Below are 61000 nucleotides of genomic sequence, written 5' to 3'. Positions count from 1 at the left end.
TTGCGTATCAGTTGGGCTTATTTAAACCTATTATCTTTGGCATTTTGATTTTTCCCTCAAACACGAATACGACGAAATACAACCTGCGCTACAAATGTTTCTGTGGCAAGGCGCATGTAATTAGGCAAATCCTGTTCAGTTTAGGATTGATCAACCAGCATTTTTTGTATTGATTGTTGATTGTTTTTTCTTTCTTTCTTTTGTTGTGTGTGTGTGTGTTTGTATACAGTGTGTATATATATATATATATATATATATATATATATAATGTGTGTGTGTGTGTGTGTAGTATATATAGGGGAGAATGGGGTAAGTTGATACACTTTTATTGTCATGTGACCATATTTTTGCCAGGAAAAGGAGAAGCACATGGGAGGAGTGGAAGGCACCCATTTACTTTAAAAACTGTTTTTGGCTTGTCAAAGTAAAATTTTTGTATAACAGATGTTACATCAAAGCAAATTTGTCCAGGTCTAAAAATATTTATGATCCGTATTGGTAATTTAGCAATATATAAAACCACGCAAATCATTTAGCTAAATATTAGCCTGAATTGGTAAGCTAGCTAATTTTGTCCAAAATGGTAGCTATGGGGCAAAATGAGCCAAATGCTGTGGGGTAAACTGAGCCAGTGTTTTAACTTACCCCACCATAAGGCACTGTAGTTAGGTTAAATCTCTGAAGTATAAACTGGTATAATCTCAGTGTAATATTACGCAACTGGTTTAGTTTATCTTTTTTTTTTTTTCGTTTGAGTTTATGTGAGAGGAACATGTACAAGTACACCAAATCATTCTCTGATAAGAACCAAAATATGCTTAATCATATCTTTCAACCTGTAGTTCTAGCCTAACATTGTCGACACTGCAGAAAAACTACCTTGCCAAGAACCTTTTGACTAAAATGTTTATTAGTTTTAGTGACGTTTATTCATTCATTCTAATTCATTCAGTTTTTATTTAATTTTACTCAAACTCTGTTTAGTCTGTTTTTGGGAAGGTTACAACTTTGGTGTTCAACATATTGTTTCAGAATTGATATTGAAATTTCAACTTCATTTGGTGGTTTTATGTTAAAGCTGCAGTCCGTAACTTTTTTTGGTTAAAAATTATCCAAAAATCAATTTTTCAGCAAGTATATAACCAGCCGATGTTCAAAACTATCTCCTTACCTTAGCCCAATTCACAATGGTAAGTTTGTAATTCGGGTGGTACTGGTGGGTTTCCGCGGGAAATTCGAGCATGTCACCGTTTGTCTCTGCGTCATTGCGTTACGTCTGTTTACATAAAGAACAAGTCCCAGCTAGGAGGCTATATCGCATGTGAGGCAGATCATTTATCGCCTTTTCTCACAGCAGCTGCAATAACTAAACTTATCATTTTGATGGCGGATTGTATGGTGTGACAAATTAATGTTAGAGATTAGACCTATAGGTAACGCTAATACACACTAAATAGCCTACACATAGTCACACAATGCTGATGTTAACATTAACAATTTGAGAAAGTATAACAATAATTTGCACGGTTTGACATGATACAAGCTAAGCGATCGTTAGATTTAATCACCATTGGTAGCACGATTTACTGTAATGGGGTTTTTTTTCCCTCAGTTGGTCAGAACAAGTGGCAGACATGTTACTTACTTGTTCAGATGACATTTTCCATTGAAAATTCTTATGTTGGTCATACTTCAAGACTGCAATTTGTGATTCCAAAGTACAGTTTCCACACCAATGCAGTGACTGACAGCCAACATTAGATTCATCTGCGCTGAGGAGCCGTGCCGAAGCACAATGCATGTACAGATAATAATTCCGCAAACAACTGCAATTGCAGGTTTCAAACAGAGATGGCGACAAAGAGGCAAACCTACGGACTGCAGCTTTAAGTTAGTTTAAGAAAATAAATATGACTATTTATAAAATGAAATTTGATTAGTTAATTAGTTTTTAAAAGAGGTAAATTATCTTTAAAATTTCACATGGTTTTGATTCAGGTTCAGTTAGATGGTCAGTTTACAGATGGTGCAACTTACCCCTAACCTGGGGTAAATTGAGCCACAGGAACACTTTTTTTATATGAAGCCATATTTTTAGAACCCTTTGTCATAGATGTATTCTGATCATTTTAAATGATAGGAAATCCTGAAATTAGATACTTTCATTGTACTTCTGCCTAATTTTCTCTCATCTTGAGGACCACATGAGTAAAAAATGGCTCATCTTACCCCACTCTCCCCTAAACTCCCTCTTTCCTAAACCAAGACAGACTGGGACAGCAAAAGTAAACCTTATTTCTGCCAGATCTGCACTAACAAAATGAAGGCCATCTGTTATAGTGTATTACAAGTAATATGAGTTATGTAATCAGATTACTTTTTCAAGTAATTAAGTAATGCGTTACTTTTAAATTTACAACAAAATATCTTTGTTTTCCCATTTATTGACTGACACGTCTCCTGTCCCCATGCTGAGAGAAATCGCGAGTAAGTGTAGAGGCGTGTAGAGGTGAACATGATGGTTATTGTAGTTAAATCATGCATTTACATCTCACTTGCTCAAAAACAGATTCAGTATTCCAGTATTTCAGTGAATAAAAACAGTGAGATGCAAACTCAGAATATTATGCAAACCTGCAATAATAAAATGTTAAATAACACACTTTATGTATTTATCTCACTTTTAGTCAACTCTGATAACAGATTACTCTAAATTGTAATGTTGACATGCACTCCCTGTAAAGCTGCTTTGAAACGATATGTATTGTGAAAAGCGCTATACAAATAAATGTGAATTGAACTTTATTTACCAATGTCTTTGCTGCTGACCTTTGATGATCTAATCATACTAATAAGCAAAAATTACTTTAGCTAAACATCACATTTGTGTTTCATATTTCATATATATATGTAACGTGCAAGTAATGTACTGTAACACATTACTTTCCATAAAAAGTAACATAATTAGTTACTTTTTTAGTGAGAAACGCAATATTATTAGGCATTACTTTTAAAAGTAACCTTTCCCAACACTGTATATAGGCCTATGTCATATTTATTGTTAATTATGTCACGTTATTTCTATTTTATGTAATAATTATTAATAATTATGGTCTTTCTAAAAACTAACTTCTTTTATTTTCCAGCTGGTTTCACTTCATTGATAAATAACTGCATACCTTAACCAATGGACATGAGACAAAACTTGAATCTTACCTAATATCTAAAATGGATAAACTCATATATTGGGAAATGTAATTTGAGTTTTAACAATTTTCAAATCCACTGAGAATGAAGGTTGATATGAGAAAATGATCATTTCAGGTTGCATTGAATTCCTCATTGTGAATTTTCCAAGTGGTGAATGGAGTCAGATTCTCCTGGTTTAGGATGGCGAGCTGAATTATTTAGCTCTGAATGGTTCTCCAGTGTCCATTTCAGTCTTTTGTGACAGAATTTGATTATGGTAGGTTTTTACTGCCAAGAACTATCAAGGGCAGGCATTGTATAAATCAGAATTTATTTGAAGATTTCAAAAGTAATCCGCTCTCTTTTATTTTGTAAGCATGTGTATAACCCGTGACACAGTCTATTCCTTTGTATGTCACACCCAGAGAACCATTCAAATGTGTTTTTATTGTCTGTGGTGTTTGTTATCAGTGAAGCCCTATACACCCTTGGTACCAGCTTTGTATATTTGTGCTTTTCTTGTATTTGTGGTGGGAATTATGACGTTGGTGTTCTCCTCGCTGCTGTGTAACCCCTGTGGGCTTTAGGCCAGGCGACTCATGGCCTTTTTTTACTAATTCACGTTCACGCACACAAGCATGCAGTGTTTCCCACGTTAGCCATCTGCATTCCAGCCATGTTGCTCTTACACTGCCTAGCACTGGCATGACATTCTGTGTGTCCGTGTGTGTGGATGTAGACAATGAGCTGAGTGTTTAAGACCAGTCAAAAGGAGATGAACAGAATATCTTGTGCTAAACAGTAAGAGTCATTGAGAAGTGAGCAAACTAAAGAGAATGGATTGAGTGATGTCACTCAAGAGAATTGTAAAGTAATGTTTCAAGAGAGGAGAGAGAAATGTATTTTAAGTCTTTTCTTCTATATTGTGATGTATATCAGACTGCTTCTCGAACAAGAAAAAATGTAGGGCGGGACTTGATTTTGTCCATCATGAATTGATTGGATGGCTGTGGTTTGCTATTGGTGGATCTCATGTGAGTGACAGGTTGTCCCGCTCCTCGCGCCAGTAAACACTTCATCAGAGAAGAGATGTCACTGCAAGAGGGAGGGGAAGATCATATTTATCATAAAAAAACAAGAGTTGTCAATTTTGATTTCATGGTGACAATAGGGGTTATTTGGAAGGGGGGGTCATTAATTATTACTTGATTTCAAGCAACATTTTATGAAAATATGTACACTCCTGTTCAAAAGTTTGGGGTCAGGAAGGCTTTTTTATTATGTTTATTTTCAGTAAAGATACATTAAGTTGACCTAAAGTGACAGTAAATACATTTATAATGTAACAAAAGATTTCTATTTTAAATAAATGCTGTTCTTCTGTCTCTCTAAAATCTTCATTTGATAATCAATGCATTTCAAAAACCCACACCTCAAGTCATTCAACCCTGTGGCTAACTAAATGTACTCTAGGGTCTATACAGGGTCACTCTTTTTCCACGTGAAATTGCAACTCCAGTGAATGTGAACAGGAGTTGGATCTCGTTTCATTTCACTACCTCTTACATTAAACTGTCTTTTCTCAGCTTCACTTGAACCATGTCAAACAGTACGGTTAACATTACAAATAATTGTTATGAACACAACTGAGCAGCACCTGTGTTGTTATTGTTACCTAAATCTGAAAAAAAAAATCGTTAATTGAAATAAATCTAAAACAAAGTACAAATATTAAAAAGAAAAACTTTAAAAATGGGCAACTAACTGAAATAAAATAAGTTTAAGTTCAAGTATTAGAATTACTAAAAACAAATGCTAAATAATATGATATATAATATGAAATAAATGACTAATTTGAAATTACAAAAGAAATTACTAATAAAAATGACAAAAGCACATAAAATTGCTAAAAATGACAATTGAAAATATAAAAATTAAAATGAATTCAAATATTCATAATTACTATAATAGTACATAAAACTAAAATAACATTTTTCAGCACAAAGGTCAACATAAAGTGTATACACATTCATAAATTAATTTTTTGTAAAAATACCAAGCGAGTGTCTCAGAGCCAGCAAAAGCTATGAAAAGAGTGACTGTTTATCTCACAGAGTAAGATGCGGCCTGCAGAATTGACATGCATGGTTGTTGTTCTCACTGGAACTACCTACTGTAGCCAAAGCACAATAAAGTCAGCCATTTCCAAAGCCCATAGATTCTGGAAATCAATACTCTGGTCTCATGAGACCAAATCAATCATTTTGGATCTAACAGCATCCAAAATGTTATGGTGTTGCTAGAGGAGGAGTACAATGAGAAGTGCCTGGTTCCCACAGTAAAGTTCAGTGGTAGTAAAGCTCTTATATAGGGATGTATGAGTGCTGAAGGTGTGAGGGAGTTGTGCTTTATCAGTGCTGTCATGAATTCCCACACCACTGTGTAATTTAATACACAAACTTGAAACAGAAGATGTTACCCTTTCCTCATTCCCTGCATTGTTAGGCATTTTTTTCAACATGACAATGGGGATATGCATTCTCCAAAGGTGAAAAACCTTCTGTGGACATGTATTGCACTCAATCTTAACACTCTTGAGCGCCTGTGGGGGATTCTGTAGAGACGAGTTGAGCAACACACCCCATTAAAGATCAGGGCACTTAAGGAGCTCATCATCCAGGAGTTAAACAGAACAGATGTGACAATTTGTCATGAACTTGTACACTTCGTGCCAAGAAGGGTCAGAGCAGTATATTCAAAATTATGGAGGGCATACTATGTGCTAGAATATTATAGATTTGTTGAATTAAATCTAGGGTGTACTCATTTCTGCAATCCTTAATTTAAACAAAATTGTTTTTATACAGTTTTTATTATGTACATGTTTAATACATTTTAGTTTTGCCATCTTTCCATGAATTGTATTAGTGATCATAAAGAAAATACATCTTTTGTATTTGTTCAGAGGGGGTGTACTCATTTATGCTGTACACTGTATATTACATCTTGTAAAAGGGGCATTATAGGTCCCCTTTAAAAACTGTACATATATCGTCTGTGGAAGTATCAGGACCAAAAAATGTTCGTCCAATCAATGTTAAAAATGGACATGCCAAGTAAACACCCTTAGGAAGAGCTTTTGAACTTGCTGGATAATGTATCAAGTGCTTGTGTTTAACTGAAGTTGCCATTCTGAGTGTTTACCCATAAATCCACCTGGAGCAAATCTTTGTATGGAAACTCATAGCAAGCAAACATTGAGATAAGAAGGGATTCTTCCCCATCGGTCTCTAATGTAAACACCCAGCAATGGCAGTGTGAATGAAACACCAACAGTTGTCAAAAGTTCTTCCTGAGCTCATCTACTAGTTCCTAGAGAGTTTCTATATAGAGATATGTGCACAGGTCACTAGAGTTCACATGAAACTAATCATGCAAAAAATACACTTAACTGTAAAATATATTCAAATACAAACAATACTAAGATGTCTTTATCATCTGGGCATTAATGAGTTTAACGTGTTTCTCTCAATTTTAAAACCATTTCCGTGTCACTGATATTTGTGCAGACTCACCTGATCCATGCTAAGAATGTGTTTTTGTTACTTAGACATGGAAAGCTAAACAAACTGGTTCAGTTTGGAGCTTTGTGTACTGCCGTACCTGGAATTTAGTATTGGCCCCTCTCATGCATTTAACTACCCTTTCTAGCAACTTTTTTACTTCAAACCAGCAATCTGTTCTCAATAGCTCTCTATTTTCACCTTGAATAGATCCCTCCTCCGTTCTTTTGTTCCTTTTCCTTCCTCTTACCTATTTTCTCTCGCTAACCCTGTTTCAATCTCTTCCTCTCGTCTCCTGTCTCTTTATGTCTTTCTCTTCCTCACTTCTTCATCCACTCTACTCTGCTGTACCTTCATTCATATATGCAAACAGACACACAGAGTGACAACTGAAGGTCCCCAGACACTAGTCTTGCATGCGTCACAGGAGCACAAGCCGAGCCTCTTTTGTATGCAGTTTAGCCAGCTCAGCTGTACAGCCTGCAGACGGTGGAGGATGAGAGGAGAGGCGGGGGCTTCAAAATCATCAGGTGCGCAGTGTGTGTGTGTGTGTGTGTGTGTGTGTGTGTGTGTGTGTGTGTGTGTGTGTGTGTGTGTGCAGGGTGAATGATCACCTGGATATTTCACAGAAGAGGGATACTGATCTGCTAACCTTGGATAGCACGTCTGGACAATTAACTGCGAAGGAATCAATGTTTTTCCAGTCTTGACAATGCATCTTTGTTAATAAAATCTCTTCAGAGTCATTGCTTTTTTCTACCAATAAAGCTGTGAGAGGGATATCTACATGTTTTGGTAAGATACCAATGCTTTTAATCCTTAATATAAGTTATATTGGGAGAATATATAATATCATTGTCTGTTAACTCGCTGCAAAAATCAGTATTAATATTTTTTGATTTAGTTTTTTTAGTCTAAACATCCTCATAACTAAAAATGTAATTATTAAATTAAGTTCCAAATCATGTTTTTGTGATTTGGTCATAAACCTCACTAAATTCTATTATATTTATTGAAACATAAATGTAAAAACTGACCATTCTGGTAAGAAAAAAATCATTTAAATCCAGATATTTTCTATGAAAGTCTTAATAGCTAATGCAGTTTTGATTCTCAAGTTTTTTGCTCGTTTATGGATGCTAAGATATTTTTACTGGAAAAATTATTTTTATTTTTTATATATTTTATTTTATTTTGTTTTATGTTTTGTTTTATTTTATTATGAAGATAAACTAATTTGTTCTGTCACTATGAACCCTCACAATGCTTAATCTATAAAGAAAAACTATCCCTTTCATTCCTAAATGTTCCACTCTAATCAGACTGCTTAATCTGACTGCTTTCTTGTGGCTAAGTAAAAGAAACCTTTATTCTGTTTGTATCCCATCATTAAACTTCATTACAGTGACTTCTTGTCTATTATGAAGTTGCCAGCAGCACTTTTCTTTGTTAAAACAGAGATTAAACAGATTTTATGCAGAAATTCCCAGTTTTCAGGTCCAATTTTCTAAAAACCCATGAGTAAATACAACTTTCAACATCTCCAAAGACTTTTATACACTGTACTGATAGCTCACAAATACAAAAAACCCACAAAAACAAAACTGGTGTGTGATGGATGCATTTATGCGTTTTATCCTAAATTAGGAGATGCAGCTGCTGTAGCAGTTCTTCGTGATTCTGTAAAATCCTTATTATTATTCGTGACCATCAGCATAACAATGATGATGTTGTTAGTGTTTTTGCTATCAACAAAGGATGACTTTGAAAAATGCAGGGCTAGAGACTGCTGCAAATAAGAACAATGGGTTCCTTCAGACTTCTTCTGTCCTTTCTAGATTTCCAGTCACTGCTGGTGCTTTGTTCCATTGGTCTCTCCATCTATCTTTCGGTGACTGCTCAGCAGCATAAGGCTGTCGCAGTCAGTGCTTCTAACATGCTGTCTTGGTAGTATTAAGTTTTCCACCTGTGGCCCTGCACCGCAGATATCTGATACTGGTCTATGGGGCATGAAGAGATGTGGACAGTGTCACTTTTCTTCTGAATGCATAATTCATTCGCTGGACATCTGGCCCTCATAATGAACCCCGCGGTAGCACAGTCTGAATATCAAATATATTTTTAGTTGGAAAATGCTTTTTAATATTCATTCACCTTTTGAGGTTCTGTGTTTTGTGGGTAGTGACATGTCAAGCAGCACTATACTATGCCTAGGCTATATATATATATATATTATATACTATATATAAATTATATATATTTTTTCCCTTAAATACATAGATATAAGTGATTATTGAACTGCTTTCCGGAATAATATACATTTCATATATTTCATGGTGATTATTTTGATTGGTCAATCACGTCATCCAGAGCTTAGATATTTCCTAATATTCGCTGTCGTCCATGGAAACGCTCTGAACGCTGTACATCGCCTAATTTGAGTAACTTCAACCGGCATATCATAAGTATAATTACTAATACTTTTTTAATAGCTTATTATGCCCTTCATATCACATATCACATATCGCGCTCTCGTTTTGAAACCAAGGCAACTCGCGCCACCTATCGTCTCAGTTATCGATTGTAGTGAAACTTTAAAGCGCTGGTGTTGATGGGCTAATTGTTTTTTTACATTGTATTAACTGTTTTTCTTCGCGTGTACTTCAAGATAATATACAGTTAAAATTATAATTTAATTTAAATTAACTTAAAAAAATTCATGAGCATGTATTTATTTACCTAAGGTGAGTAGCCTAGCCCTAGTTGTGTAGTCAGCAAGATAATGAAGGCCTAGGTAAAACGGTCATTGTTCGCGAATTATACTTATTATATTTATTGTGTTATACTTGCAGCTATATGACCTCAGATGAACAGAGAGATTAGGTTAAATATTTTTATATTTATAAAAAAATAGTTTTACTGGTAACCCATTTCTGTTTTTTCTTCTATTTTCTTCTTTTAAGGCCATTTTAACACAAAGACGGAGAAATGTTATATTGTTTTGTCATAAAAATATGTAATAGAAACAATTTTCGATAATCTTTACAATACATAAGCATTTTGTATTATTGTAATTAATTCTGACTTGATGACAACAAACTGCAAAGTGTCTTCTTTCAAGCAAGACCACAACTAACTAGCCCGAAGGCTTCATGAACTGTCTATTTTAATTTGTTTATGCCATTTCTTGGCTTTGGGTTAAAAATGGGGACGTTAACCTGTTAAATACGTATATATTAGATATTTAATATCTTAAAAACAAACAGTGACCTGTCTCACATCACCTAAAAAGAAAAGATTTTAATCCCACAGCTGAATTAGCTGCAATGCTACTGCAAATCCCCTCATAAGCACATGTTGAGCAGATGTAGATCAAATGGCTCATGGGAGAAAGGCAATTGAGTGAGCAGCAGTGTACCTAAATAATTGGGCACTTGAGATGGTGACGAATGTCTCTTAACACACTAGAAATGCTTCATGCAGCACTAGAGGACTCTGCATACGTAAGCAAAGTACATACCACAGCACATTTAAACTATATTTACGTAAAAGGGCCTTTAATGATACGAGATGAACAACAAATCCATTAGAGTTGCACTCAATAGCACCATATCATTACTGAAGATTCTTTCTCTTTGTTTCATGGTTTTCTTCCAAGGTCCAACCAGGCAGCTATGATGGTTGGAAAGCCAGTCAGGCAGTGGAGGTCCATCTGTAAGGGACTGATCCTGGGTGCGCTGCTGACCACCTGCATGATTCTTTTGTACTGCCTGTCGGCCCCAGAGGTCCAATATGGCCTGCAAGAGTGAGTCCCTTCATGTATTTCGAACAAGAACCAGTCAAAGTTTCATTGGATTATAGTATTTTGCAATGAACCTCATTAAGAAAACGAAGCCTGTTCTGCATTTTGATGTTATTTTCAAGATAATTTATCCCTAAATTCTTGTTCTATTCTATCCTGACAGGAAACAATTTTTAATTATTATTTTATTATTTTTTATTTATTTTTTAAAAAATTCTACTTTACATACTTACATTTTTACATTATATAATTTGCAAAGCTTATATATATGCATGATCTAACATAAAAGTTTGAAACTATATGTTTTTTGGTGTGAAAATATTTTTTTTGTGTATATATATATATATATATATATATATATATACACACACACACACACACACACATATACATTATGTACAGTGCCACTTGAAAGTTTGTGAACCCCTTTCAGAATCTGTGAAAATGTGAAAAATTTTAACAAAATAAAAGAAATAATACAAAATGCATGTTATTTTTTATTTAGTACTGTCCTGATTAAGATATTTTACATAAAAGATGTTTACATATAATTCACAAGACAAAAAAATAGCTGAATTTATTAAAATGACTCCATTCAAAAGTTTGTGAACCACTGATTCTTAATACTGTGTGTGGTTACCTGAATAGTCCACGACTGTTTTTTTTTGTTTTGTGATGGTTGTTCATGAGTCCCTTGTTTGTTCTGAGCAGTTAAACTGAGCTCTGTTCTTCAGAAAAAATCTCCAGGTCCTGCAGATTCTTCAGATTTCCAGCATCTTTTGCATATTTGAACCCTTTACAGCAGTGACTGAATGATTTTGAGATTCATCTTTTCACACTGAGGACAATTGAGGGACTCAAACACAACTATTAAAAAAGGTTCAAACATTCACTGATGCTCCAGAAGGAAACACAATGCATTAAGAGTCAGGGGTGAATCAATGGTTCACAAACTTTTGAATGGGGTCATTTTAATAAATTCAGCTATTTTTTTGTCTTGTGAATTATATATAAACATCTTTCATGTAAAATATCTTACTCAGGACAGTACTAAATAAAAAAAATAACATGCATTTTGTATTATCTCTTTTATTTTGTTAAAATTTTTCACATTTTCACAGATTCTGCAAGGGGTTCACAAACTTTCAAGTGGCACTGTATGTATATATATATATATATATATATATATATATATATATATATACACACACACACACACACATATATATATTTTCAAACTAGCACTTATCTAACAAAGTTAAAATCAATTTGACAGCACTAGTTTTAACAACTCGTTCTAAAGATGATAAAAATATATCTAAAAATAAATTCAAATGACAGTATTTTTGTCCATTTTTGTTTACAGGGTCCCAGTGCCTTACTCATGTGCTCATCGCCCTTCTGCCGCCCACTCCTCAACAATCTCAAACGACTCCCATCATGCCTCTGGGCAGGGAATCTGCACTCCAAAAGTGGACATCATGTTCATGAAAACCCATAAAACAGCTAGTAGCACTTTACTCAACATTCTCTTTCGCTTTGGCGAAAAACACCACCTTAAATTTGCCTTCCCCAACAGCCGCAATGACTTCTTTTACCCCTCCTCTTTCCATCGCTCACAAGTGAAGGACTACAGGCCTGGAATGTGTTTTAACATCATCTGTAATCACATGCGTTTCAACGCTGCTGAGGTGGCCAAAGTGCTTCCAGCCGACACCTCGTACATCACAATCCTCCGGGACCCGGCTGATCTCGCTGAGTCCTCGTTCCACTATTTTGGGCGTGTTGTACCTCTCACATGGAAGCTTTCTGGGGACGATAAGCTGAGAGAATTCCTGACAGATCCAAAGCTTTACTATGACCCAGAAGGATTCAATTCATTCTATCTCAAAAACTTGCTTTTCTTTGACTTTGGACAGGATAATAACTTACATCCAGACGACCCAAAGGTGGATGAGGCCATTCGCGCAATCGCCAAGCGCTTCCAGTTGGTAATGCTTGTGGAGTATTTTGAAGAGTCGCTCATCCTGCTCAAGGACAGCCTCTGCTGGGACATGGAGGACTTGCTTTTCTTCAAACTCAATGCCCGGAAAGGTTCAACCATTTCAAAACTGACTCCAGAGCTCAGGGCCAAGGCGCTGGACTGGAACGCCATCGATTGGAAGCTTTACCAGTATTTCAACGCCACCTTCTGGCGTAAAGTGGACGCTTACGGCCGTGAGCGCATGGCGAGTGATGTCACAGAGCTGCAGCGCAGAAATGCAGAAATGGCTTCCATTTGCATTGAAGGAGGCCACGCCGTTGATGCAGGAAGCATCATGGAGACTTCCATGCAGCCGTGGCAACCCTTCGGTGAGAAGTCGATTATGGGATACAATCTGAAAAAGAATGTCGACAAAGCACACCGAAAGCTTTGCAGGAAGATGCTCACACCAGAGCTGCAGTATCTCACCGAGATGGGCGTCAACCTGTGGATAACGAGACTGTGGGGTCACATAAGACAGATCCTACACTGGTAGCTCAGAGGAAATGTTTTGCTTGGGTGAAAGGTCAGCACTGACTTGTATGCAAAAGACCTAAAACCTGTTTTTCTGTGTCAGAAAGAAATAAAAACATTAAAAGGCATGACTGAATAAAACATTTTCATATTTATATGAATCTTACCCAAATAAGTGGTGACAGTCACATATTTAACATGTTAGTTTTGTGTTCATAAATGTACTGTAAAGGCCCGTTGATGGCAAGAATGATAACTATAAAGATAACTATAATGATATCTATATTAGCATCCACACCAATGCACAATTACGCTGTTTATTATAGGCACGTCTTGCAGTTATGTCGTCTGCTGCTTTAAAGGGTTAGTTCAGCCAAAAATGAAAATTCTGTTATTAATTACTCAACCTCATGTCTTTCCAAACCCGTAAGACTTTCGTTCATCTTCGGAACACAAATGAAGATCTTTTCAATGAAATCTGAGAGCTTTCTGTCCCTCCATTGACAGCCGACGCAACTACCACTTTTAAGCCCCAGAAAGGTAGTAAAGACATCATAAAAGTACTCCATGTGACTCCAGTGGTTCAACCTTAATTTTATGAAGTGTCGAGAGTGCTTTGTTTGAGCAAATAAACATAATTCAACATTTTATTTACAAAATATTAATATCCATTGAGCGTTCACAGGACCACGATGCATGCGTGGTGTTGACGTTGTGTGAATGCGTGTTGGAGATTAATAATTTATTATGTCTTTACTACCTTTCTGGGGCTTGAAAGTGGCTGACAATGGTGGGACAAAGCTCTCAGATTTCATTAAAAAGATCTTAATTTTTGTTCCGAAGAACAAATGTCTTACGGGTTTGGAGTGACATGGAGTGTAATTAACAAAATTTTCATTTTAGGGTGAACTATCCCTTTAAAATTTGCATGAAACTGAATTTTTCTTCCCTATTGTGAATTATATCCAAGTGAAACGGCTTCTTGAGCAAGAAAAAATGTTGGGCAGAGCTTGATTTTGTCCATTGGGAATTGATTGGATCTTTGGATCGCTGTTGTTTACTATTGCTGCGATGTCATGTGAGTGACAGGTTGTCCTGCCTTCGGCCTGAAAAATACATCGTCAGAGAAGAGATGAAATGTTGCTGCAAGAGGGAGGGGAAGTTATTTTCATTAGTTTACGAGAATTTTAAAATAAATAATGGTGTGCCTGGATAAATCATTTATAATAAATGTGGCAATATTCCATAAAAATCAATAAACGTCCATTTTGGTTTTATGGTGATTTAAAATGCTTGAGCTCTTTAAAGCAGAATGGATTCTGATTGGAAGTGATTCCAATGAAATCGTTACTCTGTGCCGCTATCTACATATGTGGTGTGGACACTGCTATTCTTTTAAATTTAGAATGACTTTTAAAACTATATCTTTATAGTTATTGTCCTTGGTTTGAATGGGCCTGAAGTCACCACTATGTATGACAGGAGTGTCCAATCCTGCTCCTGGAGGGTCACTGGCCTGCAAAGTTCAGCTCCAACCCCAATTAAACACCTGAACCAGCTAATCAAGGTCTCACTAGGCATACTAGAAACTTCCAGACAGGTGTGTTGTGGCAAGTTGGAGCTAAACTCTGCAGGACAGTGGCCAGGACCGTGTTTGGACACCCCTGATGCATTACAATACGTAGTGTGTGGGTGCTTGAGTCAATCATAAAAGTGAATCAACTACGCTTGTTAAATGACCTCATTCTTTGAAGCTCTTATTGTTGGTGCCAATGGCCATAGCAATAATTTTCTTATTTCTTAAACTTGTTTAGACTCATTCAGAGCTTTATCACTTGAATGATGAGTAACTCTGGCTAGAATGTTGAGTGGAAAGGTGATTTTAAGCTGAAATGTGATGACCTATTGGGCTTCCTGTGGAAGAGGCCTCTGCAGCCCAAAAAGTGACAAAATAAAAACTTTATGTAACATACATGTGTCTCGTTCATGTTTCATCATCGCATACTTACACAAATCCAGTCTTTCAGAGTTCAGAATGGATAAATGAATAGACACATTTCTTTTGTTTACATTGCATTTGAACGTATTTGTGCAATTCATGCTAATTTCCTGACCAATGATTTCTGATTAAAATGGTTAAGACCATTAAAAGACCACTAAATATTTTCCCATTTTTGGCTTGGCCCATTTTTTTATTTTTTTTCACCCAGGAGTGTATATCATGCGCATCTTGCCCGTAAGCCTATAAGAAGGACCATTTTGGCGTTTCAAGGGTAAGGAATTAGTAATTAGCTTTAGTTAACAATAACAACCATGGCTAATCCTCAAAAGGAATGTAATATAGGCAAAAGCAAAGATAACCGGCACAATAATCTTTCACATGCTTGACCAACACATTTGAACTCATCAGGACACAGGCCTGTAAATGAATACACCTTTGAAAGCAATGTTATTTTCCGGTCAACAAACACACAATAATTATAGTAATAGTTAACCAGAAAAACAAGCAAATAAATAATTAAATAGATAAATATGTACGCATACTTTATATATTAGGCTATATATTAGCTTTAATGCAGACCCAGGGCTTTCTTCAGATTCACTTTAGGTTCATTACATTTTTTTCATCTAAATTAAATATCATTATTGATCATATCCATCACAAACAGGCTGCTGTTGATACAGATATAATATTGTCTCAATCTGTATTGAAATCACTACTACAGAATTCCGCCCCCTGGTGGACTGCAGCGAGGAGCTACTGGGATTCCGTACCGAGGAAGCAAAATAAAAACGTTCTGTCGTTTCACATCGGACACATTTTACTGTTGCGCTGAACGCTAACCGGAAGTGTGTGTTTTAAGCACTCGGAGGTTTTGTGTTGGTTGTTTATGCGTTTATAAACTTTTATTCTTTTATTTATCTCTACCTCTTCGTCCGCAAAAATGGGGAAACGACAGCATCAAAAAGATAAGATGTAAGTTGAAATGAAATATAACGCGAGTAAAATATGACACGTTTGAACTCAACACTAACTATCGAGCATTTATTATATGGTCTTGTCTGATTATTTCATTGAAGCAACGCAAAATAAAAATATTATTTATTGCAATGACATCGTGTTATTTGTTATCTAAGGTTTATAATGTATTTGTCTTAAAACTGTTTACAAGCCCAGCTGTCATTCTTGCGTCTAATTTCAACTGCTGTATTTTATTTTGTACGTTAGTTATTTATGTTTTAGCGTTGTAATAAAATAGTATTACATTATATAGATTCTTCAATAAGTGTAATAATAGTATTCTTTATCTGTCTGTTTCAGGTACATCACATGTGCAGAATACACACAGTTTTATGGAGGGAAGAAATCAGGTACTTGCACTATTAAGAAAGCATCTGTGTGTAAATGGGGTAACCAAATAGTATTCTACTTATAAGTACATGAAACTAAAATTACATTGTGGTTAGTATGATATTAACACAATATGTACACAGTACAGTACTTGACAGTAAACACAAAGCATTGTTGGATACATATTACAATATGAGTAAATCAAATGATACCTTTAGTTTACCTTGGTTTAGAAGTGAGGAAACATTTTATTACATATTTATTACAGCACATTACAGATTGTTAGATTTGAAATTTCAGGGTTTTCACAGTCTTGGAAAATATTTCCAGGCCTTAATGAATAAACAAATCAGGCTCTCGGACTCTGTACACTACTGTTCATAAGTTTGGGTTCAGTAAGAGTTTCTTTTTTGAAAGAATTTTATACTTTTTATTCAGTAAAGATGCATTAAATTGATCAAAAGTAACAGTAAGTAGATATATAATGTTACAAAATATTTCTATTTTAAATAAATGCTGTTCTTTTGAACCTTTTGTTTGTCACAGAATCTTGAAAATGTATCATGGTTTCTACAAAAATATATATTTTATATAAAATAAAATAGCGTATGTAATGCTGTTAGTTTTCTTGTCTCTCACTGTGTTGTTTGATTGATTGCATCACATATAGACTTATTTGTGCACTTTGATTTTGATATTGCTGATGCTTTTCCCCCTTTGTTGTCTTGTTTATAGAAATCCCACGAGACAATTTCAGACGTCTGCCCTTTGATCATTGCAGGTGAGTTTAGAAATGCATAACGCTTCTTTCATGTTTGATAGAAAAGTCCTTTGTGTTTCTTCTTTTCCCTAATTTAGGTCTAGTACAATAGATCCTGCTTTCATAACTGCTGATCTGGGGTTTCATAATACTGTCATTGCTTTTATTTGAGGTAAAGCTGCTTTGTCATTTTTTCCCAAAAAATGTTAAAGTCTGCATGAAACAGAAGTTGAGATAGTCTTTTCTTCCTCATTGTGACATAAATTTAAGTAAAACATCTTCTTGAATAAGGAAAAATATAGAGCGGGACTTGATTTTGTCCATCAGGGGTTGGACGGTTGTGGTTTGCTATTGGTTGATCTCATGTGAGTGACAGGTTGTCCCACCCTCGCGCCAGTAAACATGTCATCAGAGAAGAGATGAGATGTTGCTCAAGAGGAAGTTATTTTGATTACGAGGGCACATGAATTAAAAAAAATAATAATGTGTGCACAGATAAATCATTTATAATAAATGCTGCAATATTCCATAAAAAATAAGAATTGTCAAGTTTGATTTCTTGGTGACTTTAAAATAATTTTCTCCTATTCCAATGTAATATGCAGCGACAACCATTAGTAAGTAGGTTGACTTTACTTAAATTGTGCTTTTAAAGCATTGCTCTGTTTGTTGGAACAACAACAAAAAACGTTAGTTAAAAAAAAAAAAAATACACATTTGAGTTTGGGACAGGGCTTTTCGTATTTTCAATTAAAGATGAGGAGTTCATAAAACTTTTTTTGGAAACCTTTTGGGGGCTCAAAAATGACACAGCAGCTTTAGTGTTATGCTTTTTATATATATATATATATATATGAGTTTATGAGTCTTAATGTTCATCTCTTATCCCTCACATAGTTTGTCTCTTCAGCCCTTTGAGTATCCCATGTGCACATTGGATGGGGTGGTTTTTGACCTAATGTGAGTATATCAAATTGAGTCATTTATGAATCATTCATGATTTTATAGTAGCTAACATCTATTAATAATATACTTATTTATAGTACCTTATATTTATTACTACATAGACTACTGTTCAAAAGTTTGAGGTGAGAAATTAATACTTTTATTTAGCAAGGATGCATTACATTAAACTGTTCAAAAGTGTCAGGAAAGACATTTACATGCTATAAAAAAAATTCTGATTCTATTTTAGAACTTTCTATTCAAAGAATCCTGAAAAAAGTATCCAATCAACCAAATCAGCATATTAGAATTATGTCTGAAGGATCAAGTGACACTGAAGACTGAAAATTCACAGGAATAAATTACTTTTTAAATATATAAAATAAAATATATTAAAATATAAGTGATTTAAAAAAAAAACAATTATAATATATCACAATATTACTGTTTTTATTGTAATTTTGATCAAATAAATGCAGCCTTGGTGAGCATAAGAGACTTCTTTCAAAAACATTTAAAAAATCTTACCAACTTCAAACTTTGGAACAGTATTGTACATATCTTAAAGGGTTAGTTCACCCAAAAATGAAAATAATGTCATTTATTACTCACCCTCATGGCGTTCCACACCCTGTAAGACCTTCGTTCATCTTCGGAACGCAAATTAAGATATTTTTGTTGAAATCCGATGGCTCAGTGAGGCCTGCATAGGCAGCAATGACATTTCCTCTCTCAAGATCCATTAATGTACTAAAAGCATATTTAAATCAGTTCATGTGAGTACAGTGGTTCAAAATTAATATTATAAAGCGACGAGAATATTTTTGGTGCGCCAAAAAAAACAAAATAACGACTTATATAGTGATGGCCGATTTTAAAACACTGCTTCAGGAAGCTTCGGAGCATTATGAATCAGCGTGTCGAATCAGCGATTCAGCGAATATGTTTTTAGTACATTAATGGATCTTGAGAGAGGAAATGTCATTGCTGGCTATGCAGGCATCACTGAGCCATCGGATTTCAACAAAAATATCTTAATTTGTGTTCCGAAGATGAACGAAGGTCTTACGGATGTGGAACGCCATGAGGGTGAGTAATAAATGACATTATTTTCATTTTTGGGTGAACTAACCCTTTAAGTGGCGTGATGATGCCAGAAAATGATTACCATTTGTTTTCTCTTTAGGAGCATAGTGCCTTGGATTAAGAAGTTTGGTACCAACCCCATAACTGGAGAGGTATTTCAGTTATTCCAACTTATTTATTATTTATTTGATGTTGACCAATAGACTTTTCAAAATCTTTGAAGGCAACAGCTCATTATCAAATATCCTGCATGGATTAAACCACTAGAGGGCGTCAGACTCCATTTAAGGAGAAGCCCAGCACTTCAGCAAAGGCAAAGACTAATGACAATAATTAAACTGCAACATCAACTCCAGATGATGCTATCAGTGCACTTGCACATTCATCCTAGAGAATACAAAGCTGCAAACCAGAATCTCTTGTTGTACACGTTATAAAGAGCACTGCGAGTGTATTTAGAAGAAGAAACATATTTGGTGGTGTTTTCTAAGGCAGTGGTTCCCAAACTTTTTAGAGCGGGAGCGGCGTACCCCCTGAGGCATTTAACATCCTTCTGCGTACCCCCTCTCTTCTACTTAGACTGCAGTCACACCTTTTCCATTGAGGGACAATATTTGCCCCCTAAAATTGATTTTCAGGTGCATTTCTTACCTTTTATAAATGCAAGGTTTTTCAAACCTTATTAAATATAGGTCTCATGTTTTATGTCAAATTCTTAAAATTCCATTAATTTAATTATTAATATAATAAATAAAGCAATAAATTAAACTAAATCAATCATTCCAATCAAATGAAATCAGTATCAACAAAAGCCATCTTTGCACTGAAACGGCACAAGCTGCATCTAGATGCATTTACACACTGTTTAATGCTGCTTAGAGGTGGCAAGAATGCAATTACAATGGCATAAATGTTATAATATGAGATAATGTTTTAAATAAAAATTGTTCAGCAGAGAAATATGAAATGATGGCAAAAAATTTAAATATCAAACTAAAACTGCCAGTAGGTGGTGGCAAGTCGCTGTCTTAAAAGGTTAGTTCACCCAAAAATGAAAATTCTGTCATTAATTACTCACCCTCATGTTGTTCTACACCCGTAAGACTTTTGTTCATCTTCAGAACACAAATTAAGATAATTTTGATGAAATCCGAGAGGTATATGACTCGTCCATAGACAGCAATATAAACACCACTTTCAAGGTCCAGAAAGGTACTAAAGACATCATTAAAACAGTCGACGTGACTGCAGTGGTTCAACCTTAATGTTATGGATGGACGAGAATACTTTTTGTGCGCAAAAACAAAATGAAAATAACGACTTTATTCAACTCTCTTCTCTTACCTATCATTATCCTTATGCAGGTGACGCAGTAAGCACAGTGAAAGCTTCCGTGTTTATGTCCAAATGCCGGCTCAGTATTGGCCAAAGCTGATCACGTGAGCAGCACGACACATGCGTGTGATGCTGACGCAGGAGCCAGCCAATAATTAGTCGCCGTTCTGACGTAAAATCTGGAAGTGCTGGACATAAACAACGTATGAGAATGACACAGAAGAGAAGATATTGTTGAATAAAGTCGTTATTTTTGTTTTGTTTTTTGCGCACAAAAAGTATTCTCGTCCATCCATAACATTAAGGTTGAACCACTGCAGTCACGTTGACCGTTTTAACAATGTCTTTAGTACCTTTCTGGGCCTTAAAAAGTGTTGATTATATTGCTGTCTATGGACAAGTCATATACCTCTCGGATTTCATCAAAAATATCTTAATTTGTGTTTTGAAGATGAATGAAGGTCTTACGGCTTTGGAACGACATGAGGGTGAGTAATTAATGACAGAAATTTTTGGGTGAACTAACCCTTAAATGAGTGAGTCATTCATTAATTCAGTAAATTAAAATAATATAAAAATAGAAGCTAATTCAAAATATTAATGAATACTATAATAGCATATAAATAATCCTAAAAAGAAACACTGCTCGTAACCAGCCACCTAGCAACAACCCAGAAGACCTTAGCAACCACATAGATAGGAATGCTCTAAAAACCATTCAAAACACAGTATACCTTAGGTACTTTTGTGCAACTTTGGTAAGATATTGCATATAAAATGTTGACATAACTAAAATTTTATTGCATATTTGCCAAACGGTAGGTATTTTTTGCTTTGAGTTTCATTTTATATTTTGGAGAATAGTCAAGCTTCAGAAATTCACTTATGTGTCGCTTAGAGGGAAAATACTCTATTACTGTACCCATCTGGATATCGTTATTAAGACTGTATGAAGATATTTCACAAGCCTGCTGATGGTGGCTAACAGCGTTCAGTGTGCCAGGAGTGGATGTGGGTGTAAATTGCTGTATAATCAGTTCACTGGACGCACGTCGCTGCACTCTTAATTTATGGAATAGGAGTTATAGGATCTCTGCGTGTGCATGCTGCATGCATAATCAGTTTTTAATCAGAAACAGAGAGTGTTTCTTGGGTGTGATTCAGGACGTCCTGTATTTACTTGCTTTCAAAGTTCATATTCAGTGTCCACTGAAGCACATGGCTGTCATCTGTAATTCAGCTTTACATCTTCACAGCTATGCATCTGAGTGAGTGAGCGCATGTCTGGACATGCCTCTGTGATTGTGTGTGTGTGTTTCTGTTCGTACACACAGTTTGACTGTGTTATCTGAAGTATTCATGATTGATTTGTCTCGCTAGATGGAGAGGAGGAGAGTAAGTGCTGGAGATGATGAGGGGTGACTGTGTGAAAACAGACTCTGTGTGTGTGTGTGTGTGTGTGTGTGTTAGTGACTTTTACAGAGATCTTCAGGACATGCCAGGACTTGTTCTGCAGTGCAAACATTATGTTCTTATATGTTCTGCTTTACAATTTTGTGTTTAAATGGGTAGTAAGGCATGTATTCAGATATGTGTTATGTTGTATCAGTCTTAATGTATATATTGCATTTTTGAATGCCATTGTGTGTTTGTTTGTTATATAGCACATTTCAGACACAATGGTTGTTCAAAGTGCTTTACATAAAATGGTTTTAAAAATAATCGTAAAATAATCACAACAGATGTTTAAGAAATAAAACGTACAATAAAAACTAAAATTATATTAAATGATAAAATATAAACATTGATTTACAATGTAATTTAAAAACAAATAAGAAAAGACAAGAATAAATAAGACAATTAAATGCAAAAAAGTAGGACGCAGAACAGTGAAATCACAATTGACCTCATTTATTTGTCTAATAATAAGACCTTTTACTGTGCAAAATCCATGAATGCACTTTATTCATAATCATTTATCAGAATATAATGCATTTCTCCAGCTGTTCTGCTGATTTAAGCAAGGCTGAAAAGTAATATTAGCCAATACTATCAAGCCAATGAGGATGCAGTTAAATCCTAATGGATAAAATGCATTCAGCCAAACTGATTGCAGCTGGTGATTTCAAGTAGTTCTTGCCATCTTTGTGTCCAGTATCCATTAGGTGGTCCGCAAACAGTCTGTAGTCTGAGGCGGAAACTAGTAGTCAGACGCCCAGTGTTTTCATCACACACCAGCTACTGGGTTAACCAGGGACGGAGGGACTTAAAGACAAATCCTGGGGGATGATGACCTGTCTCCAATACAGTCTGAATCAGTGTGTCACTGGATCACAGTGTGGTCAGTTTAAATGTATCCCGCAGGCAGAACAATCCTCAGTCACCAAGTTTAAACCCCTAGCAACACCAAATAGACTCAACCACAAATAGTTTACTTACGGTTTAACTGAATAATAAGCTATATTACCATTGAAAAATGACACTACTGTTCAAAAATTTGGGGTTGGTTAGATTTTTTTGAAATATTTTTTGAAGAGTCTTTCACCAAGGCTGCATTCATTTTATCAAACATGCAGTAAAAACAGTGAAATGTTATTAGAATTTAAAATAACTGTTTACTATTTTAATATCTTTTAAAATATATATTCCTGTAATGGCAAAGCTGAATTTTCAGAATCATTACTCAGGTCTTCTGTGTCACATGATACTTCAGAAATCATTCTAATAAGCTGATTTGGTGCTCAAGAAATATCTTCTTAATATTATCAATGTTGAAAAGAGTTGTGATGCTTATTTTTGTTGAAACTGATCAATTTTTTTGCAGGATTCTTTGACAACAGCAATTACAAAAGAAACTGAAATCTTTTTTACAACATATTAAATGTCTTTACTGTCAGTTTAAGCAATTTAATGCGTCTTTTCTGGATAAAAGCATTAATTTCTTTTAAAACTAAAAATCTTACTGACCGCAAACTTTTTAACGGTGTTACATCACCTTTAAATATCGTTTTGCAGTTTTACTTTATGCTAAAACAACAACAACAACAAAAACTGGCCACTGGCACTTTAGCCAATTAACTGAAGTCTTTCTTTGCTGTTATCTCATCTACATGTCATTAGACAGGAATTTACTTTTTTCATTTCTCTAAAACCATACTAGATCCACAGCATTGTGTGATGGTTTTTAAAATGAGTTGTATTCAGGTTGTTTTATTATCGCCCAAACATGTCCTATATGAATCCGCTAATTTGTGCTAAATAATTAAACACAATTAGACATTCACAGGGTGTGATTACATTATAATTGAAAAAATATAGGTGTGTCTGAGAGCCAAAGTCTGGCAGATATAGTCATAAACTCCCTAAATTTCTGTATTTCTCTCTCTCTCTTTCTGTCTTTAGAAGCTTGAGGCTAAATCTCTCATCAAGCTTAACTTCTGCAAAAACAATGAAGGTAAATATGTTTGTGCGTGTGTGTGTGCACGCGCTCTTGATCCTCTTACCTGTCCTGCGTCAACAACAATATGTGCTAATGACAAGAGATAATGAATTGAAGTCCTCTACAGTTGATATTCTGTCTTCCTCTCCTGTATTTTAGGGAAGTACCACTGTCCTGTACTCTACACAGTGTTCACAAACAACTCCCACATCGTTGCCAACAAAGTCACAGGGAATGTTTTCTCTTATGAGGTAAAACATACTAAATCCTGAATGTTTTTAAAGGTCTTTTCATATGCAACTTAAAGGACCATATGTACACGTCTGTAGTGTTTTATTTTTTCCCCCATGAGATCCACTTATAATGTTTTTCAAGTTTTTTTGGACCCAAAACAGTGATAATTTAGTTTACAGTCATAATACAGCCTTTTTCGCTACTAACAGTTTACCTAAATATACATTTATAAAATATTTCTACATGTATATTGTTTAATTATATAAATAAAAAAAATTTTATATTAAAATTAATTTAATTTGATGAAAATTATTTTATTTTATTCATCAGTGTAAAATAATTAATGTATTCACCCTCGTGTTGACTGTAGTCCATTTGACTCATGCACTATATTGCAAGTCTTTTGAATCTATATGATCAAATTTAAGTCATTAATGTGGTTGTGACATCATATCCATGATTTCTGAATTATCCATTTTTGCAGTTCAGTTTCCATGCATTGTGGAAAATGTAGGTCTACACTAAAGAGCAAGGAAAATCCGGTTGTTCATGCTCCCTTTTATATCATACTGACATTAATATGTTATAATCAATGCATTAACCTTCTTTAAGCTGTATAAATGTGTACATGAATAGTCAAAATCTTGTGGATGTGTTTTGTTTAGGCAGTAGAGCAGCTCAACATCAAGACAAAGAGTTATAAAGACCTGCTGACGGATGAACCATTCACCCGCCAGGATCTCATCACACTACAGGTGACGGAGACAAAGAGTGTGTGTTTGTGACTGTTAAGGAATAATTAGGCAGTGTCACATGAGTGCTGTGATTTAATACAGCTTTTCTATACACAAGTTAGTTTCAAGCAACTCCCATTTCAGACAGCAATTGCCCTGTTTGTTTGTAGTTTGTATGTGGCTGTGTGTCAAAAACCCTGTGCTTTCTGTGTGATTTCAGTGTTATGAAATGTCAGGTTGAAGCCAGTTCACATGCACTTCAGTGTTTAACAGCTGTCGAGAGAGAGAGAGAGAGACAGTCAGGCTGATCCTGATGACTGACAGACAGAAAGGAATAATTTGCATGCCACAATTATAAATATCTGCTCAGTTATTGTACTATTTATACTATTTATTCATATCCTGAATGGGCTTTTTTATCTAGGTAAAACACTGAAGCACATACAGAGGATGTTTTGGGGCAAATCATTGAATCGGGATAAATGTTAAAATGCCCACTGTTCAAAAATAGCCACATGTTAACATGAGGATTGTGTTTTTAAATGAATCTTTAAACTCCTGTCATGACTAATGAGCCCATAAAGCCTGTAAACCTGCTACCTTTTGCAAGGATTACAGAAACTGACAGAAACATTCACCCACAGGAATGACATCCGTAGCATCTCACCACTAAAGGATGTTTGGACAGCTTTAAAGCTGAAATAACACACATTATTGTAAGGATAAATTAATATAAACCCTTTAACAAAAATATGAGCTGCACATTTCTGCTTTGAAACCTTCTGGAATGTCTTTCCCCATTGACTTGCATTGTAAGTTCTTCAATTCAAACACGTCCCTCAGTTTGTGAAAATAAACAAAAATCAAGGTTAAGTTATTGTATGTAGTTTTGACAGTGTGCCATTGATAGAGCTAAACTCTACTCGACCCTAAATATACCTTTAAAACCTTCACAATGTGAGTTTGTGCTTTGTACTTTCTTAATGAAGAAGGTAATAAAGCAGTGATCGAGAAACTGCACAATTTATGAATCAAACACAGCCTGTTTCTGAATAGATGGGATTAAACATTACAGCAGCATGTGGCGACTGTCCAAAGTTGTGTTAAGCTTCGCTGTAAATCCATTTGAGTGTTAGAAAGAACTTATGTAACCACGATCAGATTTCTATCAACAAATCTATACATGGCATTAGCATGTTAGGATCTGTGTAGTAGGTCATGTACACTAACATTCAATAGTTTGGGGTCAGTAAGATTGTTTTTTTTCTTTTAAAAACAAAATGAATACTTTTATTGAGCAAAGATGCATTAAATTGATCAAAAGTGACAGTAAAAACATTTGTAAAGTTACAAAAGATTTCTATTTCAAATAAATGGTGTTCTTTTGAACTTTCTATTCACAGAAGAATCCAAAAAATGTTTCATAGCTTCCACAACAATATTAAGCAGCACAACTGTTTTCAACATTGATAATAAGAAATGTTTCTTGAGCAGCAAATCAGCATATTAGAATGATTTCTGAAGATCATGTGACACTGAAGACTGGAGTAAGGATGCTGAAAATTCAGCTTTGCATCACAGGAATAAATTACATTTAAAATATATCATATCAAATAAATATATGTAATAATATTTGACAAAATTACTGTTTTTATGTTGTTTTTGATCAAATATATGAAGCTTTGGTGAGCATAAAAGACAATTTTTTTTTACCGACCCTAAATCTTTGAACAGTGTTGTATGTTCAGACTCTATACAGATTTGCATTGAGTTTTATGTTTGCATTTCCTGTGCATTTTTATGCAGTGATATGGAAATAAAGAATCTGTTATTATGACTGATTGACAGCCCTAATATAATTATAGAAGTCTATGGTATGCCTTCCTTCAGCCAGGGAAACGTGGGTGTGTGTGAAAGAAACTGGAAGCTGAATCAGTGTTTTCTGTGTGTGTGCATGTGACCTACAGTGTCTAGTATTCATAGAAAGTCCTTGCATGGTTTATTTTGGGTCAGGGAGAGAGTTGATGGGTGTTATGGGGGTGTTCAGAGAAATAGAAAGGAACTTGGAGTTATTTTAGGGTGAGATAAGGCCATATAGCTCAGAGTGGGAGCTTTGGACGTGTCTATCCCTGGAGCTCGAGGAAGGACAGGTCAGGGAGGTGTCGGGCGGCGTGGTTTAAGGGTTAAAGAGTTTTTGAGACAGACGCAGAAGTTATTTTGGCTGCCATGTGAGAATGGAAAGCTGGGGGAGTTTTAAAAGAATGGGGGGGAAAGTATTTTAAAAAGAGAGAGATTGTTGGGAGTGGGAGTTTAGCTGAAATAGCAGGACTGAATTGGGCTGAGGTACAGTTTCACTGTCTGACCTATTTGGAACAGATACTACAGTGGTTCAAGCAAAGAGCCGAGGAGAGAGAGAGATGAGAAGGTCCTGAACTCTCTTTTGTTTGTGTGTGTGTGTTGCAGCGGACAAGCCCCCAAACTGTCTATTCAGCAACATTTACACTAAACTGATAAAACATTGCCAAAACAAATCCATTAAAGAGTGTTTACTTGTCATTCTATTTAGGGAAAAATATGATATGAGTTGTTTTATAACAATTGTCTGATCTGTGCATAGTTGAAGTTGTCATTTAACATCTCATTTTGTCACTTTATATCCCAGGATCCTACAAATCTGGATAAATTCAATGTCTCCAACTTCTTCCATGTGAAAAACAATATGAAAGTCCTCGACCCTGGTGAGTTCAGTGTTTTAAATGCAGTACCAAGATTTCAGTTCGTTTTAGCAAAGATTTGACTGTTTTGGGGATAGCATACTATTCTTACTCGTAATATGCTGTATATAGTATGTTTAGTGTGTAAATTCTGTGTTGCAGTGTTATAGTTACCCAACACTAAAACTATTAAATTATTTTCATTAATTGAAATAATAAAAATCTAATATATGTATACAAGTGGTAAAATTGAAGACTTGAGATGCAAAAGCCTCTAATTGCCATCTGAAATTTTCTTCTAAAATGATCATTTTTTTCAAGTTTGTATGTTTATGTTCAGTTATTTCACTTTAATGGCAATAAAAAGGACCTATTAATCGCCATTAAAGTGAAATTACTGAACCAAACATACAAGCTTGATAAAAATGCTCAGAAAATTTCAGATGGCACTTTGAGGCTTTTTGCATCTGAAGTCTTCAATTACTAAAACTAAAACTGAAAAAAATAAAATAAATAAATAAATGAAAGCTAAATAGAAATATGTTAAGAAAAAAAAAGCTAATTCAAAACATTAATAAATATGATAATAGTAAATCAATAATTCTAAAATTACACTGATGCGTAGTTTACAATAGAGCACACTTGCCCGGTACTGTATTCCACAATAAAACCGATTGCAAATGAATAATTGAGAAAAAAAAAAAGACTGTCAGTCAGTTAGACTTTACCTGTGAAAGTTGAATAATTTAGCTCCAGGCTCAGGTGTGCTATTTTCACATTACAGTCTCCATTCTGTACATTTCATTATGTAGCCCTATTACTTCTGAATTAACCCAGCTGTGATGATTTTAGTAAATTAATTGGTTAACGAGGTAGAACTTGGTGCAATTCGTAAGGGATTCACATTGCATAATGAATTAACTAAAGGAGTGTATAAATGTTGTGCATTCACTTGAATCCCTGAACATAATATACTCAAAAGGCCATAAAAATAACCATCATGACAGGAATGCAAGATAATGTGCATGTATGTCATCGCAGAATGTAGACACTGACCAGCGGCCTTAAATTAGCTGGAGAGATCCATAACACTGTCTGTGCTGTTGTTATAGCAGATCTCATGATGTGGCTCATGTACCTTAGACATTTTAATCTCAAAAAACCCATAAAAGCAGTCTTTATTGAATCCTGTATAGTGCATTATAATATTATTTATGCATTAAAATGGTATTCAAAATGTCATTCAATACACAGTGTAATTCATTGTCCTTTTTTTTTTAATTTTTTTTTTTTATTATAAATAATTGTAACCACAGTTCATATGATACATTACAATACCCACCTGTTTATGATTACAAACTTAGAGTTTAATGCATTTGTTTTTGTTTAAAGTCTCTTATACTCACCACAGCTGCATTTATTTGATTAAAAATATAGTACAAATTTACAATTTTGTTTTCTATTTGAATATATTTTATGATATATATTATAATATTCCTGTGATGACAGCTGAATTTTCAGCATCATTACTCCAGTCTTCAGTGTCACATGATCCTTCAGAAATCATTCTAATATGTTGATTTATTTAAAATGGAAATATTTTGTATTTACTGTAACTTTTGATCACTTTAATTTAAAATTATACATTTTTCAAAACCCCAAACTTTTGAACAGTATGTAACATACAGGCTTCAGAATCTGATGACTGCTGTATTGTGAAGGTGTCCCTTTTATGAGCCCCTGTCTATTTTTCCTTCCCCTACAGATGAAGAGAAAGCCAAACTGGACCCAGCATACCATCTGAAAAGCACAAACCTGGAGACGCGGGAAACCCTGGCGGAGCTCTATAGGGACTATAAAGGAGATGAGCTGTTGGCCTCCACTATGAAAGAGCCCGAAACCAAAAAAACAGACAAGTTCAATGCTGTGAGTGTTTGACAAAGTGTTTTAGGATACTGCCTTTCTAGCTATAGTCGATGGCAGATTGTTCTTTCTCTTTGTCTTCATCGATTCATTTCTCTTTTTTGTTTGTCGTCATTTTGAAGTGCTTATATATTATTGAAAACATAGACTCTAATACTTTTCTGGACTGGCTGTGCTTCACAACCCAGATTTCACATTGGACATCAAAAGGTGACCCAACACAGACAGAACTAAAATTGTTTCTCATACAGAAGAAAACAAAAATGATATCCAATCATAACTATGTCATCCAAACAAACTAATTTACATGTAGAAGTCTTAACGGTAGCGAAAAACAACCTGTTTAATTGTAAAAGGTAGAAATAACCACTGTAATTTAACAATTACAGCTGTTTTTGGTGCAAGGAATCTTGATATTAATATTAATTCAGCAGGGACACAGAGTGTAAGTTTGTTGAAAACTTCGCCAACTACTGGCCTGGCATGCATAAGACAGCGTTTTTAATCGTATTTGTGGATCTGTGTGAATGGGGATCGTTTTAACAACATAGTCATCTGTATGCAAAAAAACGCAAAGGAAAACTTTTAGTATGTTGTTGTTATGTAAACGTACCCTAGGTCAACTTAATATGACAGAGAACAGAACGAAACCAAAACTTAAGGAATCTAAACATATCTGTGATGGTCACAGTTTCCACAAAAATATTAAGCAGCAAAAATTGTTTTCAACATTGATAATAATAATAATAAATTTTTCATGAGTATCAAATCAGCATATTAGAATGACTTCTGAAGGATCATGTGACACTGATGACTGGAGTGATAATGCTGAAAATTCAGCTTTGCCATCACAGGAATAAATTGAAATAATATTTCATAATATTGCTGTTTTTACTATATTTCTGATCAATTAAATGCAGCCTTGGTGAGCATTAGAGACTACTTTCAAAGTCATTAAAAATCTTACCAAACCCTTACGTTTATTATAGTAATAAAAGTAAGGGATAAAACTGGGTTTAATAATGGGTTCTAATGGGGTCTCCTGCAAGGTGTTTGGTCAGATAATCAGTTCCTGTGCAGTGCTGTTTGGGTCACAGTGAAGTGTCTTGCAGTGTGTGTGTAAAAGTGTCTGTGCATTACGAGGTGATTTGCCTCTCAGACTCTACCACCATCACACAGCAACTGGAGCAGAAGAAAATGCCTCGCAGGATCCTCAAACGACCACACACGCACTTGGAGCAAGAATCACAACAAGTTTCTCTGAATGTCATGTCAATTTTTCTAAAATTTTCATACCAATTATTACTCACTTCCTGGGAAATTACCCCACCGCACCAATACCTGGTATCTAAATCAAGAGGTTTTTCCTTCCATACTTGCTCTGCGGTGGTTCTAAGTGCGTTTGTGGCTGTGTCTCAAGTCTTCTTTGAGCCCAGGTTGAAGTGTGTCTGCCCTGTGCTTTCAGCTATATTAGCTTTGCTTGCTCAGCCCATTCACAGTACAAGCACTGAGTGTAATTGGCTCGACTTTTGGCATGAATGCCAGTCTATTTCAGCCCTAGCCATGCTAGATTGGTATTGTGACGCTGAAATAGACTGGCATTCAGGCCCACTCTCCTACTGATTTAGCTTTGCTATTTCTACATCATACTAAGGCAACTATAATATCCCAAATATAACTGTTTTCAACAATTTTTATTTATTTTATTTTTTTTGGTTAATTCTAGCAACTGCATTGCAATATGCTAAAACCACTCAGAATACCGTAGCATTGAGGAGGTAATTTGTTCAGGAAATGTAAAAATCTAGTTCCCAAATTATATTTATGGATACACACTATTACATTTTATGAAAGAATTTAAATAATTGTATTAAAGGATGCATTCAGTTGATCAAAAATGACAGTAAAGCCTTGCATTGTTTAAAAAAAATGTATTTCAAATAACTGCTGTTCTTTACAGCTTATATATATATATATATATATATATATATATATAAATATTTAAATATATACATGCATGTGTGCTTTTACAGTTACATGAAAAAGTATGGGAACCCCTTGCAGAATCTGTGAAAATGTGAATAATTTTTTTTTTTTTTTAAAGGGAGAGATCATACAAAATGCATGGTATTTTTTATTTAGTACTGTCCTGAGTAAGATATTTTACATAAGATGATTACATATAGTCCACAAGACAAAAAAAAAGCTGAATTTATTAAAATAATACCATTCAAAAGTTTGGGAACCATTGATTCTTAATACTGTGTGTCATTACCTGGATGATCTACGACTGTTTTTTTTTGTTGTGTGATGGTTGTTCATGAGTCTCTTGTTTGCTCTGAGCAGTTAAACTGAGCTCTGTTCTTCAGAAAAATCCTCCAGGTCCTGCAGATTCTTCAGTTTTCAAGGATTTTTTTGCATATTTGAACCCTTTCCAGCAGTGACTGAATGATTTTGAGATCCATCTTTTCACACTGAGGACAATTGAGGGACTCAAACACAACTATTAAAAAAGGTTCAAACATTCACTGATGCTCCAGAAGGAAACACGATGCATTAAGAGCCGGGGGTGAAAACTTTTTGAATTTGAAGATCAAGGTAAATTGTACTTAATTTGTCTTCCGGGAAACATGCAAATATCTTCTGTTGCTTCAGAAGAGCAGTAATAAATGAAAAAAAATATATATATATATTTTTTTTAACAAAATAAGAAAAATTTGGACGACATCATCCTGTTAAAAAGTCCTAGAGCATCAGTGAATGTTTGAACCTTTTTTAATAGTTGTGTTTGAGTCCCTCAATTGTCCTCAGTCTGAAAAGATGGATCTCAAAATCATACAGTCACTGCTGTAAAGGGTTCAAATATGCAAAAGATGTTTGAAAACTGAAGAATCTGCAGGACCTGGAGTATTTTTCTGAAGAACAGAGCTCAGTTTAACTGCTCAGAACAAACAAGGGACTCATGAACAACCATCATGTAGATCATCCAGGTAACCACACAGTATTAATAATCAACTGAACGGGGTCAATACTGAAAATTGTAAAGAAAAGCCTATTGTTTTCACTATTAATTAAAGAGTAGTGAGTCAGCTGGTAACACAGACCTGTTCAGAAGAAACATCTGCACATAGACACATCCAAACACACCTGAATGCCCCACAGGAATCAATAAACATCCTTCTCTCTGTCTGTTTTTACAAAGAATGGGTGATAAAACTCTATTATTAAGTGTGACAGACATATTAGGAGGTGTAAGAGTGATGTCATGCATATAAACACTATTATTAAGTGTTATAGACATATTAGGAGGTATAAGAGTGATGTCATGCATGTGAAGATCATTTAGTCATTTCGGATGGAGGTGTTAGGGCTTATTTAGTCTTATCTAGAGAGTCTTATCTGTAAACCATGTCTGTCTTTTTTCCTCCAGGCTCACTATTCCACTGGAAGAGTGTCTGCCTCCTTCACATCTACAGCTATGGCTCCGGCCACCACCCATGAAGCAGGTAATGGAAATGCTTACTCATACCAAACAAATCTGATAAAATGGGCAAGTTTTGTTTGAAACATGCATGATTCAAGGTTGATACTAATCAGTAGATGGCCAAGTCACAAACTTTCCTTTAGGCTTCTCATGGTTCCTTCTCTTTGTTACTGTTCCATTTGATTCTGATTGACTCCATTAAGTTATGTTGCTGCTGGTAATGCCCACATATCTTGAATGCACTAAGTCGCTGTGGGTAGAAGCGTCTTCTAAATGTGCAAATGTAAATGTCATCATAACTGGTGATGCACACAGTAAATGACACCATTTCCCTTTTTGTTTATGCTGGGAAGAAGTTGCATGCATTTCATAACATTGCATCATTGCAATACCTAAAACTCCTGCTGAGTATTAGTGCTGGTTTGTATTTTATGCTCATTTTCGAGCAAATCTGGCTTCAGTATTCCTCAGGAAACCATTTGGCAGCTGTCAGATTTGTCCTGCATACCCGTTCATTCTCTTTCAGACTAGTTTAAGGCTAATATGATGCAAAAATGTTGTCAATACTGTCTACAGGGGAGTCATTCATAAATGTAAAGAATGAAAATATTTGTCTTTGTGTTTCCAGAGGCTATTGCAGACGATACCGTTCGATACCAGTACGTTAAGAAGAAAGGCTACGTGCGCCTACACACAAACAAAGGAGACCTGAATGTGGAGTTACACTGTGATAAGGTAATGCAATGTGAAATGGTCAGACGTAAATAGACCTTGGTTGGGCATGTGTTGGTGGATTTAAACTTTTTTTTTTATGCAGTGAGTCAAAGCAGAATTGTACTAGTTTTTCTTTCAGACGTATTATGTTTCTGTAAACATTGTCTTGCTTGTCAGCATTTGTGCTCGTCATTTAAATGTGATTTTTCTGGCTCTGTTTGACACCTTGTTTGCTGTCGCACTTAATCAGAGCAAGGCCAAAGCTGATTAATTACCTGAGTGAAAGAATGAAAAAAAGAATTAAACAGTATGTGATGCCCAACAGTGGTTCACTTTTGGACACTTAAGTCACACTTAATGCATTAGATACAAAATATCAAAGCAAGCAGCATCTGCAAACTATGGAAGCTTGTTTCTGCCACTAAATAAAAAAGTAAAAAAGGTCATTGCGACTTTTTATCTCGCAATTCTGACTTTTTTCTTGCAATTGTGAGTTTGCATCTTACAATTCTGACTTTTTTCCTCACAAATGCGAGTTTTCTATCACGCAATTTTGACTTTATTACTCGCAACTGGTTATATCTCGCAATTCTGAGAAAAAAGTCAGAATTGCAAGATAAAAACAATTGCGAGTTATAAAGTCATAATTGCATGATATAAACTTGCAATTGCATCTTAAAAAGTCACAATTCTGACAATTCTGAGAAAGTCAGTCAATTCTGACTTTTTTTCTCAGAATTTCAAGTTTATATCATGCAATTCTGACTTTATAACATGCAATTGTGAGTCAGAATTCAGTCGCAATTGTGAGATATAAACACAATTCTGAGAAAAAAGTTGTGCGTGATATAAACTTGCAATTGAAAGTATTTTTTCTTTTTTACTTTTACTCTTGCAATTGTGACTTTATATCAGTATTTATATTGAGCTAAATTGTAATAATATTTTGCAGTTACTGTTTTACTGTATTTCAGATCAAATAAATTCAGTCTTGGTTAGCAGAGGAGACTTTAACATTGAAACATATTTTACATTAAAAACTTTTTAAAAATCTTAGCAACACTTTTATCATTTAAAATTTATTTTTACATTTTGAAACCTAACTAACATCTGTGAACTAGTTTGGTTGAAAAATGTTCTTGTGTTGATTTCTTTAAAATTATTGGTACTTGCTTTGATATTTTGTATGGTTTTTATTTTGTAAATACATTTATACATACATACATACATACATACATATATACAACTGTGGATTAAAGGTGCAGAATTTTGGCAAAATCTTGCAGGCAAAAAATGTCCACTGTCTATTGTCAATGGTGATGCATAAAGCACAGCTCACACAGTACAAAGTAGCTTTCTATTGGTCAGTGCTGAAAATTTGCTATATAAATTAAACTCCAATTCAGACTAACTGCTGACACTTTTAAAAAATACAGACTGGCCCAGATATTTATGGATTGAGGTGTGTGTGTGTGTGTGTGTGTGTGTGTGTGTGTGTGTGTGTGTGTGTGTGTAATGTACTTGGTCTGTGTGTGTAGTCTACAGGTCTACATGTCATCTTGTCTTTACATAATATATAATTCATCCATTCAGAGTGTCACACTGCAACTGCTGACCTATATAGATTGACTCACTCTATTTTTCTATTTCTCCTGTGTTTCTCATTTTTATGTCTTGTTTTCCTTGTTCACTTTGTTTTTGCTGTTAATGTCAGATTCTTTTCTTTATTCTTTGTGTCCTTTTCTAATGCGTTTCCTCTCTACTCATTTCTTTTCCTTGATGTGCTCTGTATCTCACTGAGCTTGTAAAATCATCCCCGCCATAAAACACTTTCTCTGAAAAAAAGTGTTCATTCTGGCCTTGTGCTGGCAGTAAAACTTACCCATAGTTCTCTCTCCTCAGCGGAGCAGATGCAGCGTCCCTCTTCTTATTTATGTGAGAGCGTGTGCCAGGCTCTCACTCCTGGGTCAAAGCTGCACATGAATCACTTTATATCTATCATTTAGTGTTTCACTTTAACACGGTACAGAGAAACTGGTGAGCTTGGTCTTTACTGACTTTAATTACATATAAAAGTTTCTGTACATTTAATTTTTGCATTTTAGCACTATTTTATCACTTTTATGAACACTTTGGCTCAGTCTTGCACACAAGCAGTAGATTCATTAAAGGGATAGTCCACCCTAAAATGAAAATTCTGTCATCATTTACTCACCCTCAAGTTGTTCTAAACCTGTTTGAATTGCTTTCTTCTGCTGAACACAAAAAAAAGGTATTTTGAAGAATGTCGATAACCAAACAGTTGATGGACCCCATTGACTTCCATTGTACTTTTTTCCATAAGTCAATGGATCCGTCAACTGTTTGGTTACCCATATTCTTCAAAATAGTATCTCTTTGTGTTTAGCAGAAGAAAGAAACTCATACTATCCCTTTAAGCCTTCACAAGGCCACATGATAAACTTAATTTAGTTAGAAAATTCCTTGAAATTTACATGTAACTAACATTTCGCGAACACGCTGAGAGTTTAAAGCTGAAGACCTGAAGTCTTTGTCCGGTTCCAGATTAATGTAGAGACAACTATAAGACACACCCTTTGGAAGCATGTGTGTGTGTCACTGTGACTTGGGAACCAAGGTAAACACTGCCTAATGGACACAGAAACAGCATTTCTTGGCCTTCATAGTCCTAGTAACTAGCTGCTATTTTTGTGTCTTTTCATTGGCTGTGTGCTTGTCAAATCAGGATAAAGAGAAGAGGTCACATTAATAAGAAAATTACCCTCCTCCTTTTTTTTTTTCTTCCTCTCCTCCACTCCCTCCCTCCTGTGGTTTGCTTGCATTTGTGATGATTCTATTTGGTTTATTTTTAAAAATAAACCTATTTTTAATTTAATTTGCTTTTTATAACAATTAAGCACAATTTTTAATGTATTACAGTTAGAAATATAATAATGACTTTAGTGACTTCTTAAAATTAAACAAAAAATACCATATGTAGCCTACATACACTACAATTTAAGTAATATTTATTTATTTATTTATTTAGCATTACTGTAATAAGAATGGGATTTTTTTGGCATTGTGGTAATGAGCATTTTGAGGAAAATGTGCAGAGATATTTTGAAAATAGTGCAAAAAATTGTAATGTTCCTAAAGTAGTCTTCATTTATGTATACAAAATATGATTTCTTATTTTATTTTTCATTTGCCTTTATACAAATGCCCCTACAGTTTACAGTTTACATCTGTTCTTTCAGTGGTATTTAGATTGGAATGTCGTTGTAGGCAGTTATGTAACAATGTCAGGTCTAGATGGAGCATTGATTGAGATCTCACTTGACAACTTTATTTTTGTAGGTGTTTTCTGTGTCTTTGTGCTTTTCATGCATGAGTGTGTGTGACATTGAAATCTGACTGTTTTTTTAAGTCCTGACATGCTTGACCTCCTCTCAGGGTAACTTATAAAACTTTAATGTGGAATTTGCTTCTGCATCTCCCAATAAGACACACAATGTCTTTCCTGAGCACAAAATCAGTTTATTGACTCACAGAGGTTTTATTTGAAGAGAGGGATGTCTGATCGTCATAGAAACGAACAAATAAACATTTACACAGCGGGAGAGGAAGTAACTCCTTAAATTTTCAGTGCTGTTTTTATTTTTTTTTATAAACGGCATCTTACATAAGCAAGCCTTTCACTTCCCAAATAACGTAGCAGGTTTAAAATACATTCAAAGTTGCCAGATGTATTGCAAACAAGCCTAATTGTTTATGGACCTTTATAGCCCACAGACGGGACATTTGGTAGCACTCAAGGGATTTGAGAGGCTTCAGATGATGATTTAATTATTTTAAGTCATCATCTGAAGTTACAGTGGACACACTTCCTTTAATATTAATAAGTGATTTGTGACGCTGGACCACAAAACCAGTCATAAGGGTCAGTTTTCTGAAATTGAGATCTATACATCATCTGAAAGTTGAATAAATAAGCTTTCCATTGATGTATGGTTTGTTAGGATAGGACAATATTTTGCCGAGATACAACTATTTGGAAATCTGGAATCTGACGGTGCAAAAAAAAAAAAATCTAAATATTGAGAAAATCACCTTTAAAGTTGTCCAAATAAAGTCATTAGCAATGCATATCCACTCAAAAAAAAAAAAAAATACATTTTCTGATATATTTACAGTAGGAGGAAAAATAAAATCGATAATTTTGACCCATTCTATGTATTGTTGGCTATTGCTACAAATACACTGTGCGACTTATGACTGGTTTTGTGGTCCAGGGTCACAATTATAGTTGCAAGTTGTAGTTTCATTAATGTGAATGATTTGCAGTCCTTTAATTTGGTTGAATCTCATGGAGAAATATCATATATTTCACCCCAATATCATAAGAAAAATAAGTTACATTTTGCATAAAGAAAATTAATCCTATTTTAGGATCCTTAAGATTTTCATGATATTGAAAGCAAATTTTCTGTAATACATTATGGATTTTTTTTTCTTTAGTGCAATAAATTGTTCCATGATGTATAAATACTTTTATATATTTAATAATTTAAATAATTTATCATTTTTCTTGAATTACAGTAATGAGGTTAATTTTTTTTTTTTTTAATTTTTATTATGTTTATGAAAAATGGGGTGAAATGTGCTTAGTTGTCAATGTCACAATGAAAAAAAAAATCCTAATTGTCCAAGATAGATTTCTTTTTTTATTTTAAATTTATTTTAATATTTTCTAATTTGTTGTTTACTTTTAATTTTGGGGTTAAGTATGACCCGGACATGTTCTTGACCGGTTTCATGAGATTCACCCGCTTTAAGAGCTTTTTTTTCTTTCCCAGTTCCCATAGATTCAGTAGGTTCATCTACAAGTCAAAAGAGCTTCAAAAGAGTGTCTTTATTGATTGTCCTGTGATACCTTTGTTCATGTGATTTGTATGGTTTACTGTGTCCCACAACCACAACAAAGATGTGTTTGTAAATGTCTAAACATTTCTTCACACCCTCTTTGTTTTATTATCAGTTTAGCGTGCTACTATGCAAGTGTCTTCATAATGACAAACAGTTTTCATAAATCACATTTCCTGACATTAAAACTGATTTTTTTTTTTTTTTTTTTTTTTTCTGGCAGGTCCCCAAGGCTGGAGAAAACTTTATTAAACTGTGTAAGAAAGGATATTATGATGGCACAATATTCCACCGCTCTATTCGAAATTTCATGGTAAATAAAATTATCTTAATTTATCCTAAAATGTTGCCTTTAATTCATTTATTTTAAAATGTTACCTTGAATGTAACCTTTTCCTACAGTATACTCAGTGTGTGTCTGAATGTGTGTGTGTTTGCTAGCATTAAATAACTATAAATCATTATAGCAATTATACATTACATTGTATTAATGTAATTTATAGGGATGCCTCAAGGATCGGTATTAGGGCCGATTAAGCATTTTTTTTTTAAAACTGATCGGTATCAGCTGTACTAAGCCGATCATTTATTTTATGTCAGCTATCACGCAGCTATCCCTAGTAATTGAAGTAATTTATTCAAGACATTTAAATTATTTATAAGTGTTTATGTAAGTGCTTGTCTGTATCAAACCATCAAAAATAAATTTTCCATGGCATTGGAATGCCCATTGATTGCTAGCCATTTAAAGCTATAGAATTGGCTTGGATTTTTTTATCATGGAAAATGTGGCATGTTAATGTTTTTTGTTATTCTTTGTTGTCAGATTCAAGGAGGAGACCCTACAGGGACGGGTACAGGTAATCATTTTAACATTTGTTCAGAATCACTTGTCATTTTGCGTATAACAGCTGCAACATGGTCCTCCCCAGGTTACTCTCTTCAGACTCTCACATCAACTTAAATATGGCACCTACCCTCACCAAAATATATATTCAATGCATTGTTTTAGTTACGCATCTAAGCCAACTGGTTGAGTCATGCACATTTTTGTGATTCTCCTTAAAATGATCAAAGAAGGTCTTTCATAAAATGAAAAAAAAAAATGGCTCTAACAAATTAGGTTGAGTTTCTTTTTTATATTCAGTTGATCAGATGAAAATTTTATTTCTTTCTCAGACTTTCTAGAGCTGTCTAGACGATATGACCTCAGCTTTCTGAATGCCTTTTTGGTGCACATTTGCGAGGGATGTTTTCGTGTGGTCATGAGTGTTAAAAGGTGCAGGTCTAACTGAGGAACAGAAAGGGTAAAGAGCTTGTGCACTCTATTCCCTTGAATGGTCTTGTACGTATCTAAAATTCAATCCCATAAAAAATGCACCAGCCTCACCTGAGACTCTTGTGTAGAGAGAAAGATTGAGAGCGAGAAGAGGGAAGTAGACCGAATGATTTTTCAAGAACAGAGAGTGAATTGAAAGTGTTGAGTATTAGACTGGAAGGTCAGAAGCAACTCTCTCAGCCATTCTCTCTCGTTTATTATCACGCACATTGAGACAAGATTTGCTATTGCATTTGATCTAAAAATAGGTTGGAAATAGAGGGAGAGATTTTGCATCAGAGCAAACTGTTGATTGCCTGTACATAATATGTGCTTTTAGTCACTTGAGTGAATGTTCACGGATATTAGAGAAGAGTTTGCAGTGTCCTCAATCCCTCTCTATATGTGACACTCCATGATGCATTTGCAAATGCACATGATGATCTGGCAGAATGGCAGTAAATTCTCTTGATTATAATTGTACAATAATTTAATTAAATGATTAAAAAACACATGTTTTTTGTAAGGGAATAGTTCACACACAAATGAAAATCATCATTATTTACTCACACCATCATGTTGTTCCAAAACTGTATGACTTTGTTCTATAGAACACAAAAGGAGAATTTTACACAAATTCCCTGGTTACTCTTTTCAATATAATGAAAGTAAATAAGGACAAAATTACAAAAAAAAGCACCATAAATCCATCCTAACATTAGTCCATATGACTTCTGATATTTTCTGAAGTCATATGATAGCGATTGTGTGATGAACAGACTAAAATTTTAGTTATTGTACACTGAAAATCCATCCTAGTTCATCTTTGGCAAGAAGTGATGTCCAATTTGGGAATGAATCAGTTGAATCTTAATGAATTGGTTGATTCATTAATTGAGTGATTTACTCACTGATTCGGCTCTTGAGTTCAACTGATCATTTCAGTCATTCGGTCGCATCAAATAACAACTTAAAATTCAGTCTGTTCTTCATACAAAGTATTGTATGACATGCAAAAATTAACTGAACACGTCTATGATACTTTTAAAGTGATTTCAAGTTTGAATTGCATAGAAGAATGACCAGGTCATTATTAAAATTTGTGCTTCAGTAGGAGTCATAAAGGTTTGGAACAACGTGAGGGTGGGTACATTTCTGTATCCCTAAATATCCCTTTAATTATGAACCATTAAAATATATGTACTAATAAATATTGACATTATACAAAACCATAATACACTTTCAGAAAAAAAGGTAAAAAATCTGTCACTGAGGTGGTACCCCTTCAAATGTTACTTATATATGTACCATTAAGGTATTAATATGCAGTTTTTAGGTAATAATATGCACCTTTAGGGGTAAGTAAGGTACAAAGGTGTAACTTTTGAAAAGGTACTGCCCCATTGACAGCTCTTGTACCTTTTTTTTTTTCTGAGAGTGTAACGTGGCTTAGTTAAATTATTTTGAAGTCTTTGATGTTCAGCCATCCTGTTTTCTTCCATTTAGTTGAAAAATACATAATATTAACCAAATTATCCAAATGTGTTTTGGATGCTGCAACAAGAAGTCATGAGTGTGACAAATCACACAATGTTCCTTTGAAGAGACGCTGCGTTCTATAATAATGGTGCCCTGTTAGGCTGTGAGTGAATGTGCAATGATTATGATTCTGCAGGATTCATCTACAAAATTAAATCAAGGCTTCTTATGCAGCAGTTTGGTATCGGTGCAGCAGAAAACATCACAACTCATGTTGACATACACAGACGTTTTTAGATGTATGCATGAATGTGTATGTGTAGATATAAAGGTATACATGAAAGACAAAGGAAAGGAAATAAGGAAAAGCTCATAAAATCGTTTCCATATGACAAAGAATATAGCATAGAAATATTACAGAATATAGAGTTTTAAAGCATATACTTCAACTCTGAAGTCAACCTGAGTTCCAGTTAGTTTGGTGGCAGTCATTGGCTGTGATGTACTGTATTTATTTGCAAAGTGTCTAATTGCTGTTGCTTTGTTAAAATTATGGCAGTCATACAATTGCATTTATAATCAATTTAGTTACTTGAATTGCACGTTAATTAATCAGATTAATCACAATTAATTACACATTTTCATCTGAAATAATTTTTTAATTTCTCACTGCAAGACTCCAAACATTAAGGTGGTACTTCAAGCTTGAATCACTCAATTGCCTTTTGTATGAAATGTTTTTTATATGTATGGGTCAGAGGACATGATACATTGTTTAATGCATTTTTTATTTTATTTTTTATAGCTCTGTCTCCAAATCATTTAAAGGTCCAGTGTGTAATATTTAGGAGGATCTATTGACAGAAATGCAATATAATATGCATAACTATGTTTTCAGTGGTGTATAAAGACCTTACGTAATGAACCGTTATATTTTTATTACCTTGGAATGAGCCATTTCTATCTCCATACACCGTGGGTCCCCTTACATCGAAATTCGCCATTTTGCGCCACCATGTTTCTGCAGTAACCCTAAATGGACAAACTGCTCTACAGTTTGCGTTAGCTTGACTGGCTACTCTCTTTTGTCTCAGACAACGACATCTTTGTCCTGTGTTGGCCACCGTAGCTCCTCTTCTCTTCGATAGGGAGGGGTGAGCGGTGGACTGAGCCGTTGGTTGCAATTCGCAACCTCACCGCTAGAAAAATTACACACTTTGTAATATAATTTACAATACATTGCTGTCAGTTATTCAAGAAAAAAGTTTCAACTTTGTCCTCAGTTTGTAAAAACAAGTTATAAACAGCACATGTTCAGAAATGCACTTTCAGTAGAAGTCTATGGGGCAACAGCTGTACTATGTTTGCCCCATAGACTTCACGGGCAACAGGGCAAATTAGCGTGAGAGCGTAATTCCAAAAAAAAAGCGCAGATAGGAGAGAAAAATTCTGCGCATGATCTACTGACGACGCGCAAAATAAAGAGCACAGACACAGCCAGATCATTTCCATAATGACCAACGCAATCTACCAAGAGCAGTGCAAGTTAGCGTCTGGTTTAAGTCTGGTTAAATAATGGCGCAAATTCCAGTAACTTGACTAGCACAAACCTTAGTAAATCACCTTGCATGATCCATTTAAATACTCTACTCCCATAAATTTTTCATCTGAAAGGGAAACTTCTACAAATGCATATGCAATAAGGTCAGCCGCAAAAATTACTGTCCACGCCTTTTCAGCGCTAATTTTTCACTACATGTCTTTAGTAAATCCTGACAGTAATCTTTTAACACCAAAAGAGGGTTTGCGCTGTATAAATTTCTGTGCTAATAATCATCATCATCGTCATAGATCATTGGTTTTAACCTTGGATTTAACCATCTACCTTTGGATTTTAATATTTCTTGAATGTCACCCTTTAGGTGCTCAAAATTATTAAATAAATCAATTTTTCTTGTTATTGTTTTTAATCACGTCAGCCTTGTTATTCTGTCCGGTAGATTTTCATCCACTTCCATAATCCTTTTTTCTTCCTTTTTAATCAAGTCAGTGGCATGGGGGTAGGAAATGTCAGCAAGGGCATAAATTATGCAGAAATGTCACCTGGGGAATGTTTATTAGGGTGTGCAGTTTTTCAGAGGTAGATTGGTGCACCGTAAAGCCATCGTTTGCAACGACACCAGCTGCTGGACGTTAAAACACCTTTCTGCTCTGCTACATCTAGAATCATGTGCAACACCTTCATTAAGAAGTACAAAAGGTTTTAAAACTCGCATGACTGTGTGAATTCAGTAGTTGCAGGTGTCACAGAAATCTTGCAGTTGAGCGAAGTCTCATGTCAGCCTCTGCACGCACACGAACACTTGCTGAGAGAGCTGCATCCAGCAGAGCTTTTGATTGAGCGTGATGAAGCGTTAATTAGTGTACCTGATTTGGAGGTCTTTGGCACGAGGTGTTTGTTTATGGTGGCAGAAGACGAGGTATGGTGTCTGTGCATGGGGCACTGGGTTAGTCATTTTATAAATGATTTGAAGTGATTCAACAAGACAGTCTGGGTCAAGTTCAGTTGAACTGCTTTAATATTTCAGTGTAAAATCTGTGGGAAGAAATGAATAGTCAGACTACTTCTAGACTGCCTTATACACTAACGTTTAAAAGATTGGGGCCTATGAGATGTTTTTGGAAGAAGTCAGTTATGCTCACCAAGGCTGCATTTATTTGATTAATGCAGTACAAATAGCAATATTGTGAAATATTATTACAATTTTAAATAGCTGTTTTCTATTTTAATATGTTTTAAAATGTAATTTATTCCTGTGATGCAAAGTTGAACTTTCAGCATCATTACTCTAGTCTTCAGTGTCACATGATCCTTCAGAAATCAGTCTAATATGCTGATTTGATGCTGAAGAAATATTTCTTATTATTATCAGTGTTGAAAACAGTTGTGCTGCTTAATATTTTTGTGGAAACGGTGATACATTTTTTTTCTTTAGATTCTTTGATGAATATTAAGTTTTAACATTATAAATATTTAACATTATAAATGTCTTTACTGTCACTTTTGATCAATTTAATGCATCATTGCTGAAGTATTAATTTCTTTAAAAAAAATCAAAAAAATCTTACTGACCCCAAACTTTTGAAAGGTAGTGTATGTTTTCCACGGCTAATTGATTGCTATATATTTTTCTTTAATTGAACATATTGCTGATTCTTAGTATTTATGATTTTCACAAACCACTTAACTTATTGAAATTCAGTACGCAAATTGTCACATCATTTGTGCTGTGGACATGAATTTAACCTCAAATCACTTGGCTTGTTTAAGAGGTGAGTTGGCACTTTTTAATATAGGCAGGACAAAATCACAAAGACATTGAATGAGGGACCTGAGCCATATCTGGGAACCAAAATATGTTTTTTCAATCCCATTTGGTGCCACTAGTGTCATAGAAATGACACTTTACATTTAAACTAATGTGTTTTTTTGTGTGTAAATGTAGTTGTTGTTTTTGTGTTGTGCTGAATTTGTTCTTCCAGTGCAATTATACCAGACGTGATAGCACATACAGCAGGGTTGTTATTGGCCAGGCGTCATGATGTGTTACTCTTAATCTCATACAAATCTTTAATATTCATAGTTTTTCCCTCCTGTCAATTGTCTTTCTGTCATTGTGTGTTTCAGGAGGTGAGTCTTTCTGGGGAAAGCCGTTCAAGGATGAATTCAGGCCTAATCTGTCTCACACAGGTCGTGGTATTCTGAGCATGGCTAACTCAGGACCCAACACAAATAAATCCCAGTTGTGAGTAAATGTTTCATCTTCTCATTACGGTGATTGTCAGGCAGCACTGTATTGATATCAAACGTTCTGGTTAGAGTTTGCTCTAAACCCCTTTAAAGGGTTAGTTCACCCAAAAATGAAAATTACTTTTATGATGGATAGATGCACTTTTTTTTTTTTTTTCTTTTTTTTTTTTTTGGCTTCAAAATCTCGAGTCCCATTCACTCCTATTATTAAGCTTGGAAGAGCCAGGATATTTTTTAACATATCTCTGATTGTGTTTGTTTGAAAGAAGAAAGTCATATACACCTAGGATGGCTTGAGGGTGAGTAAATCATGGGATAATTTTCATTTTTGGGTGAACTATCCCTTTAGGGCGAGACACTCCAGGTGATTAGGGATAAAAAAAGTTAACTAATAGATGTCCCCATACTTACCCAGTTGATTGATTACATTAAGAATTGCAAACATTTTTTGTATTACACACTTTCTGACATGCTTAAATATGTGAATCAGGCATTATCTAATTAAATATGCAATTATTTGCATACATTTCTAGAACAAAAATCTGAACATTGGATAAAGCCAAGTTCAAAATTCTTGTTTCATTTTGTTGATATATTAGATAAAAAAAAAAGCTCATTTTGAGAAAACGGCCTTTACTGTAAGGTTACTGTAATTGAAATCTACAGACGCAAATAGATCAAGTGGTAACACTTTACAATAAGGTTCATTAGTTAACGTTAGTTAAGTACATTAGTTAACGTGAACTAATAATGAATTGCACTTATACAGCATTTATTCATCTTTGATAATGTTAATTTCAACATTTACTAATACATTATTAAAATCTTGTTAACATTAGTTAATGCACTGTGAACTAACATGAACAAACAATGAACAACTGTATTTCCATTAACTAATGTTAACAAAGATTAGTAAATACAGTAACAAATGTATTGCTGATGGTTAGTTCATGTTAGTTAATACATTAACTAATGTTTAACTAATGAACCTTATTGTAAAGTGCTACCGATAAAGTGCTATAAAAGATACACTTAAAAGTGTATTTTGAATGTTTTTTTTTTTTCCACTAGTCTGTTAAAACACTTTATGAAAAGCCAAAAAGCCCAAAATCTCAATCTTCAAAATGTATCATAGGCTCTTTAACCTGATGTCTCCTTTTGGTTTTTATAAACCTGCTTTAGAGGAATATTCAGCTTTGAAAATTTATAGATTGTTCTGCATTTTAAATCTAACCAACAGCTTTCAGGGCTCAACGCTAAGGATTTTTTCTACCGGCCCGGTCGGGCCAGTGGTTCAAATTTTTACTTGCCCTGCCAAAATTTTCACTTGCCCCACAACAAAAAAAATTAATAAAGTAAAATAAAAGAAAATGGGCCTATAAAAAAGCCTAATTATTGTTTTTGTTGTTTTTAATACATGTAACCTTAATAAATAGGATTATGACACCAAAAGCTACTAGATTAACTCACTTAAATTTTAAATATTATTATAAAAATAAACAGTAAGTAATAAAATAGTAACAAATAATCAAATTATGAGTAATAGCAAAAATAAATACAACAGAACAAACATATAAATGAAATAAACAGTGCTTTTCAAGTTTTTCATGTAGGTTTAAACAGGAGATTTTCAGGTACAGAAATTGTAATCTAATGTATAATTATATAACTATAGATTAAACTTTATTAAAGTTGGATCAGTCAAGAGCAGTTACAGGTGCATAAATAATGTTTTGAAATGTTGAAAATATAAAACGTTAAATATTGTTGATTGAAATCATGTTAAAAATGAAAAGACACTTTAAACGTGAAATTAAACCCGCCAGTAGGTGGCAGCGAATCACTGTTAATGAACGAGTCATTGAGATTCAACGATTCATTCAAACGGCTGATTCATTCAGGAAGTGTTGCTCAGAGACACAAAACAATGCTGTGTGGACTTTGGAACTATTTTCGAAGGCGAAATAGAGCGAAACAGGCATTTTGGTGTATAAAATGTAAGTCACTTGATATTAAGCTCTTGTTAAACTGTACGCTGTATAAAATCAATATCACATTTGAAATCGTGCTGATATTTGTAGAAAAACGGCGCTCTTTGTTTAATATTGGTTAACTATGTTAAATTATATAAATATGAAAGATACACAGGGTCATTTTTGCCCCTTATCTTGAATTCTGATGCATTATAAATGCATCTCAATAGACTGAATCACGCAGTGAAATCGTGCACTCTAAATATGCACGCGCACTAGTCTAACCTACTAGACTACGTCACTTAGTGCATGCGTGCGTACATACTCGATAATTTCAGATCGTTAAATCAACAATTACGATATCATAGACGATATATATAGCACACCCTACAGCACTGGCCCGATCGGGCAAGTGACAGTTCTGCCTACTGTCCCGAGCTCCGTTCACACTGGCCCCGGGCCATCGGGCAGTCCTTATTGTCGAGCCCTGCCTTTGATGTTATTCTAGTATTTGAATACTGAATTCTGGTTGATTTTCTTTCTTATGGTATTTGCGTACTGAATTGTGATCGGTCTTTCTTGCATTAACCCTCCATAACCAGCAATGACAAATGGGAAGAATTAAATACAAATCTAGTTTAAATACAAATTTACCCTGTTATGAAAACCCTAGATTCACATGAGAATTTTTTTTTTCTGTTTCTTTCAGCTTTATAACATTCCGCTCGTGCGCATACCTGGACAGGAAACACACTGTGTTTGGAAGGTAATTTTATTTATGGATTTATTTGTCTTCAGTAATAGATTTGAACATTCAATTCAATTCAATTCACATTTATTTGTATAGCGCTTTTCACGATACATATCGTTTCAAAGCAGCTTTACAGAGAATGCATATCAACATTACAATTTGGAGACTGCAGTTAGCTAATAATGTAATAATTTAGGCGATTAACATACAATCACTGTTAGCAATTTAATTGGAGGTAGAAGCAAAGAGCTCCTGGAAAAATGAATTACATATTAACAATAATTAGGATTTATAGAATGTGAATGTGCGTGTTGATCCAGATGTTGCATCTTCTGAAGTCATCGCAGGAGTTGGCGCCATCAGATATGAGTTCACCAATGGCTTTCATAATATCTGTGTTTCTCACTTGTCCTGAGTGGTAATGCTGGATCTCAACATCATACAGCCATTTTGGGGTACCATTTTGGTATAATTTTCATTTGGTCCGCTTTCTGTGTGTGTGAAGTTTTTCCTGGGAGAAAGCTTGTTTTCTGTTGAATCAGAACATTCCAAGACACAACACACACACACACACACTTTCACTCTGAGGGAAAGTCTTGCCCATTTGGCATTGAGTTGAAATCCTTGGACTCTAGCTGTGGAATTCAGAGGCTTGTCAGCATAAGCCTGGACTAAACTGCTGTGCACACTCACATGCAGCCCTCACCCCACAGCAGCAGAAAGTCTGTGTACTTACGGAGCACGTGCAGTGAGAACGCACACATACACCCCTCGACCCTTGGCCTATGGGGCACCTAGAAACCTGAGCCCCTCTTAAAGAGGAAATGTCCCACAGGAACAGCTGTGCAAAGAGAAAGTACACAGAATGTGTGCATATAGATCTAACACACAAACAAGACAAATGGGGCATCGTTTACTGATCATTTAAGCGTTATAGATTTGTTTGCTGTCCTCTAAAGTGTGGAAAAATGTGATTGAGTTTGATCCAGTCTCATTTTACTTGTTCTGTGTAAAGGCCCTTTCACACTGAACGCGATGCGAAAAAGCGAGGCGAATCGCGGAAGAACGGACCTTTTACACCGAGCACGAAACGACTGATCGTCTTCTGCTAACTCTTCTGTGAAATGCAAGAGGAGGATATAATGAAAGTGCACAGTGACTAGGGCCTGTCAAGCTCCAAAAAGGACAAAAAGCAAGAAATGATCATAAAAGCAGTTCATACAGTTGTTTGCACAAATTTTCCAAATCTTTTGAAGCCATTTGATAGCTTTGTCTGACTGAAGCTTGAGTCATTTTTCACTGAAAACCAGGTTAAAAGTGAGTTTTATTTTATTTATAGAATTTATGAATATTTTGAATTAGCTTTTAATTTTATATTTTCAGTTTTCATTTTAGTTTATTTCAGTTAGTTGTTTTTGCCCTTCTTGCAACATAACAGCTCAATATGAGAGTAAGTAAGTTGCATAATTTTCATTTATGGGCTGAGCTGTTCCTTTAAGAGAATGTTCAAACTTGTTGGCTACAGTGAAAGAGTTTGATCCAGTCTCATTAGAGATATTATCACCACTTGGCACTGAATAATACCTCATTTACTCTTTGCAGCAGGATTTTAATAGGATTTCTGTCCCTCTCTTGCTCTCTTTTAGAGTGGTTGGTGGTTTAGAGGCTCTCACAGCGATGGAGAATGTTGAAAGTGATCCAAAGACAGACAAACCCAAGGTGCTGAAGCCATTTATTCCCCTTCTGTAGCATTAGAAATGTATGATTCTGTTGCAGAAGTGCGTGTCAGTAGTGTAAGGGTGTGTGTGCTTTGGTGACTCATGGTACCTTCTGTTTGTTTATATTTTTTCACCTGCTGTCAAATCCCAGAATGCCAAAAGAGAAAACAGTCCAATTTAAAAAGACACATTTATTCTTTACACTTGTTTCCCTTTTTATTTTCAATCATTTTTTTTGTCTGCTTCATGTAAAATGCAAACTATATTTTAGCTTGAGGCAGCAGAGTTTTTGACACTTCAGTACTTTCTTTTTTTTTCTTTTTCCTTTTCATTTCCTAAATGGTAACAGCATAATAGGTGAAGAGTGTTTTCTCAGTCTGAATCTCTGTTTCTGTTTCACATTCTCAGTCAGAGATAAAGTTGCTGAGCGCTACAGTGTTTGTGGACCCATATGAGGAAGCCGATGCACAGGTCAGCATTTGTGTGCATGTATGTAGTCAATGTCGTATTTGTTGTTTTCATGCTGTGCATTCGATATGACACTGTGTGTGTTTAGATTGCAGCCGAGCGAGAGAAGGAAGTACAGAAACAGGAGGAAGAGAGAGCGCAAACTTCTGCTTCAGTCAACAAGGCAAAAACAGAGGACAAGCCTAAAATCTTCAAACCAGGAGTGGGCAAATACATCAACATGGTTGCCACGTGAGTTCACACACATCTGTGATGCTGCACAGTTGCTGAATATGAAAACCTTATAATATTTTTTTTATCTTTTTATCTTGCAAGATATTGCATTGATTAATTTCAGTTGAAAATCTACACCATTTTTTCCTCACAACAGTGAGGAGGTTCTGGAATAGTTCTGGCAATGTAACTCATATTTATTACCTCAATAAGGATCATTATTGAGGTAATAAATATGAGTTACATTACCAGAACCTTTCCTGCAAGCACACAAGTGATTCGTTCTGAATACACGAAGTCTGTTGAAATTTACTCTGCTAATCCTCATCTTTACAACAAGCAGCTATTTATTAAAAGCAATATTTCACTGTTTGATTTCTAAAAATAAGTTATTTGTTGTTATTTATCAAAAGGTTATATGATTACAAAAGTGTTTTCACGTCTCTGCTAACATCAAGCAAAAATAAATTATTTAACCCAAATTGGTGTAAAGAATCTTGCAAGCTGCGGCAACATGAGGAACTTTGTGTTCTGTCTTTTGTTATATTTCTGGTCGGAAATACTCAAAAAAAATATTGCTTTGAATCAAATTTTGGCCAATATTTATCATGGGATGGATGGATGGATGGATGGGTGGCTGGGTTTATGGATAGATGAGTGAATGGATGGATAGATGGATGGATGGGTGGTGGGTGGGTGGGTGGGTGGCTGGCTGGGTTGATGGGTGGGTGGCTGGATGGATGGATGGATGGATGGGTGGGTGAGTGGCTGGGTATAGGGATGGATGGGTGGCTGGGTTTATGGATGGATGGATGATGGATGGGTGGCTGGGTTTATGGGTGGATGGATGGATGGATGGGTGGGTGGCTGGGTTTATGGATGGATGGATGGGTGGCTGGGTTTGTGGATGGGTGGGTGGATGGATGGATGGATGGATGGATGGGTGGCTGGGTTTAGGGATAGATGGGTGGATGGGTGGCTGGGTTGATGGATGGATGGATGGGTGGATGGGTGGGTGGCTGGGTTGATGGATGAATGGATGGATGGATGGGTGGCTGGGTTTGTGGATGGGTGGATGGATGGATGAGTGGCTGGGTTTAGGGATAGATGGGTGGATGGGTTTGTGGATGGGTGGGTTGATGGATGGGTGGGTTGATAGATAGGTGGATGGATGGCTGGGTGGGTGGCTGGGTTTATGGGTGGGTGGCTGGGTTTATGGTGGATGGGTGGGTGGATGGATGGATGGATGGGTGGGTGGCTGGGTTTATGGATGGATGGATGGGTGGCTGGGTTTGTGGATGGGTGGATGGATGGGTGGATGGATGGATGGATGGATGGGTGGCTGGGTTTAGGGATAGATGGGTGGCTGGGTTGATGGATGGATGGATGGGTGGGTAGCTGGGTTGGATGGATGGATGGATGGATGGGTGGCTGGGTTTGTGGATGGGTGGATGGATGGATGGATAGATGAGTGGCTGGGTTTAGGGATAGATGGGTGGATGGGTTTGTGGATGGGTGGGTGGATGGATGGGTGGGTTGATGGATGGGTGGGTTGATAGATGGGTGGATGGATGGCTGGGTGGGTGGCTGGGTTTAGGGATAGATGGGTGGATGGATGGATGGATGGGTGGCTGGGTTTCTGGGTGGGTGGCTGGGTTGATGGATGGATGGATGGGTGGCTGGGTTTGTGGATGGGTGGATGGATGGGTGGGTTGATGGAAGGATGGATGGATGGATGGATGGATAGATGAGTGAGTGGCTGGGTTTAGGGATAGATGGGTGGATGGGTGGGTGGCTGGCTGGCTGGATGGATGGATGGGTGGCTGGGTTTATGGAAGGATGGATGGATGGATGGATGGATGGGTTTATGGATAGATGGGTGGATGGGTTGATGGATGGATGGATGTATGTATGTATGTATGTATGTATGGATGGGTGGCTGGGTTTATGGATAGATGGATGGATGGGTTTATGGATACTAAATTGGTATTTTTGCCAGTATTTGCCATGGTATTTTTTTTATTGATAGATTGATCACTAATGACAGAATCATTATTATACTAAAGCTTAAAGTCGTGTCATGGCAAATTAGTGTGTTTGTGGGTGTCACTGGTGAGGGGTTTGTCCCACACCACAGCAGGGCTCAGGATACGAGCAAAGTTTACTGAGAACGGCAGGAGATCATTCTAATTATCCCTCACAACCCCACTGTTTCTCACACACACACACACACACACACACACACATGGACTGACTGTTAAAGAGACAAACACGTACATACAGAGCCATGAGAACACCTGCTGATCACACCCGAGATCTGGATCACGCACATGCACACGCGCGCACACACACACACACACACACACACACACACACACACACATACACCTGCTACCTGATGGAAAAGGCTCTCTCTCTCACACAATGCCTTGCGTTTTATGACAGATATGCTTATTTGTTTGGAATTATTGCTTATCACTTATACAAACAGGGTTCAGATAATTAAATAAGCTCAAAATAATTCAAAGAACTGGCAATTGAGATTCTTTAAGATGAAAGGAGAAAATGATAAAGGGAAGATATAATAAATGGATAAATAAAATATGAGTTTAATAAATGCAAATGTCTAATAACCATTTTTTCACCCTTCACGAAGCATTTAAGGCTGTTTGTACCTTTAAGACCTGTATATGTAAAGGAATTCTGTTGTCATTGGCTATGATATCATCATAATAACATTTGCATTTCAGATTTGCTTCAGTTTCCTTTAATAACAGCCTCTTTGCAAGGTCTGCATTTACATTGTGACAGATTCACAAAACATTGTGCTCTGAAACGTGCCAAACAAACTGCTGAGGACAGACTCGCATAATCACTACTGAATCAATTACACAAACCTAATTAACTTCAATGTTTTATTCGCTCTTCTTCATCAGGAAACATTCCCACCCAGATAGTGACAAACCCTCCACCAGTGAAGCTCCTGCCAAGAAACCCAAAGGCAGAACAGGTTTTGGAGACTTCAGTTCCTGGTAGAACCACCGTACAAACAGCTGATTCTGGGTAAAATGTGCGATAATGGACTGATCTTATTCTGTGCAGTGTTTGGAAATCTCTTGGTCTTTCCCTTTTATGTTTTCTCTTTTGAAAGTTTTTGTATTTTTTGGTAATTGATGTGGCAGGGGTTGTTTTGTTCACATGTAGTTTGTTCAAGTCTTTCTTTCTATTGAGCCCTGTAAATAATCATTGTTATTTTTTGAATAATAAACGATTGCATCTAGGCATTAATAAATGCATTTTGCTAAAAGTTTGTCATTCAGTGTTTTTTTTTTTTTTTTGGTATGGTCCAGTGTTATTTTAGTTTTAATATAGTTGGTATAATATAGTTGGTATTTAATATAGTTAGTATTAATATTTTTTTATACTTTTAGTTTTCATGTTAATCTTATTTTAAATATATATATATATATATATATATATATATGTTATTGACTGACACCTCTCCTGTCCCTATGTTGAGAGAAATCTGGAGTAAGTGCAGAGTAATCATGATGGTTATTGTAGTTATAGTCTAAATATGAGCATGCATTTACTCATCACACTTGCACAAAAACAAAATCAGTATTCCTCAAAATGAATAAAAACAGTGAAATGCAAACTTAGAATATTATGCAAACCTGCAATAATCAAATATGTTAAATAATACAAATGTACTTTATGTATTTAATCTCACTTTATTAACCAATGTCTTTTTTTAGGGAGCAACACAATATTGTAACACATTACTTTTAAAAGTAACTTTCCCCAACACTGATAATGAGAGCATTCCTTAAACTGTCTCATTCATTGAGTAAGGGTTCGTACCAAAGTAATAAAGAAAATGATGTTTTCTAACTCAACCCATTACTGTGAGTCAGTCTGTCCCTCTTCTACCTGTAGTGTTTGGTCATGAGTGCAGGTATTGTGGCAATGTGTTTGTAGCTAGCAGAAGTCCTCCAATGGGATGTTCCAGAATGTCGCATGGAAAATCTTTATAGTTCACACAATAGAGCAGTGGTTGTTGTTGTGTCTGCAGTTTTTTTTTTTTTTTTTTTTTTTTTTTTTTTTATAAATGTCTTTTCCTAGAGGGGAGTTTCCTGTGTTTGCTTGCTTTGCCCTTGACTGTTCTTGCTGACTGTGTAGGGTTTTTTTTATTATTTTATTTTATTTTATTTTTTTGCTGCTGCTATGACTCAAGCGTGTTTCATTCGGCCCTGGGGACCAATTACAGAAGCTTATTTTTTCTGAAATTTATGCCCCTTTTACTTTCTTCTGTTGACATGCAAGGATGAATCTCACAAAACCTGTCAGGTGAAGCTCTTCACCTCAAAATAAATCATATTTCTAAGTAATGTGACTGTTGTGATGACAATTAATCATGTTCACGTTAAAAATGACTTCGTAATGAGACTCACCAGTGAGAAATGCAAAAAAAAAAAAAAAAACACCAGCTGCAAAACATTGTGAATTTGTCATGAAAATGTTTTAAAATGTATAGGTGAAATGTGACTCATATACACTACTGCTTAAAAGTTTGGGGTTAGTAATATTTATTCAGCAAGGACACATTAATTTGTTTAAAAGTGTCAGTAAAGACATTTTATAATTTGATTAAATAAATGCACCTTTGGTGAGAATTCTTTAAAAAATATTATAAAATGTAACAGACCCCCAAATTGTGAACTTTACGAGTGTATACACCTGTTATGAGATTGAAGCACAAACTAGCTGGTTTGTGCTGTGTCTTTCAGGACACTGAAGTGCAGACGAGGTTTCTGTGTAAGTGATACAGGCAGGTGTGTGGGCAGGTGATGTGATCATGTCCTGGTAAACAACTTGTGGATCTTTTAGAGCAGGTGTGCTTTCCTCCGGCCATTACGTAACCCTGCAACTGTCTTCTGCATGCCCTGCTCTTGTGTGTTTAGAAGTGATCAGGCACATGTTTTCTCTGTGTGATGTGCATCAGTCAGTCTCTCATGGCACAGATGGCGGGTTTACAGTGTTGCTGCAGTTAGGCATGCTCGTCTATTTAGTGTCAGAGTGCAGGAGGAAAGCCGTTGCCAGTACAACACCGAAATCTGTCACTGTTTACCGAATAGTTGCCAACAGATTCGTTCAAATAATGCACTGTTCTGACCTCCACATGTTCCTTCTAAATGGCATTAGCATTTCTTGTCTTCCCATAAACTATTTGTGTAGGTTTGAAAAAAAAACTTTATTTAAAATATATATATCCCACCTGTTAGTGGGTGGGATATATTACGCAGCAAGTGAACATTTTGTCCTCAAAGTTGATGTGTTAGAAGCAGGAAAAATGGGCAAGTGTAAGGATTTGAGCGCGTTTGACAAGGGCCAAATTGTGATGGCTAGACTACTGGGTCAGAGCATCTCCAAAACTGCAGCTCTTGTGGGGTGTTCCTGGTCTGCAGTGGTCAGTATCTATCAAAAGTGGTCCAAGGAAGGAACAGTGGTGAACCGGTGACAGGGTCAAGGCTCATTGATGCACGTGGGGAGTGAAGGCTGGCCCATGTGGTCCGATCCAACAGATGAGCTACTGTAGCTCAAATTGCCCAAGAAGTTAATGCTGGTTCTGATAGAAAGGTGTCAGAATACACAGTGCATCACAGTTTGTTGCGTATGGGGCTGCATAGCCACAGACCAGTCGGGGAGCCCATGCTGACCCCTGTCCACCGCTGAAAGCACCAACAGTGGGCACGTGAGCATCAGAACTGGACTACGGAGCAATGGAAGAAGGAGGCCTGGTCTGATGAATCATGTTTTCTTTTACATCACGTGGATGGCCGGGTGCACGTGCGTGTGCTTACCTGGGGAACACATGGCACCAGGATGCACTATGGGAAGAAGGCAAGCCGGCGGAGGCAGTGTGATGCTTTGGGCAATGTTCTTCTGGGAAACCTTGGGTCCTGCCATCCATGTGGATGTTACTTTGACACGTACCACCTACCTAAGCATTGTTGCAGACCATGTACACCCTTTCATGGAAACGGTATTCCCTGGTGGCTGTGGCCTCTTTCAACAGGATAATGCGCCCTGCCACAAGGCAAAAATGGTTCAGGAATGGATTGAGGAGCACACCATTGACTTGGCCTCCAAATTCCCCAGATCGCAATCCAATCGAGCATCTGTGGGATGTGCTGAACAAACAAGTCCGATCCATGGAGGTCCCACCTCGCAACTTACAGGACTTAAAGGATCTGCTGCTAACATCTTGGTGTCAGATACCACAGCACACCTTCAGGGGTCTAGTGGAGTCCGTGCCTCGACGGGTCAGGGCTATTTTGGCAGCAAAAGGGGGACCAACACGATATTAGAAAGGTGGTCATAATGTTATGCCTGATCTGTGTGCAGTACTTTATATGCATTACTGCAGTCACATTGTGGTATAGAGTTGCCATATGGCTCATATTTTCTCAATTTACTATGAAACATGTTTGATTAAGTTGCTCAGTGAACAAGAACAGCTATTTAAAATGTTGCCGTAAAATTGTAGAAGAATTGTACTAAATGTGTTTGTTAGCACATTTTGAGGCTTCAGCATGTCATTTGCTTAATGGTGAAAATCAAATATCTTTTGGTATAAAAAACGTTATTGGTTTTTTAAAGCATGCTGTTTCGGTGTTGTGCAGTTTGTTGTATATGTTTTTTTGAATTGTAAAGGACAGACAGATAGACATACAGATAGATAGATATATAACTTTTTATTCTTACTATGTAATTCATCATTGTCATAGTTGAAGCATTTTAATAACTTAATTATACAGTGCATGCATGGTTGAAACTGGTTCTTAAACCAGTTTAAGATTTTGAAAGTATTTTGAATTCATGAATTCATCTTTAAGGCAGCCTTAGTTCAGTGGAAATAAACTGATGAAACAGATTAATCTTAAAAAGGATAAAGATTACATTGTCTCAGAGTTATATAATTCTGCTGCATTTATAAGAGTATCAGATAGTTCTCATTTCTGTTATTGCGTGTACATTTCTAAAAGACCCTTTCAGTGAAGCAGTAACCATCTGTTCCTTACAGAGTATCCAGGAAAATGTCATGGTTTGTGCCATTTCTTTGATGTCTGAATGCCAGAGTCTCTTTGGATTATGTTTAAACTGTGATGAAGGACGGCATGTGACTTGACTTTGGCATTAAGACAAATGATTTCACTTATTTAAGGCCTGAGCAGCTTCCTTAAAGTTTCGAAACATACAGTCTACATGAACTGACATGTTACAGTAAATGCAGATTGGGTTAAGTGTTGTAGGTTGTTAGTAAGACATTGTAGGCTTCAGATATTAAGCAGCAAAAACGGGTTACAACATTGATAAATTGTAAGAAATATTTCTTGAGAAGCAAATCAGCATATTAGAATGATTTCTGAAGGATCATGTGACACTGAAGACTGGAGTAATGATGCTAAAAATTCAGCTTTGCATCACAGGAATAAATTACATTTTCTAATATATTAAAGTATAAATCAGTTATTTTAAATTGTAATAATATTTCACAATATTACCGTTTTTGTGGTATTTTTGATCAAATAAATGCAGCCTTGGTGAGCAGAAGGGACTTCTTTCAAAATCATTAAAAAAAAAAAAAAATCATAATTATTATTACAAACATGGTTGTGTAGAGTGCATCAGTTGCTTTTATGTTGCTCTTTTTGTCATTTTTGGAGCTCAACAGCACCCATTCTCATTCATTTTCATTGTTTGGAAAAGAGCAGCCAGAACAATCTCCTTTTAAAAGACATAAGGCTGAATAAATGATGACATAATTTTTATTTTTATCGATGAGCTGACCCTTTATGGTCCTGAAGCGTGTTGTGTCAGCACACTGTTGTGATGATGTCATCACGGGCATCTGTGCCTTTATATTAGATCAGCGTGTTTGAATTTGTTCGACAGTGTGTTGAATCATTGCTGCAGATGCACTCTGTGGATCGATGATACAGCCGTTCAATGAAAAATGATCAGCGTTTGTCACTAATGTGTGTTTCTGAGGGAGAAGACTGGCAGATCTGTTCAGGGAGTCAGCTGATGTGGGGCATTGGTTCAGTTGCTTTCTCTCTCTATCTGTTTGTACCTCTCACAGGCAGTTTTGCTGACAGAATAGGTGACAAAGGCAGGAGCAGCTGCTGACAGTTGGGAACTTTCCAGCCCTTTCTGGTCCCCTGCCACCCCACCAGTGCCGACCATCAGCACTGCTCCAGATTACATGTGTTTGTGAGCGCACAAGTGTGAAAGAGAGCTGCTGGGATATCTTGTATTTGAGCTCAGATTTCTTGTTTGAGAAGTTGGTGGCATTACGACACCACTGAGTATGAGAGAGATGAGTGCGGAGTAAACACACATTTGTTAGTTTAATTAAACAAAAGTTTTATTTAATTTAAATGTAAATAGTATTTTATTTTAAATAGTATTTTTATTTATTACATTTTTAAATATTCTTTCAATATTATTTCATTTTGGGTTTTTTATTTTATTTCATTAATTTATACATTTTATTTTATTTTACTTTAAAATGATTTTATTTTTAATATTATTTAATTTTATTTTAGTATTTAATTTAATTTACATTATTTACAGTATTTTATTGTGTGATATATTTATTACTTTTTATTCATTTGTTTCATGATTTGTATTTTATTTGAATTCTTTTATTGTGATTTTTTTATTTTAGTATTTTATTTAATTTTATTTACTTAAAAGATTTAGATTTTTTGTTTTATTTTTTATTTTTATGTTATATTTATTTTTATATTTTTCATTTTGTTTTATAATTTTTTATTTTATCATTTGATTTTTATTTTTATATATATATATATATATAAATGTAAAAACACTTGTGTGTGTGTGTGTATATATATATATATATATATATATAATATATTATATACACACAGCATAAATAATGGTTAATATTCCTTTACTATATGTTCAGTTAATCATCAACTACTGGTGTGTTAATGCTTAACTACCACATGACTATGGACCCTTAAAATAAAGTGTTACTGAAACATTATTATTACTGTTAAAAACATTTTAGCTGCTTAAGATTTTAGTGTAAACTGTGTCAAAGCTGCTCTTTTCCATATGATGAAAATGCATGATCACTTCCTGCCAAGATCTGTTGCACTTTTGCTTGGTTGATTAAGGATATAAGTCGGATTTGAAATTTTAATTAGTAAAGTTGTACTTCCCTGTTTTGGGGCTTCATCGACTAATCAAATGTAACGCACATTGAGACACAGCTAGTGTGTTTCACAAGGTGACTATGATTCAGAGGTGGGAGGGGCCTGACTGACTGACTGTGCTCACGTACTCATTATATTAAATACAGGGAGGGAGCGTGTGTGTTGGATAGATAGATGGATGAAGAGAGACGAGTGAGGCAGAATCGGTTCGTTGAGCCTCAGCTGGCATTTTTAGTGTCAGCTGTAAAAAATGCCTGAGGCACAAAATGTGTGTATATATTGTGTCTCTCTCTCTGATATAAGTCTCAGTCATTTTAACAATCATAGCATCTCCAAACTGATCGTAATATGTGGTAGTAATACTTTAAAGCCCATTTAAAAACAAATTCCACCCTATTTAGTTTCTTATACAGTAGCTGCTGTAAGCATTTTCTTTCTGCCTAAAACGTCTTACTTGACAGATGACTGAAATAGGCATCCTGAGAAATCACACCTGTTCCTGTGACAGCTCTAGACTCTAGACTAGACAAAAATATGTGTAAGTCAGTCTGAAAATTTGGAAGCTTGAATTTGGGGTGAGACTGTCTCTTTGCTGAACAATGGTAGATGGAGGGAGTGTTTGGGAAAACTGTTTGGAAACAGTCATTATTCTAAGCAGCACAAGATTGTTTATTGCAAACTTTTAAAAAAAAATCCCCTCTTACTATGTGTGATTCTTCTTCATTTTTTCATGAAAAAGTAATTGGTCATTAATCTTAGGCTTACCAAGGCATTTATTCAATCAGTAAAAACAGTAATACTGCGAAATATTATTACAATTTAAGATGACTTTTTTTTCTATTCGAATATATTTTAAAATGTATTTTATTCCTGTGATGCAAAGCTGAATTTTCAGCATCATTACTCCAGTCTTCACATGATCCTTCAGAAATCATTCTAATATGCTGATTTGATGCTCAAGATAAATGGGTAACATTATTTATTTTAGGGGTCTATAATTATGTGGTAGTTAAGCACACGGCTAGATGATATAAACTCACACTTGCGAGTTATGAAGTCAGAAATGCATGATGTAAACTCGCAATTGTGAGATAAAAAGTTGCAATTACCTTTTTTATTTTTTATTTAGTGGTGGAAACAAGCTTCCATACTAATGAGAGTTATTAGAGTAAGTGATTCGCATAATTTTGTATTTCTGTGATTTACCATCTATTAAGTAAATGGAACAATATGAATCATTATGTTTAATTAGTGTTGGTTTTACAGTTTTGAGTAACAAATTGCTAAAATTGTGAATTTGACCACCTGTTCTAAAGTGAGAAGT

The 61000-nt window shown here is 35.4% G+C and overlaps 2 protein-coding genes across 3 annotated transcripts; both read left to right on the top strand.

Moving 5' to 3' along the window:
* The first annotated feature begins 6953 nt into the window (after window positions 1-6953).
* On the top strand, window positions 6954-15023 carry gal3st1a (galactose-3-O-sulfotransferase 1a). Of its 2 annotated transcripts, none has more exons than XM_051895670.1 (3): window positions 6954-7282; window positions 10411-10557; window positions 11921-15023. In XM_051895670.1, the coding sequence occupies exons 2-3, from the start codon at window positions 10427-10429 to the stop codon at window positions 13071-13073; spliced, it is 1284 nt and encodes a 427-aa protein (XP_051751630.1). In that variant the 5' UTR covers window positions 6954-7282; window positions 10411-10426; the 3' UTR covers window positions 13074-15023. The 2 variants fall into 2 exon arrangements, with proteins under 2 accessions (XP_051751630.1, XP_051751629.1); XM_051895669.1 differs by lacking the exon at window positions 6954-7282 and adding an exon at window positions 7296-7547.
* Window positions 15024-15851: 828 nt separating this feature from the next.
* ppil2 (peptidylprolyl isomerase (cyclophilin)-like 2) lies at window positions 15852-53735 on the top strand. The gene is made up of 20 exons (XM_051895293.1): window positions 15852-16028; window positions 16374-16423; window positions 17139-17184; window positions 18061-18123; window positions 19295-19346; window positions 23932-23983; window positions 24128-24219; window positions 24868-24957; window positions 27599-27674; window positions 29416-29576; window positions 33004-33079; window positions 33686-33792; window positions 38921-39010; window positions 39524-39557; window positions 45183-45300; window positions 47988-48044; window positions 49676-49748; window positions 50156-50218; window positions 50304-50446; window positions 53365-53735. Exons 1-20 carry the CDS (start codon window positions 15997-15999, stop codon window positions 53462-53464), a joined length of 1575 nt encoding a protein of 524 aa, XP_051751253.1. The 5' UTR covers window positions 15852-15996; the 3' UTR covers window positions 53465-53735.
* The last annotated feature ends 7265 nt before the right edge of the window (window positions 53736-61000 follow it).

Source organism: Ctenopharyngodon idella, chromosome 5, assembly GCF_019924925.1.
Source record: "Ctenopharyngodon idella isolate HZGC_01 chromosome 5, HZGC01, whole genome shotgun sequence".
NCBI classification, from domain to species: domain Eukaryota; kingdom Metazoa; phylum Chordata; class Actinopteri; order Cypriniformes; family Xenocyprididae; genus Ctenopharyngodon; species Ctenopharyngodon idella.
Note: the sequence above shows the minus strand (reverse complement) of the source record. Positions and strands in the feature narration are given on the sequence as shown.

Bases quoted from the DNA above. Each gene is read 5' to 3' on its own strand.
- ppil2 (XM_051895293.1), top strand. From the start codon at position 15,997: ATGGGGAAACGACAGCATCAAAAAGATAAGAT. The intron at 16,424-17,138 runs GTACTTGCACTA...TCTTGTTTATAG, and splicing joins TTATGGAGGGAAGAAATCAG to AAATCCCACGAGACAATTTC. The intron at 49,749-50,155 runs GTGCTGAAGCCA...TCACATTCTCAG, and splicing joins CAAAGACAGACAAACCCAAG to TCAGAGATAAAGTTGCTGAG.
- gal3st1a (XM_051895669.1), top strand. The intron at 10,558-11,920 runs GTGAGTCCCTTC...TTTTGTTTACAG, and splicing joins GTCCAATATGGCCTGCAAGA to GGTCCCAGTGCCTTACTCAT.